General features: G+C 51.0%; 1 protein-coding gene and 3 non-coding genes across 5 annotated transcripts; 1 reads left to right on the top strand and 3 right to left on the bottom strand.

The window, feature by feature from the left end:
* Window positions 1–2,144: 2,144 nt before the first annotated feature.
* TLE5 (TLE family member 5, transcriptional modulator) lies at window positions 2,145–12,570 on the bottom strand. Of its 2 annotated transcripts, none has more exons than XM_029051335.1 (7): window positions 11,774–12,570; window positions 10,800–10,897; window positions 9,470–9,533; window positions 8,106–8,150; window positions 6,524–6,586; window positions 4,253–4,327; window positions 2,145–3,489 (listed from the first exon to the last, which is right to left on the bottom strand). In XM_029051335.1, exons 1-7 carry the CDS (start codon window positions 11,798–11,800, stop codon window positions 3,268–3,270), a joined length of 594 nt encoding a protein of 197 aa, XP_028907168.1. In that variant the 5' UTR covers window positions 11,801–12,570; the 3' UTR covers window positions 2,145–3,267. The 2 variants fall into 2 exon arrangements, with proteins under 2 accessions (XP_028907168.1, XP_028907169.1); XM_029051336.1 differs by having other exon boundaries at window positions 2,145–3,486.
* Window positions 12,571–25,925: 13,355 nt separating this feature from the next.
* On the top strand, window positions 25,926–26,063 carry LOC114806908. The gene has a single exon (XR_003754961.1). It is a non-coding gene; the product is annotated as a small nucleolar RNA SNORA7 (small nucleolar RNA).
* A 5,267-nt stretch (window positions 26,064–31,330) lies between these two features.
* On the bottom strand, window positions 31,331–31,468 carry LOC114807083. Its single transcript, XR_003755136.1, has one exon. It is a non-coding gene; the product is annotated as a small nucleolar RNA SNORA7 (small nucleolar RNA).
* Window positions 31,469–51,971: 20,503 nt separating this feature from the next.
* Window positions 51,972–52,109, bottom strand: LOC114806699. Its single transcript, XR_003754761.1, has one exon. It is a non-coding gene; the product is annotated as a small nucleolar RNA SNORA7 (small nucleolar RNA).
* Between the last annotated feature and the right edge of the window lie 8,839 nt (window positions 52,110–60,948).

Here is a 60,948-nt window from a genome sequence, read left to right as displayed (position 1 = left end):
ACCTGCCAAGCACTATTCTAAGCACAGGGTGGATACAAGGTATTCAGCTTGTCCTATGTGGAGCTCACAGTCTTTATCCCCATTTTACAGATGAGGTAACTGAGGCACAGAGAAGTGAAGTGATTTGCCTAAGGTCCCACAGCAGACAGGTGGCAGAGGCGGGATTAGAACGCATGTCCTCTGACTCCCAAGCCCGTGCTCTTGCCGCTAGGCCATGCTGCTTCTGCTCCTCTTCCTCCTCCTCCCACTACTAGCACAAGCTCTACAAGCAGACAGAAATCACCAAATATGCAATGGATTGAAAAGTAAGAGCAAATGCTAGAAACCAAATTCATTAAATAGTGAATTGACTGATGGACCCGTGAGTTCTGAGATGGCTGATGGAATGCCAAGGGCAGGGAAGCGGAGGGCCTGCTAGGAATGGCCTCCTGGAGGCAGTAAGCACTTAGGCTGCGAAGGAGGGAAGCTTTGAGAGGAAGCTACTGGCAGGGGGAAAGGCTTGAGCAGGGGGTCGGAGGTGGGAGTGTCACAGACGAGTGACTGTTAGTTTTTCTTGGGCCAAGGGAAGAGCGGGAGCTGGGGTGGGGCAGGAGCGAGAGAGCGCTGGGTGAGAGGGAGCCAGCAGCAGGACGGTCTGGAAACCGGAGGACAGTCAGGGGTTTCTGTTCTTTTTGGGAAGCAGGGGGAGCCACTGGGTCACGGGGGGAGACGATGGGCTCTTGACTGATGTTTGAGTTGGTCCGGGCAGCTGTGTGCAGGACTGACCCATGACGGGGGAGGCTGGAGGCAGAGAGGCTGAGAAGGAGGCTGCTGCAATCAGTAATCCGGTCGGGGGGTGACGAGGGCTTGGACCAGACTGGTCAGTAAGGGCCAGAGCCTCCTTCCCACCGCTCCCAGACTCGCTAGGAGAATCTGGAGACAAACACCCCTCCTCCAGCCCCTCCAGATGTCCATTTTCCCCTCTGTGGGATAGGGGCAGAGACCATTTCCAATCTTTGGGTGGGGACGAATGAGGTCAGTACTTGGGGCTTCTCAGAGAACAGGTGCTAGTTCAACACAGGACAACAGCAGCCAAGAACTCGGAAGGCCAGAGCTAGGGCTGAGCTATTTCCGTCCGAAGGCACAGACAGCAGCGTGTTCTTTCCCGCTGGCCGAGATTCAATCAGCCCCAGGACCCCCCGCTCCCACGCCCGGACCCCACTCTGCCCATCTCTCTCCCACCCCCAGAGCCAGGAAGCAGCGGGTTCCGGAATCCGCCCCGACCAAATCCGCCTGTGTGCTCAGAGGGACAAACGCATAGTTTCCTGATTACGCCGGAGCCAGAATACCGGCCGGGAGAGGGAGGGTAACAGCCGCTGAAAGCAAATTCCCTGGGCTGGGGGGCCCGGGAATGTGGACTTGGACACATGCTTGGGCCTGAAGGCGCAGGGACCTGGGAGATGGTCTCCCCCGCCCCCGCCCATCTCTCCCTTCCTGAGCAGGGCAAAGAAGAGAGGTGCAGAAGGTCCCAGGGTTGGGGGGCGGTGGGGGAAGGAGGCCGTGTGAAGAGCAGGGCTAGGTGGGCATGTGCCATGGGCTCACACCACCAGGGGGAGCAGCCCCGTGCCACACTCCAGAAGCCCTCTCTTCTTCCTCCCCAGGCCAGTGCCCCTGCCCCAGGCCTCACCACTGCACCGAGCACTCACTGCAGCCCCCAGCTGCTTCCTTCCTTTGCCCAGCTGGCCTTAGCCAAGAAACTAGTGGCGAGGGCTGCAGAGTGACAGAGCAATCAGGGCACCCTAGAATTGGGATCACAAAATCGTCACTGCCTTAGGGGTAGGGGCAAGAACGGACCAGCCCTGACCCTCTCACGGTTCCCCGGATTGAACCAGAGGACCTTGTGTGGCCACCAGGCCCATAATGCACTTGCACCGTGACGGTAAACATACACCCGGCAAGGGAGGCAGAAGGCCCCGAGGCTCCTCTCCTGTCCCCAGTGAGCAATGTGACCTACACCAAGCCACTTGACCTCTCCGAGCCTCTTCTCTCTCTCTGGCTCTAGAGGGAATTGGGGTGGGGGGTTGGGGGGACGGGGTGGAGAGAGGAGGCGGGGAGGGTGCAGGGGGCCCACGGAGCAGTTAAGGGAGGACAGCAGGAGGCGGAGCTGTTTAAACCAACCTTCTTACTTCTTTATTTGAAAGGCACAGCTAGTACATCCTCAATACAGCATCTTCAGTTCCTCTTTAGTATAGGTCAAATGATTAAAACACAAAAAGCAAACAAGATCGTCTAAAGGACTATATACAAACACAAGTTTTTTTTCGTTTTTTTTTCTTTTTTAAGACAGGCTAGCGCACTGAAAGAAAAACAGAGAAAGCTGCAGTATCCTCATCTTTATTGGGGAAGTAGGGGGAGGAGAGGAAGAGGGAGGAGGGAGAAATCCAAGCCAGATCCAGATCCACTCCGCTGCCCTCCTCCCCCAAACCCCGACTCCTCTGCCTCCCCAGCTAGACGAGTTTACAACGGAAAAGGTTGCCACTGCCCCCTTCTATAGAGCTCGGGGGTTCTTAGGGAAGCCAGCTGGGCACCCACAGCGCTAGCTCTGGCCCTGGCGGGAGACCCATGCAGGTAGCAAGGTGCGAGACGGGGCCCCGGGAAAGGATGCGTGCTGGGAAGGCCAAGAGTTGGCTCTAACGACAGAAGCTGGGGTGGGGAGAAGGGGAGCAGGCAGAGCAACCGCCTGGGTTTTTTTTGTTTGTTTTTTTTTAATAGGGAAACATCAGGCGGGCCGGGGGTGGGGGTGGGGGTGACCCTTGTGATGGCATGCAGTGCCCACTGGGACCTGGGAACTGCTGTGTTGGAGGGCCAGGTTCTCCACAGACTGGGCAGCTGGGGAGGGGAAAGGGAGGTCCAGTAGGGGCTTGGGGAAAAATGTGGCCAGGGAAGGAGAGGGGAAGGCAGCAGTAGGCTTCAGGGAGCTTGGAGCAGACAGGCTTTTGTGTTCCATTGTGATCTGGCTGGGTCCTGGCCTAGGACTTGCCATAAAGGGGAAGGAGGAGGGGAGTGGGAGGGGGGGGGGGGGGCGGGAGGGTGAAGGGGTGGAGGTTGCTCCATGTAAGCGAGGCAGGGTAGATGAGAGGAGACTACCTGTGCTCAAAACCCAGGCTTGCTTGCCTGCTACCATAAATACTAGCGCAGTTGGGCGGTGGTGACCGAGTAGTGGCCCCGGCGCCCCTGCGTCTCTGCCTGATCCACTCTCCCCTCTGCCCCCTGCCCCGGCCCTGGCTTTTAATCCGACTTGTCGCCGTCGTCGTCAGCGTGGGCGTCCGCGTCATGCCCGTTCTTGTCCTCCTTGGAGAGGTGGGCCTGGGAGCCCAGGGCCGACAGGGAGAGGAGCCCGGTGCCGGCACTGACGGCCGGGAGGGACGGGGGCTGCAGGCCGACGGGCAGTGGGGTCAGCGGCAGAGCCAGAGCCTGGAGCTGCGAGAGCTGGTGAGCTTGAAGCTGCTGCTGTAGAGAAGGAAGAGACGGCGACAGGTGCGGGGGAGATTTATCACCTGGAAGAGGCCCTCGGGCGATACCCCCAACAACGGGCAGGCGGAGCCCCAAGGCGGGGCAGGGCGGCGCAGGGAAGTACGGGCTCCAGGCTGACCCCCAGCAGACACTCAGGGCCAAGGACCCTGGGGAAACAGGTTGCCCCAACATGGCGGTCCGAGTAGGGGGTGTGGGAGGAGGGGGGGTGAGGGGATGCGGATTGGTCCACACTCCCCTCCCCCCCCCGCAACCCCAACCTCCCACCAGGGCTGCCTGCGCCCTAAGCCTTTTCTGCCCCTCCCCACCCCCCTCCCACCCCCACTAGACTGAAACAGTAGCTGCACTTTGTTCCAGCTCCTGTCCCAGCCTGTGGGAGGAGGTGGGGGAGAGGGGAGGGGAGCCAGGGGCAGGTAGGTGGGGAGAGGCGAGAGAGGCGGAGAAGGCAGACGGTGACCTCTGCTCCCCTGCGAGGAGGGGCAGCCAGCAGGATCGGGGCTCCCCGTGGGGGGCCCAGTCACAGGGCCAATGGCGCCCGCCGCCTGCGGCCGACGCGCCTGCCCGTGACCAGATAGATCACTGCCCGGGCCCTGCCCCCCAGTGGTGGGGGGGGGCGGAGGGGAGGGGAGAGCAAAAGGGTCTAGGGCCTTGGCAGACACTGGCTCCTTCCAGCAGCTGGGTCACGTTTTCCCCCTTCTCGTGCCCCCCTACCCCACCCTCTGCTTAAACGTGAGTCACGTACGCGGATGATGGAGTTCAGCTCTGGAGCCGTCACCTGCTTGGCCCGCTCGATGGCGCCCAGTACCTGCTGCTGGTGCTGGAGAGAGAGACCCAGAGAGGGTGGTGGGTTAAGGTACTGGAATGACAAGGCTGAAAAAATCAGCAGCTTCAGCTGGGAGGAGATGACTCAACCCAAGCCTGGGGGTGGCTGTGGGGGCAAGGGATGGTGGCTGCGGGCCAGTGGGCCCTCTGTCGTCCTCCAGGTCAATGCCTGCTTTTGGAGGAAGAGTTCCCCCCTCCCTCCCCCCATACCCGACATATCCCCTCCTTCTACTGGGGAGCGGGCTCCACAGAGGGGCATCTCTTCCAGATGCCGTTGCCGTCTGCCTGGCCCAAGGAGCAGACGGGCCTGGTGTGGAGGCAGGGGGAAGGGGGTGACGGGGACATCCACCAGAGTCCAGAGACTCCTCGTCATCCCCCTTCTCTCCTGCCCCAACTTGCCAGGGAAGAAGACTGACAGGACAGCCATCCAATTTGATGACTCCTCAGGAGATGGGGTGGGAAGCTCTAATCCTCCCTACTCCTGAAATCCTGGGCATGGGGGGGGGGGCAGGGGAAGAGAACGTGTGGGTGTGGCGGTTGGTGGGCGGGGGGGGGGGGGAAGAGGGCAGAGGGGGAGTCACATCCTAAGACTCCCCCTCTGCCTCTCTAAGGCAAGGCCCAAGAACCTCCCTGCTCAGGAGAAGAGAGGATTCTGGGAGTGGGGGTGGGGGTGGGTGCTGTGGGTAGCCTCCACTCCCCTCCAGGAACCTGCTTCTACTTAGAGTGGGGTGGTGGCTTGGGTTCCCAAGGAGTCAGCAGCTGCATCTTAAAAGATTTTTCAGGTTGGTGAAGGTGGGGGGAATGGAAGGTGGGGGGGCGGGGGAAGCACCAATCTTCCAGGCGTCTGACTTCTAAATATAAAATGATTCACTTAGGCTTGGAAGGCAAAACCACTGCACCAGGCCAGAGCTCGTCTTCCTCCACCGCCCTCGCGGGGGCCGGCGGTGCCGATAGGTGACCCGTGGGGCTGGCGGGCCGTGACCCAGCTGCCGCGTTGTCTTTCCTGGATGCGCAGGGAAGAGGACCAGTCTAGTCCCCACAAGTCCTTCCCCCAGAAGGAAAGTGGGGGAGCAGGGGGGCCGAGGGCCAACCTGCTCAACTCATCCATTCCCAGTCTCGGGGTGGGGGGTTGAGGGGGAGAAAACGGGGAGGGGGGCACCCATAGCCGTGGGGTGGAGCAGGTAAGGGGCTCCTTGCGCCTGGTGACCCTGCTCCACTCCAGAGCTAGCCGCATGCGGGGTGGCTTTCCGCACATCAGCCTATATGCTTCACAAGACCAACGTCCGAGAATTCATGTGCTCCTGAAGATTTCATCCCAAGGTCTGTAAATTCTTGGTAGCATGATGGCAGTCTGATCTTGGGGTTTTCCTCCCTCGAGCTGAATGCTGCAGACAGAGAGCAGGAGGGGGAGGATGCGCCAGGCCCTTTCCAACAGCAGGCCCGCCTGCCCGTGGTGACGAGAAAGAAACAAACATCGTTGTTAAGCGTTCCATCCCCTTGGGGTCCGTCCAGGGCGGAAACGCCGAGTCCGATGCTCTCGGATATGACCGGCTGCTTCCGATTCCTCTTCCATCTTGTCTCCCGAAGCTTCATCTCAGGTCTCGTAGGCCGGGTCAAGTCAGTGTGCCAGTGGGAGGTGTACGTGGGGGGGGCTGTGGGGGTGTTCACCCCAATCCCAGCTTCCTGCCGTGTTCCCGTCTCTGTGTCACTCCACTCTTGACTTGTAGGGCTGGGGGAGGGAGGGGAGGAGGAAAGCAGAAGGCCCCTCCCTGGCCACCCTCCCCCGAGTCTTGATAATCCTTTGAAGAGGCCAAAAAAATCCATCCGACTCCATTAGCTGAGCAGAGGGGGTGTGATCTTAGAGGTACAGCCGCGGGCAGAGAACTTTATGGGCTTCCATCCCCTAATTAGCTGCCGTGATACTTTGGCGATTCCTCAGAGCGGCGGGCGGCAGCGGCAGCGGCAGCAGCAGCGGCACCCTGGGAGAAGGCGGGAGAGGAGTCCAGATCCTGGTGCCTGGGCTCAGAACAAAGGGGCGTTCACTGGCTTAGGCCAAATGTGGGGCTGGGGGCAGGATGTATCCCCAAGTCTTGACTGGTCCCCGCCCCGTTCGGGAAGAGTCGTTCGGTCCCCACCCTGGCCCTCCCGTCTCCCCCACCCCCAAGACAGCCCCCCGCTCGGCTGGCTGTACCTCTTGCGACAGATAAGGCAAGACTTGAGCACAGATACCGTTGAGCCGCTTGACAATTTCAGCCTGAAAGGAAAAAATGAAAAAAAACAAAACAAAACAAAAAAAAAAAGCAAAAACCAGGTGAAATTGAATGGCTTTTCCTTGGGTGGGGGGGGCGGGCCGCGGTTTGCAGATAAATGACCCCAATCAATACTGGGATGGCCTCAGAAAACTCCCTCTCCCCTCATGCCCCTCCCCAACCCCCAACCCTGGGGATGGGGGTGGGGTGGGGAGGGCCACTCGACTCCCTCACCCTGGTGGTCCAAGGGAGCTGGGGAGGCTGAGGAGAGTAGAGATGGAGAGAAAACACGAGAAATTCCATAAATCCTCCTGCACCGAGAACAACTCCTCAAAATTCTCTCTGGGGTACTCAAATATTCATTTAATAAAGGAAGTGGGGGAGTGATAGGACTGAAATTTATTAGAAACCAGGTTGAGCAATGTTGAATTATGTAAGAGGTTCAGAACTGGATGCTAATTTGGTCTCTGACCTTCCTTGCAGCGGTTCCCCCACTTCCCGCTCCCCTACCCCTGTGTGAGGAGCAGGCTGGGCACCTCAGGCTCCAAATGCTCACCGACCCATCAGGAAGGAGCCCTCTCCCCAAGTCCGCCACCCCTCCCCACTTTCCACCCCGGAGACAGAAGATCAGATTCCAAAATGAAATCTGGCTGGCTCAGTCCCCGGGCTCTCCTAAAGAGGTTTTCAGTGTTCTCCTAACGCGACTCTCTCGGGAGGGGCCTATCCTAATGGATGAGAACAGGCCCTGGGCAAAACTGGGGCAGGGGAAGGGTTCTGAAGCCAGCAGGTAGGAGCCTGTGACTCTAGGGAGGGAGAGGCAGGGAGTTGGCCTACCTAGCTAGGTGGCAAGAAGACCGTGCTCCATGCCAGCCAGCAGTGTCAAGGACAGAGACGTCAGCCCCGGGGTTTCTCCCAGAATTCCTGGCTCCCTCCATAGCTTGTCTCCAGATGGACCCCATCCCCTTCCTCCCCAGCTGGCTGTCCGGTGGACTGTAGAGCAGTGTAAGCTCTGCTTCATTTCGTCTTCTCCCTCAGCCCCAAACCAGGAGTCAAGCCTGGCCAAGGCCCCCAGGCCTGGCTGTGCCCTGGGGAATGGGCATTTATTCAGTCTCACTTCCATCCCATGTCTCAACCCATCCCATGGAAATCAGCCTGACTTAAGATGACTCGCTCTCCCTCCCTGCTTTCACCAATTCCACTGCCTCTCACCTTGGTGTATTTAGACAAGGGGCCATTTTAGAGCAAACAAAAGGGAGAGGTGATGAGTGGGGGAGGAGGCCACTTAGAGTTTCCACCTCCAGTGGAGAGGAGGAGGAAGAGGAGAAAGGGTGTGTGTGGGGGTGTCATGGGCTTCCCACAGAGTCCCTACACAAAGGGTGGCAAGAAACTGAGAACAAAAAGCCAGCGGCAGTAACAACCGGCAAAGAGGGCGGAGGGCTTAAGAGGAGTCTCGCCCGGGGGAGCCTGCCAGGGAGTGCGGTTTGTACCTGCCAAAGGCGGGTGAGACCCAAAACCAGATCTTACCTGTTTGTGCATTTCAATATTGAGGCCGTAGGACATCTCATAGTACTGAAAGGGGGGAGGGTGGGGAGGGGAGAGAGAGAGAGAGAAACAACAAGGAGGAAACAGCTCAGTATGAGGAGGGGGGCGGGGAGGGAGACGGTTAGTCAGCGCTCCAACCGCTCAGAGCACCTTGCCAGACTCTCCACGCAGGTGGCAGTGCCCTGGGGTTCCCCCCCCCCCGCCCACCCGACCAGTGCTGTGCCAAGCAGCCTGCTCTGCCTCACTGCAGAGAACCATTGCCCCTGGGGCATCCCCTCCTGCCCCCTTGCTCCCTGTCCCCAATTTTTTCAGCCCCTCCAAACCAGGGCTAGGGAGGGCCACAGCTTTATGGTTTTTTACCCCCGGGGAACATTCTGCCAGAACCTGGCCCCAGCAACCCTCTCCCTGCCAGGGTGGGCGGAGACACCCAAACCCATTTCCCTTCTGATGTTCAGATTTAGACAAGGCCTCCAGGTCCTTGTGCCAGCCAGACACAGGACAAGCCACCAGGCCCATCCTGGCATTCCCTCCCTATCCTGGCAGGGCTCCTCATGCCCAGTAGCCAAACTGGGCTCTCCCATCGGGATGAGGGAAATCAACCAACCGGATGACGTCTCAGGGCAGCTCAGAGCCCGGTCGAAAAACTCATTGCTCTGCCCTCTCTGACCCTGAAGGAGCAGAGCAGTTTTGGGCAGAAAGAGTAAAACCAAGCTGGGCAGGCAAGTGAAAAGGCAGAAAGGGAAAAGACGGCTAGCCAACCAGCCTGGCACTGCCAAGATGCGCTCCCAGCGGGTGCCGGCCTCACCACCCACGAGGTCTGAAATGGTTGATCGGGGCTGGTCCTGGCGGCCGGGCTCTGGCTTGTGGGTTGGTTGGCAGCTGCTTTCCCAGCCCTGTCGTTCAGCGGTTTGAAAGCTTGGCACCCGCCCTGCTGCCCGGAGCCGAGTGGCAGTGTCCAGAGCGTCAGCCAGGGTGTGAGGGTTTGGGTTTGTTTTCAATCTCCACCCCAACCCCTGCCACTCTCTAAAGCCCAGGCATTTCTGGGCCCGATTGCCTTGTCCCGTCTCCCAGAAACAGGTTGGTTTTAAGCTCATCGGGTCACTCTGGCCAGGGCCAGATGCTCAGAGCTCTGTTCAAAGCCCTCTGCCCTCCCCACCCTCACCTACCCGCCCTTGTCCACCCCGAGAGCTGCAGGTTGATTTACAATATATGTCCCACCTTGGGAAATGTGGGCAAACGACTCTGCTCCTTGTGACATGAAGGCAGGGAGGGACACTGCCCACACGCCCCCTCAAGTCCAAGCCCTTTACATCCCCTTGGGGCAGTTGGGAGGAATGGGAGCATACCATGACATAGTGACGCTGCATTTCCGATTTCTCGCTGGCCAGCTTGTCACACTCCAACTTCAAGCTGGAAAACAAAAAAAGGGTCCACAGGGTGCGGGGTGTTGTGGGAAAGCGGGATCAGCAGGGGGCAAGTGGGAACAGAGAAGCAGGTCGACTGGGAGGCAGGGGAGAACCACCTGGGGAATGCCAAGGAGGTTCCAGAGCCTTCACCACCCTCAAGCCTCTGCCTACGATCCATCCCTCTCTCCAGTTTCGTTTTTAAATCTATGTTGTCCAGAGCCAGAGACGTGTCACGCCTCCCCAAGACCAGGCAGAGAGTTTGCAGAGACTCAAGTGAGTGTCCCGGCAGTGTATGAGTGCATGCACACACACGTGCACGCACACACGTATGTGTTACCTATCCCCCCCGCCCCATGACCCAGTTCCCTCCGGAGCCATTATCTAGTGCTGGGAGACTGACGGAGCCTCCATATAAACTCCTTCTAGGAAAGATATTAAAAAAAAAGTCCACCACACTTCTGGAAAGCAACGATTGCTTGTCAATTTCCTGGTAGTGGAAACACCCCAAGAGGTGGGGGCATTTTCTACCACAATCTGCTTAAACACAATAAAGCAGGTGATTCCAGAAGCCGGGACGGCAGCAAGTGTGTGCCCAGTGTTTCTGATTTCTCCGCACACAAGGAGATTTACATTTACTCACATTGACCTGGTTTGGGATAGGATTGGGGGGCGGAAAAGGTGGATGGAAAAGGTGTTTCATGGTCACAATCCCTACCTCCCCCGTTGTCCCGGGAGCGCCTGAGCCTTCCCCAAGGACCTCACCACCCTCCCAAATCTTCTTCCAGGAACCTCTGACCTCCATGGGTCCCTGCCACACCCTCCTCTGCCAGTGGGAGGCAGGCCGGCCTTGTTCCCCCACCTGGGAGAACCCGAAACCTGAGGGTGGGAGCGTCCCTGAGAAAGCCCCTGCTGGTTGGAACAAGTCCCTCGGGAACCAGAGGCAGGAGATTATCAGGGTCAGATGGCTGAACTGCACAGTCGAGCAGTGCCCAAGAGGGAGCCTTTGGAGATGGAGGGCCCGGAACTGGGGTTCTGATGGGTCTGGAGGAGGAACACACCCTTGGCGTGGTCCAAGAGCCTGTCGTCAGCCCCAGATGGAGGTTTCTCTCCACCCCAGCCAACAGGGCCACTGTTTACCAGGGGTCAAAGGTGTTAAGCTATACGGAAAAAAAAAAAAAAAACCAAAGGCATGGGGAGAGGTGAGGCTTGTCTGGTTGGCATGGGAACGTTGAGAAGGGGAGGGAAGGGCACTCGGTACCCCCAAACTCACCTATGGTACTGTGCCTGCAGGAGCTGAAACTCATCTTTGATTCGGTCACAGGAGTCGGAGGTGGTGAACTTGAGCTGCTGCGGCAGGTGAGAAGAGCCCTTTGAAGGGGACAGAGGGAAATGGATATGACATGCCTCAAGCCAAGATGGACTCACCCGGCATTTCTGTCTCAGCTCCGCAGGGTTTGGGGATGGGGAAGGCTGACTTTATCAGAGGAAAGCTCCTTCACACCTCTGGAGGAATCGAAGAGCTCAGGCAGGGGCAAGGGCAGGGGGGCGGGCTCTCGAGAGAAGTGCAATGGGGGGAAGGGAGGGAGAGGAAGGAGAGAGTGTGATCCGACGGTCCCCAGGGCCTTACGGAAACAGCTTCCATTTTATTGACAGAGGGAAAACAGGCTGTCGGCTAGAATCAACCCCCGCAGACGCCAACCCCACCGCTGCCAACCAACCCCTTCCCCCCCGCACCGCGCTTGCCTAGGTTCGGGCTCCCGGCTCGGGAGGCGGCGGCGGCGGCGACTGCAGTTTCGCCTTCGCCTCTCCTCCGCCCCCGGGGGCTTCCAGGGCTCGGCCGGCCTGGGCCGCCCGTCAGCTGATATTTACCCCCCAGCCCTATACACAGACACACTTCTCCCTCCAACCTGGATATCGCTAGCCCCCATCGTCCCCCCCCCCCCGAGACGGGGGGGAGGGAGAGCGCCTTATAACCGTGCAACTCTCCCTCGCCATACTGCACCCCCCCCAACCTCCCATTGCAGCGCGCCTCCCTCCAGCTCTAGAGACAGAAGTACTTGCGCGGGGGGGGGGGGGGTAGGGAAGGATGGCCTACTTCAGTTTGGGGCGTGCTTTGTGGGTTTAAAATTTTTTATTTTTACCCTCCCTTTCCGCACCCACAGCCTCTCTGCTCAGTCTTCGCCGCATTCCCACCGGGGGCGGGGGTCGACGCGTTATAGCCGCCCCCCCCCCAAGCCTCCTTACCGAGTGCCTGCTTTGTGGAAACATCATGTCACTCGTGGATGTGGGGGAGGGCGACGATCTGGTAAGCAGCTGCAGCAACGGCGGCGACGGCGCCTCCTTCTCTTCCTCTTGCAGCTGCTGCTGCTGCTGCTGCGGCGGCCACTGGCCGGGTTCGGCGACCGCCCCCCGCCCTCCGCTTCTCGGGCCCCTTGGCTGCGCTCCGCCTCGGTCGGCCGGGCTCAGCCGCTGCCTGCGTGCCGGTCTCGGCGCAGCTCACGGGGCGGTGCGGCTCCCGGCGGCGACGACGACGACGACGACGACGATTGCGGCTGCCGCGGCTTCTCCTCCTTGCCTATCCACCTTCCCTTCTTCCTCCCTGTCCCCTCACGCAGCCCCCCAGTCCGAGCTCGGGCTGCTCCCGAAGCTCGGCTGGTTCTCCCTCGGCCGCGGCCAGTGACTCCGGCTCCCTGCCTGCTACTGCTGCGGCGGCGGCGGCTGCTCCTATTGTTTAATGGCGGCTGCAGGCTCCTGTCCTGCGGCTGATTAGCACCACCTGCTGCTGCTGTTGCTTCTGCCGCTGCATCTCCCTCCCCGGACCGTGTGCGTGCGTGCGGGGGTGGCGTGGGGCTGCGGGGTTTTGATGCAACTCGCGGCCCGGATTCGGATTCGGCTCCGCCGTTGCCTCCCCCTCCCCCCGCCCTCTCTTTTCTCCCAGATCGGGTCTCGCGCTGTTCCCTCCACTGTGGAATGCTCACACCCTTTCCCTTTACATCTTCCTTCCTTCCTTGCCTCCTCCCCCCTGCTCGCCTGGACTGTTGCAATTTTCTCTCCACCTCCCCGGGCTCTGCAGTCGCCGCCCTCCCTCCCCCGGCCTGGATTCTCCTCCCCTCCCTGGAATTTGGTCATTGCATCGCCCTCTCTCTCTCTCTCCCGAGCTGACCCCCTCCCCTCTCCTCCCCCCTTTCCCCTGGTTCTTCCTCGATCTCGGCCTCCACAGCTGCTAATCCATTTTCTCCCCTGGGGATCAGCACCTCCTCCCTCTCCCCTAAACTTGATCTTGATAAGCTATGGGATTCCCAGCTCTCTCTCGATCACATTGCCTGTCTCTCTCTAGGTCTTGACAGTCCCCTTCCCCTCCCAGCCAAGGTGGGTTTGATCTGTCTCCCCCAGGTCCTTGTTGAACAGGGCCGTCGCGCTTCCCCCCCCCCCCCCCCCATTGTGGTTTCCGGAGCCACCAGCGTGAAGAAAGCGTTTGGCCTCTATTCACCGAGGCCTCGGTGTGCTCTAATTTATTCCTCCGCCAGGGCCTCTCGATATATCATTTGGGTCTGGGTTACAAATTAAAATGGTACCAAGTGGGCTCCCTGTAGGAAACGTTGCAGGCAGCGGCCGCTGGGTCCCGTGATATATAGAATCAGAGGTTGGAGGAAATTAGCAGATGGCCCCCTCGTGCCCTGGAAAGCCTCCAAAGCCTGATTTGGGGAGCAAGGGTGTGGCTGGGGGGCTGTGTAGAGACCCAATCCACACACTTGACGTCTCTAACACCAATTTACTCTCTATACCTCCATCTCATCTATCCCACCACTGACCCCTTGCCCACGTCCTCCCCAGGGCCTGGAACTCTCCCTCCCTTTCCCTCCCTCTTTATATCTGACACTCTTCCTGCCTTTAAACCCCTCCTAAAATCACATCTTCTCCAAGAGGCCTTCCCTGACTAAGCCCTCATTTCCCCTGTCTGCCCTCCCCTCTGCTTCATCTATGCACTTGGCTGTGGACCCCTTAAACGCTTCGATGCTCACCCCGGCCCCACAGCACTCATGTCCATATCCTTATACTTTACTCTTTCCTCTATCTGTAATTTATTTGAAGCTCAGCCTCCCCTTGTAGACCTTAAGCTCCTCGTGGGTTGGGATAGCATCTGCCAAAAGTCTATTGTTGTACTCTCCCTGGTGCTTTGTCTAGTGTTCTGCACACAGTAAGTACTCAGTAAATATCATTGAGAGGAGGGATTCCTTGTAGGGGTCCTCTCTCAAGGTCAGGGACCAGTTTCCCTGTGGTCCAACTGACCCTGCCTGTGTGTTCTCCTGGGCAGCCTCTGCTGAGGTCCAGTCCCCTTTGGATTTAGGGATGGATTGACAGAGCAGGAGGTCCCAGTCTCCCTGTCCCTGGGAGTACAGCCAATTTGAGAGTGAGGGGATGGGGAGTGCCAGAGTACCCTTCATAACCATAATAATGTAGGTATTTGTTAGGTGCTTCCTATGTCCCCAGCACTGTTCTAAGCGCTGGGGTAGATACAGTTTAATCAGGTTGTCCCACGTGAGGCTCACAGTCTGAATCCCCATTTTACAGATGAGGGAACTGAGGCACAGAGAAGTTAAGTGACTTGCCCAAGGACACACAGCTGACAAGTGGCAGAGCCGGGATCAGAACCCATGACCTCTGACTCCCAAGCCCGGGCTCTTTCCACCGAGCCATGCTGCTCCATATCCCAGGTGCTCCTGGACCTTGTCGTTCTAGGGTTAGAGCATGCACAGTAGTAGCAAAATTCCCCACTCACGTGCTCTAAGCCCAGAATATGAAAGTCCAGATATTTTCAGAACTGCTCCACTTTGAAGGCTCTGAAATCAATCCTCCAGTGTACTCATACTCCAGTGATCTAGGGATGAGCGTCCTCACTGCTTTCTGGATAGCCCCACGTCTGGGTCCTTACCAGCTGCTCTCCGGCCCCTGGAAAGAGCCAGGCTTTGGGTCCTAGTCCCGGTCCTGCCTGTTGGGGCTGGGCCATCAGGGGTGAAGGCCTCTGACCAAAAAACCACCTAAGGCGCCCCGTGAGGTGTACAGGTTCAGCAGGAATCGTGAAAAGTGGCTGGCCGATGTGGAGGGCAGAGACCTCGGCGGCTACCAAGGCAGCTGCCCGTCTTCCTCCACCATGCTGCAGTCGCTTGGGCCGTTAGTGGGGACTCTGTATGAGATGTCTTTGTGTGCCCTTTGCCACGTGCTGCATCCTTGCCCGCCGACTCGCTCGCTGCACCCCAGGCCCTGGCAGAAACACGACCGGCAGGGACGGGAGAGAGCACATGCGGGACTGCACAAACCACTATAGACTCAACTCCTCAGTGTAGGTTCTCCGTCCCGAAGTCTCAGTACTGAGCTCGTCCGTCATAACTGATGGGAGGCACCCTCAGCGACTGTAACGTCCCAGGCCAAAGATGTAGGTGGGACCTCAACTCACAACCCAGCCCCAAACTTCCTAGTTCAAAGAGGGGAAGGGAAATCCAAGCATTTAACAGCCTGTGGTCTCTGCAGAATGGAACGTGCCTGATATGTTCAAACAGCTCCTAAATGTTAACAGGGGGATATAAATGGGATTAATAGAAGAGAAAATGGTAATATATTAAGATCCTATAAAACCTCGTTGTGGTTGATGATTGGTTTTAAGTGGTCCCCTGGTCAGTTTAACAGAAAGCTGGGTTCTAGAATCAAGGTAACCAGGAAGTCAGGTTTTTCCTGTCTGCTGAGCTCAACCTGGGGGAGACTGGGGAGGGATGTGTGAAGAAGTGGGATTTGAACTCTCCTGTTGGGCTTCTCCCCCCCCCCCCCCCAACGCTTTTTCTCTCAACATCCCCAAGGCAGGGCCCTGGTTAGGGGAAAAACACTGACCGCTTGGAAGGAAGTTAAACCCACTTCCATCCTCAACCATCTAAATGGGCTCAAACCACTTTAGGTATGTTGGGGGGCAGGGGAAACTCTGAGGTGGGTTACATACTTCCTGCTGAAAAAACTCCCTTTTTTTAATTGTTTAGGTCCCAGGGCCAAGGGAAATGTCCCAGCACTCAGCAACTGTGCAGTGAAGTTAAATGATAGGCTCCAGGTCCTTAGGGAAGCCAGTGGCCCCAAACGTCTGCCCTCGAAACCCCCTCAGCCCCTTCTCAAACACTCTTGGTCAAGAGGTGAGGGGCAGGGCGGTGAGAGCTGGAAACAACCTCCCTTTCTCAGCGCCCTCCTCCATCCCTGCTCCCACCTTCCCTGGGGTCCATGAATTTCCACACCAACCTCAAAGCCAGCCAAATCATTTAACTCCTTCAGCCCTAGAGGATTTACTTTTGATTTACAGAACACCACTGAGGGGAGGGATCTAGGAACTGCTGAACCCCTGGGATCAATCAGTTGTATTTATTGAGCGCTTACTGTGTGCTGGGCACTGTACTAAGTGCTTGGGAAACTACAGCATAACCATATAATAGACACATTCCCTACCCACAACTAGCTTACAGTCTAGCGAGGGAGCTAGACATTAATATAAATAACTAAATAAATTACTGTTACGTACATAAGTGCTGTGGGGCTGGGGCCAGGGGTGGTGAATAAGGGAAACAAGTCAGAGTGACACAGAGGGAGTAGGAAAAGAGATGAGGGCTTAGGGAAGCCCTCTTGGAGGAGATGTACCTTCAATAAGACTTTGAAGATGGGGAGAATAATTGCTGGATATGAAAAGGGAGGGCGTTCCAGACCAGAGGCAGGAGTGGGTGGGAGGGTGGTGGTGAGATAGATGAGATCGAGGTACAGTGAGTAGGTGGCATTAGTGAAGTGTGTGCGCTGGGTTTTAGTAGAGTAGCAAGGTGAGGTAGGAGGGGGCAAGGTGATTGAGTGCTTTAAAGCCGATAGTAAGGAGGTGGATGGGCAACCCCTGGAGGTTCTTGAGGAGTGGAGAAACTTGGCCTGAACGTTTTTTGTAGACAAATAATCTGGGCAGCAGAGTAAAGTATGGATTGGAGAGGGGAGAGGCAGGGAGGTCAGCAAGGAGAGTGTTACAGTAATCAAGGCAGGATAGGATAGATGCTTGGATTAACATGGTAGCCATTTGGATGGAGAGGAAAGGACAGATTTTAGCGATGTTGTGAATGTTGAACCAACAGGATTTTTTAATCTCAGTCCTCTTTTCTCCCCCACCAGTCAAAACTAGCCATTGGGTTTCATGACTGGGGCTCAACCTAGGAGATTTGGCTTATATCCTTTTACTCAGGTCCTTGGACTGAAACTTCCTGGAGTTGGAAGCGATTGAATAAAAGGAACAATAACAGCATTTGTTAAGCATAGACTATATGCCAAGTACTGGACTATGTGCTGGGGTAGATACACAGTTACCAAATCAGACGCAGTCCCTGACCTGCACGGGGCTCACAGACTAATAGGGAAGAACAGAGATTTAATCCCCATGTGAGAAGGAGTGTGGCCTAGTGGAAAAACCCGGGGCCTGAGAGTCAGAGGACCTGGGTTCTAATCCCAGCTAAGCCACTTGTCTGCTGTGTGACCTTGGGCAAGTCACTTAACTTCTCTGCACCTCAGTTAACTTCTGTAAAATGGGGATTAAGACTGTGAGTGCCCTGCATGGCCTGTGTCCAACCTGATTAGCTTGTATCTACCTCGCTTAGTAAAGTGACTGGCACACAGAGTGCGCTTAACAAATACCATTAAAAACACTGAAGATGAGGAGACAGAGAAATTAAGTGCCTTGCCCAAGGTCACAGAGCAGGCAAATGTCAGAGCCAGGATTAGAACCCAAGTCTCCTGATTCCCAGGCCTGAGCTCTTTCCACCTTGCCACTTCAAGGCTGATTCTTATGTGGAGTTTAAATCCCTGTTCTTCCTCCCTCTAGACTATGCTTCTTCTCACTTGAAAGGTCATCTGATCTAGCCCCCTGCCTTTAAGTAGGTAAAGATCCATATCCCTCAGGATCTCTAGAGGGAGAGATTCCACAACCTTCCAAAGTGCCTGTACTAAGGTTTAATTAAACTCTCTCTCTGTCAGGAAGTTCTTCCTCATATCTAACCCAACGTTCTGCTATTTCTGTATGGAGGGTGGTTTAGGCTCACAGCTCAGGACCCCTTAGGGGTGTGTCAGGGGAGGGGGCTGTGTTGCAGGGTTAAAGTATGGAGGAGGTGATTTGGGGAAGGTTCAGTATGGCCCCCTATTGTCTTATGTGACCTTGGGCAAATAATCTAACCTTTCTGTGCCGCAGTTTCCTTGGTGGCAAAAAGAAGAGCATAATTCCCACCTCCTCTTCCTACCTCCTAGGAATGTTTGAGGACAAATGAGATAGAAATGTAGCAGGGCTTTATGCTCTTAGGAAGAGATTGCTACTGAAACATAAGGTTTTGTTTTTATTACTCACCAGTGGAGAGGTCACAGTCATAGCAATGATAATAATAATAATAATGATTATGATACCATTAATTTGTAAAGCACTTTTATTTTTCCAAAGTGCTTTTGCAACAGTTATTTCATTTTGCAAGTTCTCACAGCCTTCCTGAGAGGTTGGGAGAGGCAGTATTTTTCTCTTTTAAAGATGGGGAAACGAAGGCCCAGAGAGGTTAAGTGACTTGCCTGAGGTCACACAACAGGCCAGTGGTAGAGCTGGCACTAGAACCAAGGTCTCTTGGCTCCCAGTTCCTTGCAATCCAGCTCCTAGGAGCTCTCCTCCCATCCCCCCACCCCACCCCCACCCTACCTCATCTCTTATTTTCATTTCCCTCTACTTCTGGGCTTGTGGTTTCGCGTTTTTGCTTTCTCATCGGGTAGTTTGGGGTTTGGTTTTGTTTTCTTCCCCTGTCTGTCCTCTGTGGTTTTTCTTTCTGATGTGCCGACGTGGGGTGGCATGTCTGGGTTTTGAAATAATGCTCTAGGAGAAGTCCACAACCTAAAACAAGCTCTTTCTAGTCAACCCTGCCCCAGCCCAGTCAATGGCCTGCAGCAGTGCAAATGCGAGCGAGTGTAAGAGAACCCGGGGAGGTTTTCCGGAGGAATCTGGGACATTTCCCCCTCCCCCATCCACCGCCAAGTCCCCTAGTCCAGATCTACCCTGGCTTTCACTGCTTGGGGAGGGAGGGGCTACGATTAGAGTTGGGCCACGGCCACTGCACTACCTTCCCTGCCCTCAGGGAAGCAGTTAGTGTTGGGGAGGGGCTAACGGACAGGTGGTTTTTTGTGTTTTTGTTTTATTTTAGTATTTGCTAAATGCTTATTATGTGCCAGGAACTGTACTAAGCACGGGGGTAGATACAAGGTAGTCAGGTTGTACACAGTCCCTGTCCCAAATAGGGCTCATAGTCAATCCCCATTTTACAGATGAGATAACAGACACAGAAAAGTGAAGTGACTTGCCAAAGGTCACACAGCAGACAAGTGGCAGAGCTGGGATTAGAACCCAGGTCCTTCTGACTCCCAGGCCTACGCTTTATCTACTAGGCCACACTACTGGTTTTGGGCTGGTGGGGAGAATCTCGGCTCTACCGCTTGTCTGCTATGTGACCTTGGGCAAATCACTTAATTTCTCTGTGCCTCAGTTACCTCATTTGTAAAATGGGAGTTGAGACTGTGAGCCCCAGGTGGGACAGGGACTGTGCCCAACCTGATTACCTTGTATCTACCCCAGTGCTTAGAACTGTGCTTGGCACGTAGTAAGCACTTAACAAATACCATTATTATTGTTATTACTGTTAAGCAAAAATTCAGAGGCCCATCTTTCTGCAAGCCTTTCCTGTCTCCTTTCCCCCCACCCCCTCCGACTCCTGACAGAACAGCCTCCCCCGGTGGCTCAAGGTCGCCTCCACCTCCTAGGTGTTGGATGTTTGGTTGATTAGGAGCCGACCTTGACTTTGCGTTCCACCCTGGGTGGCCCGCCGCCCTCCTCTGCCTGGTTTGGGATGAGGCCAGGAGCGCCCACACCCCTCGATGGAGGCAGGGCTTCATTAATGGCTGAGCTCCCCCTTGTCTCTCCCTCCTTTACCTCTCTCTCCCCATTCCTTGCTCCCCCTCCTTTGCTTCTCCCTCTCGTCTTCCCCTCCTCCCTTGCTTTCCTCTCCGTCCCTCTTGCTTCTCCCCTTCTGTCCCTCTCCCCTGCCTCTCTTTTCCTTGTCTTTCCGCCCCTCCTGCCTCCCCCCTGTCCCCCCTGTCCCCACCTCTCCCTCCCTTGCCCCCCCCCCCCCTTCCCTTGCCGCCCTGCTGGGCTTGGTCTCCATCTCCGGGAGTATTAGCATTTCTCTATCGCTCGGCTTGCGGTAGACTTTGCTCCGGAAAACAGGTCTTTGTTCCTCTCAAGGAGAGGAGAGAAGGGGGAGGGGGTGGGCAGGTGTTCTAGCGACAGATCTCCCCTGGCTCCCTTTCTCTAGGTCAGAGTACAGGTCCCCCCAGCTCCCCCTCCCCTTCCTTCCCTTAGGGCTTCAATCCCAGCCGGGCCCCCCAGATCCCCCTCCCCACCCTGCTCACCTGGCCAACTCGGGACTCCCCTCCCCCACTTTTGCAGCTTGACACCTTTAGGGTGGACTAAATTCTGCCCCTAAATTCTGCCTCTGCCACTGAAGTGCTGGGTAACCTCGGGTGTTTCTCTGTGTTATCCTGTGTTTCGTTTTGCCCCCCCCCCCCCGCCCCCAGGTAAAGTGGGCAGGACCATACCTGGGTACCTATGGCGTGGCTCAGTGGAAAGAGCACGGGCTTGGGAGGCAGAGGTCATGGGTTCTAATGCCGGTTCCGCCACCTGTCTGCTATGTGACCTTGGGAAAGTCTCAACTTCTCTGTGCCTCAGTTCCCTCATTGGTAAAATGGGGATTAAGACTGTGAGCTTCACTTGGGACAACCTGATTACCTTGCATCTCCCCCAGTGCTTAGAACAGTGCCTGACACATAGTAAGTGCTTAACAAATGCTATCATTATTATTATTATTATTATTGTTATTATTATGGGTCTATGGTATAACCTATGCCCTTCCCACCCCTCCCCCATCTCTTTTCCTTACGTCCTTCCTCCGGGCCCCACACCCTGCCTTGCACCTGCCTCTATCCCCAGGCAACAGCAGGGGTGGGGAGAGAAAGCCATCACAAATGGTGATGATCCTGTGGTGAGCACCAAACCTGCCATATGCTGAGCACAGCTCTGAGGTGACAGAAGATTCTTGCTGCCTTGCCTCCCTTCCCACCCAGGTCACGGTAAAGACGAAGGAGAGATCATGTTTGCCAAACCCTTGGAGCTCCCGAGCGCCAGGTTCTGAGGTTATTAGTAGTAGAAGACATAGGTTCAAGTCCTAGCTTTGCCACTGGCTTGTTGTGTGACCTTGGGCAAGCTATATAAAGATAATATTAACAGTATTTGTAGAGAAGCAGCGTGGCTCAGTGGAAAGAGCCCGGGCTTGGGAGTCAGAGGTCATAAGTTCGAATCCCGGCGCTGCCACTTGTCAGCTGTGTGACTGTGGGCAAGTCACTTAACTTTTCTGTGCCTCAGTTACAGTGTTTACTCTGTGCCAAGCCCTGTATTAAGCACTGGGGAAGATATGAGATTATCAGGTTGGACACAGTCCCTGTCCCACCTGGAGCTCCCAGTCTGGGGGAAGGAGGGAGAATGGAAATTTTATCCCCATTTTACAGATGAGAAAACTGAAGCCTAGAGAAGTTTAGGGGCTTGCTCAAGGTCACACAGCAGGCAAGGGGCCGAGCCAGGATTAGAATCCCCGTGTTCTAACTCCCAGGTCCATGCTCTTTCCATTAGGCTGCGCTTAACCTTTCTGGGTCTGTTTCCTCATCTGCAAAATAGAGATAATAAATACCTGCCTCTTCCTACCTCACAGGATGCGTGAGGGTAAAAAGAGATCATTGATGTGAAAACACTTTGGCTAAATGAGAGCGCTACAGGATTATCATGATTGGCGAATCAAAATGCTAAATAATCATGGGCCATTCCCCAGCTCCTGTGCAGGACGTGATTGATTGATTGATTGATTGATTAGCTGCAGTAGGTCTTCAGAGGCTGCCCAGCTCAGAAAGGCATGTTTCATCTTCCTCTGGGACCAAGCATCTGACTCCCTAAGCTCTTTCCATTTCATTTGCATAATTGGTTGCATAAATCTGCATGTATTAGGTACCCATCCAACCTCTGCTTCCAGATCCAGGCTTCGAATACCCTGCTCGTCCCTGCTTTTCAGAGCGGGAGCCCGGAGTGGGTTCTGGGGTGAAATGGGTACTCAGAACTGGGAGCAGGTTGGGAAATGGCTTGGAAGCTGCTCAGGCTCCTGGAATTCCAATGGGTCAGGCCAGTAAATAAATACTATCGAATGCATGAATGAATTGGGTCTGGAGGAGTCCTAGAAGGGCCAGGACAGGAAGTCAATCAATCGTATTTATTGAGAGCTCACTGTGTACAGAGTACTGTACTAAGCTCTTGGGAGAGGACATTACAACAATATACAGACACGTTCCTTGCCCACAATGAGCTTACAGTCTAGAGATGTCCTGTTTAGGGACCCCTCTAGAGGCAAAGGAAGTGAGAAAAGGGAGTGATGGTCTGAGCTGTAATGAAACCAGTGTCCTGGCTGCTGCCCAGGAAATCCCCTGACTTCACTGTAGAACCACCAGCACCTTACCTTGCTCCTTTCCTACTCCTACCCAGCCCCCACACTTCGCTCCTCTAATGCCAACCTATTCACTCTGTACCTCGATCCCATCTACCTCACTGCCGACCTTTGTCCACGTCCTGCCCCTGGCCTGGAAAGCCCTCCCTTTTCGTATCTGACAAACGATCACTCTTCCCACCTTCAAAGCGTTATGGAAGGCACATCTTCTCCAAGGGACCTTCCCCGACTGGGCCCTCACTTCCTCTCCTCCCACTCCCTTCTGCACGGCCCATGCACTTGGATTAGCACCCTTTATTCACCCTTCCCTCAGTCCCACAGCACTCACGTCTTATCTTGTCTTATGCTGTTGAGTCGTACTTAGCTGCAATTTATTTATTTATATTAATGGTACTGTCCCAAGTGCTTAGTACAGTGCTCTGCACACAGTAAATGCTCAACAAATACAATCGATGGACTACTAATAATAGTACTTAGGATAAATGAAAGTTCAAGGACAGGGGCTCTTTCCCAAGAACATCAGAACACTTCATAGCATGTGGAAGTGGGGTGCTTTCGATTTGAAGAAGGGAAAGCTGAGGGTGGACTTGAAGCCAAAGCAGAGGAACGGAGAAGCAGCATGGCATAGTGGATAGACCACGGGCCTTCGAGGCAGAAGGTCATGGATTCTAATTCTGGCTCCACCACTTGTCTGCTGTATGACCTTGGGCAAGTCAGTTCACTTCTCTGTGCCTCATTTACCTTATCTGTGAAATGGGGATGGAGACTGTGAGCCCCAGGTGGGACAGGGACTGTGTCCAACTCAATTTACTTGTATCCACCCCAGTGCTTAGTACAGTGCCTGGCACTTATTATTAGTATTATTATTACCATAAGACACAATTGGGGTAGGAATGGTCAATCACCCAGTTTTAACCCTGGCAGTCTGGATTTCAGCTGTCCAGTTCCCTGCTTGGGATCGATGGCTCAGTCCATCAATCAGTCAGTCAATAGTATTTTTCGAACGCTTCCAGCAGAGCACCATACTGAATGCTAGAGAGAACGTGGCAGAGTTGGAAGGCCCAATCCCTGCCCCCAGGGATATGGATCTGGAAACGCCATCCACTAGGCCATGCTGCTTCCTCTGCCTGGGCTCTCTCCCTGTGATGTGCCTTGAGACCAGGTAGGTATCCCAAGCTGGAACAATGTGTGTGACATGAGCCAACAACCCACGGTGATGGGAGACATAATACCACAGGGGCCCTGGATGCAGATGAAATCAGTGTGAGAAGCAGCATAGCCCAGCATGGAAGGAGCACAGGCCTGCGGGGATCAGAGGACCTGGGTTCTAATCCCAGCTCCGCCACCAGTTGTCTGCTGTGTGACCTTGGGCAAATCATTTTTAACTTCTCTGTGCCTCAGTTCCTTCATCCGTAAAATGGGGATTAAGGCCGCAAACCCCATGTGGGACAGGGATTGTGTCAATCAATGAATCATATTTATTGAGTGCTTACTGTGTGCAGAGCACTCTATTAAGCACTTGGGAGAGTACAATGTCCAACCTGTTTAGCTTGTAAGCTCTTTCTAGACTGTAAACTCGTGGGCAGGGAATGTGTCTACCAACTCTCTTGTACTCTCCTAAGTGCTTAGTACAGTGCTCTGCACACAGTGAGCACTCAGTAAATACCACTGATGATGAGGATGCTTATAGATCTGGTTAGAAAATTTGTTCTAAGGCAAATGGAGGATGGAGTGGGTTGGGGCCTCCTCGAAGCAACACTGTAGGATCATGCAAAATTGCCCTACTTCCACAAAATGGCCCCGGTCATGTCATCACGCTGTGCTGAATGCCTAGCGTCACACGGGCGTCCAGAATTTCACAGGGTTGCTTCAATGGCTGCCCTAATTGGGTTAGACTAGAGGAGGGATTTTCTGACTGCCTTGGGGAGTCAACACTAGAACAGACAGCCAAGGGAGACTGTGGAAGCACTATTCCCCAGGATCTTAAAAAAGAAAGAATGGATCCCCCCCACCTCACACCACCACCTTGCCCAGAGGCAGGGGCCTGGATCAGATGACCTCTAGAGGTTCCCCAAGATGCTATCTTTCTGAGGCTAGGAGCAGTGAGATCCTGGGAGGATAAGCTCTTTAGAAACCCAGAGAGGGGAGAGGCAGCCTAGTAAGGTAATGGTGTTCGTTAATTAGTCTTTGTTGTGATATTTAAGGTACTTTAAAATTTCTCAGTGATTTACTGCTCCGTGTAATTAGAATATCTGGGCGATTACCCTGTCCTTTCCCTGGGAGAGCTGAGAAATGGTTCCATGAGGTGAAACCCACAGCTGCTTCTCTTGCCGCAATCACACACACAATCTCACGAAGGAAGGAACGCAGCCCAAGGCCACGCTCCAGTTCTCTCCTGTCTTATCATAGGATTATTGGTTTTTTCTATTAAACTTTTTCCATCCTCTAAAAAAAAAAGAACAAAAAAACCAGCCAGGTGGTAGGCTGGGCTGAACCTTTCAAGTGCTGATTTATAAACATATTGCCTCACTCTTGTCTCTGATGCTGGGATTCAGCATGTCCTTATTACGAGCAAATTCCCAATTCTGCTACCCTCAGAGGGAGAAAAATAAAATTAAGAACTATCTTTGCAGGAAACCAGAGGTTTCAGCCGAGCTAAAGATCCCAGTCTTCAACCAGGATGAGATCCTGTTTCCGTCAAATAGGTTTCTCAGTAGCACAGCTAAAATGATCTTCCACGCGTCTTCCATGAGCACTGCTTTGACCATGACATTGATTCCCAGTCAGTGGGTCCCAATCTACCGGTCTGCTCTCATTTCCAGTGCTTAGTACAGTGCCTGGCACATAGTAAGCACTTAACAAATACCATACTTTTTATTATTATTATTTCCCAATACAGTGAACTCTTCATTTTTGCTCCTAGCCCTTCCTTCCTCTTAACTTTATCCCATTACTGTAGACACCACCATCTTCCTTGCTCACAAACTTGGAAGCTTGATGTCATCCACGATTCCTCACTCACTTTCAGCTCTCACTTTTGATTACTTGCTAAACCCTGCTGGGTTTTCCTTTTCTTAAAAAAAAAGGTATTTGTTAAGTGACTACTTTGTGCCAGGCACTACTAAGTGCTGGGGTAGATAGAAGCTAATCAGGTTGGACACCATCCATGTCCCCTGAGGGGCTCACAGCCATAATCCCCATTTTACAGATGAGGTAACTGAGGTACAGAGAAGTTAAGTGACTTGTCCAAAGGCACACAGCAGACAAGTGGTGGAGCTGAGATTAGGACCCAGAGCCTCTGACTCCCAGGCCTGTGCTCTTTCCATTAGGCCATACTGCTTCTCAAGCAACTCAGAGCTCCACCCCTTCCTCTCTGCCTTTATGGCCACCTCAGCCCGGTCCAAGCCTTATGTCACTGCCCGACTAGATTACTGACTGCCGCAGCCTCCTTCCCCACCTCCCTGCCTCCAGCTTCCCCCTTCGTAGGTTGGTCCTGCACAGACTGCTTGGATCATTTCAGATGACAATCAGAGCCCATCATTCTCCTTTGAAATGTCTAATGGCTCCCCCTGCTTCTCCTATAAAACGGAAACTCCTGACCCTCAACTTCTAGGCTCTCCACCTGATGGCTCTCTCTTCCTTAACTGTTCTCTCCCATTCCACCCCAACCATGCACTCAACTCTCTTGCCTCCAGCCCATTGCTCATGTCTCTCCCCCTGCCTGAAATGCCCTAACCCTTTAGCTCCACAAAAGCAAGGCCCTAACCATCTTTTTTACCCTCTCAGAGTCGCAGCTGGAGAGTTTCCAGTACTCTACCAGTCATGGCTACGGAAGGGAGAGTCAAGCAGAGACATACCTATTCCATTCCTGGCTTGACCAGTGGCTAGCGAATGGAAGGCAATCTGCTACAAGTCAAAACTCACCCATGCTGGGCAGCAGTGGCATGGGAGAGAGTCGAGGGCAGAGACTCAAGTCTACCGCACGGAAAGTGGCAATGGTAAACCACTTCCGTATTTTTACCAAGAAAACTCCATGGGTGCAGTACCAGAACGATTGCAGATGGAGAGCGGGGCATTCTGGGAGAGATGTGTCCGTGGTGTTGTTATGGGTCGGAAACGACTTGATGGCATAAGACAAGACTCTCTTTAAGTCTCCCACCCTTAAAGGCTACCTCATTTAGGGAGTCTTCCCTGATTAACACCTTCACCTTCATAGTCATGTGGTCTCATCGGTTACCTCTCAGCTGTTCCTTATTAATCCATTCACTTGTGTCTTTTATTTACATCTATTTTCTCATTTTTCACTGTGGCACATTTATCAATTTATGTCCTCTCTCCTCCATTAGATTGTAAATTCTTCTAAGGCAGAGATCACATCTTTTACTTCTTTTGTAAGCCTCACCGCCTGACAAATTCTAGTCCACTGTTTTCTAAGCATCAGGCATTTAGTAAATAATAATGATAATAATAATAGGAAGAATTATGGTACGGTTAAGGACTTACTAAGTACCAAGCACTGTATTAAGCACTGAGGCAGATACAAGTTAATCAGATTGGACACAGTCCCCATCCCACATGGGGCTAACAGTCTAAGTAGTAGGGAGTAAGATTTAATCTCCATTTTACAGATGAGGTAGGTAACTGAGGCATGGAGAAGTTAAACGACTTAACCAAGGTCACACAGCAGACAACTGGTGGAGCTGGGTTTAGAACCCAGGTCCTTTGATTCCCAGGAGTATGCTTGTTCCACTAGGCCAAGCTCCTTTTCTACTGTAGACTCTGCTGATATTGATACATCCCAGACAGGACTCTCTGTCCCGGTCTCTTCCTTGTCCCCATCCCTGAATTTTCACTCATGCTGTCCTTTACAGCCTCCCTCCTCATGTCCATCATTTCCTCTCCCCCTCTCTGTTAAATCACAACTCAAAGACCATCTCCTCCAGGAACACAGAGGGGTTGTTCCCCAAATCCTCCGGCACCAAGCCGAAGGGGCAACAACTGGAGCTGGAAAGTGATTGATTCCAAACAAGTCGAAGGAAACATCACTTTCCCTAGAATTCATTACCCCAGAAAGTGGCACTTGCCAGAAATATCAGCAGGTCCAAGATGGATTTGGATAAATTGATGGTTGAACAGCCAGTAGCAGATCACTAGAAAAATTAGAGATGTTGGGTTCTCTATCTCTTACCATGAGGATGGGTATCCAGGAGGGCAACCATTGTGTGAGTCCTCCGAGCATCCTGTTGCTATGGATACCAAACTCTGGGTTGAGTGGGTCGTGGGCCTGACCCAAGTGATGGGGTTATGTTCTTGATTATAATACTAAAGCTATGGAAAGAGAGGGAGGGAGGGACACCCCGAGACCACAGCCATTCCACAACACACTCAACTAGGGTATACTTATTCCAGGTTCTAACTCTAGGTTACATAACTCCAGGTTATTTTATTTATTTGTATTGCTGTCTCCCCCACTCTAGACTGTGAGCTCATTGTGGGTAGGGAATGTCACTGTTTATTGTTGTACTGCACCTTCGCAAGCACTTAGTACAGTGCGCTGCACACAGTAAGCACTCAATATATATGATTAATGAATGAATGAATGAACCCCACCATGATTTGAACATCCCAGGGATACAACGGCTATTGTTTGTCACCTGACCCCATGCAAAAGCCCGACTGGCCTGATGTTTCAGCTGAATGCTGCAGCTCAGTACATCCCTCCTTGCCTCCTCCCACATTAGAGTGGAAGCTGCTACCATTTCTCCCCCAAATCCTTGAGTGAGTTATCTACACCTGCTGCCTCCACTGCCTCTTTCAATTCTCTCCTTCATCCCCTCCAATCTGGCTTCTCTCCATGAAACCTGCCCTCTATAAGGTTACCAATGACCTCCTTTTTGCCAAACCCAATGGCCCACACTCCATCCTAATCCTCCTCAACTTCTCAGCTGCCTTTGACAATGGGGACCACCCCCTAATCCTGGAAACATTATCCAACCTTGGCTTCACTGACACTGTCTTCCTCCTTCTACCTCTCTGGCCACTTCTCAGCATCTTTCTCTAGATCCTCCTTTGCTTTGCACCCCCTAACTGTGGGAGTCTCCCAAGGCTCAGTTCTGGGTCCCCTTATATTCTCCATCTACACCCATTCCTTTAGAGAACTCATCGCTCCCATGGCTTCAACTACCATCTCTCTGCAGATGATTCCCTAGTCAACCTGTCCAGCCCTAACCTCTCTTTTTCTCTGCAGTCTCATTTCTTCCTGGCTTCAGGACATCTCTACTTGTATATGCCACTGACACCTCAAACTTAACATGTCCAAAATGGAACTCCTCAGCTTCCTACCCAAACCCTCCCTCCCCCTGTTTCTTCCATCACTGTAGACAGCACCACCATCCTTTTTGCCTCACAAGCCCCAAATTTTTGCAACATCCTTTTCTTATCTCATTAAACTCTCATATTCAATCTGTCACCAAATCCTGTAGGTTCTACCTTCAGAACATCGCTAAAATCCCTTTCCATCCAAACTGCTGCCATGCTGATCCAAGCACTTATCATATTCCACTTAGAAAAATGATCTGGGCAACAGAGTGAATCAGTCTCCTCACTGACCTCCCTGCCTCCTGTCTCTCCCCTCTCCAGTCCTTACTTCACTCTGCTGCCAGGATCATTTTTCTAAAAAAACATTCAGTCGGGATCTCTTCACTCCTCAAGAACCTCCAGTGATTTCCCATCCACCTCCACATCAAACGGAAACTCCTTACCATCAGATTTAAAGCTCTCAGTCAGCTCACCCCCTCCTAATCTTTCCTCGCTGATCTACTATTCCAACCCAGCCCCCACACTTTGCTCCTTTAATACCAACCTACTTACTGTACCTCGATCTCATCTATCTCCCTGCTGACCCCTCGCCCACATCCTCGCTGGCCTGGAACTCCCTTTTCCTTCATATCCAACAGATCACCACTCTCCCCACCTTCAAAGCCTTATTAAAATCATATCTCCTCCAAGAGGCCTTCCCTGACTAAAGCCTCATTTACCCTACTCCCTCTCTCTTCTATACCACCTATACATTTTGATCTGTACCCTTTAAGCACTCTGATACTATCCCGGCCCCATGGTACTTATATACACATCTGTAATTTATTTTAATGTCTGTCTTCTCCTCTGGACTCCTTGTGGGCAGGGAACAACTACCAACTCTGTTGTATTGGACTCTCCTTAAGCACTTAGTTCAGTGCTCTTCACACAGTGAGCGCTCAGTAAATACCATTATTGATCGAGTGATTGTGGGCAGGGAATATGTCACTCTCTTGCTTTGTACTTGCCACTTGCTGATTACAGTGCCAACTCCCTGTGGGTACTAAATAAATGGTATTACTGGTACTCCCTGGGCTGGGATTGAACAATCAACAAGGAAGAGATCTTGGAGGAAGCCCTGCCCTCAGTTTTCAAGCCATGGAAGAGACCCCTGAGAAAATAATTAAAGAAGCTGTAAAATTGAGAAGCAGCTTAATTTAGGAATTATCGATGCGGACGGCGGTGGGCTCATTGGATCTCACTTAGAAGAATCATTGTCCAATGAGGACCTCACTGAATCTCAACAATCCAGCTAAGATTTGGGAATGAAGAATTCTTGCATCAATTTTCAAGAAAAGCAGGTGAATTTAGAAAAATGATTGGAGAATATAACTGTGTTGGAAAGAAAAATTCAAAGGTGTCCAGCGGTGTCCAGAAGGAGTTAGTCTGCTAGGAGGCTTTATGAAGTCCTGTTTAACCTAAAAATGCTGTTAAACGTCACTAAAGTGTTTTTTTTAAAATGGCATTTGTTCAATGCTTACTGTATGCCAGTTGCTGGATTAGATATGAGATAATCAGGCTTGACACAGTCCATATCCCAAATGGGGCTCACAGTCTTACTCCCCATTTTACAGACGAGGTAATGGAGGTACAGAGAAGTGAAGTGACTTGCTCAGGGTCACATAGCAGACAAGTGGGGGAGCCAAAATTAGAACCCAGATCCTTCTGACTCAGGAGAGACACACAACTATCACTTAGTGTTTGTCACTTAGTAAGTGCTTAAATTATTATCATTATTATTATTATTACTATTAAGAAGCAGCATGGCCTTGTGGGAAGAGCTCAGGCCTGGGAGTGAGATGGAGCTGGGTTCTAATCTTGGCTCTGCCTCTTGTCTCTGCTATGTGACTTGGGGCAAATCACTTTAACGTCTCTGTGGCTCAGTTACCTCATCTGTAAAATGGAGATGAAGACTGTGAACCTCATGTGGGACGTGGACTGTGTCCTACCTGATTAGCTTGTATCTACCCCAGCACTTAGTACAGTGCCTAGCACAGAGTAAGTGCTTCACAATTACCATAAAAAATCCAACCACTGATCCTATCCTGCCTTGACTACTGCATCCGCCTCCTCACTGACCTTCCCTCCTCCTGTCTTTCCCCACTCCAGGCCATACTTCACTTTGCTGCCAGGATCATTTTTCTAAAAAAGGTTCGGTCCATGTCTCCCCACTCCTCAAGAACCTTCAGTGGTTGCCTGTCCATCTCTGTATCAAACAGAAACTTCTTCTATTGGCTTTAAAGCACTCAATCAGTTTGCCCCCTCCTACCTTACCTCACTGATCTACTACAGCTCATCCCATATACTTTGCTCCTCTAGCGCTAGCTTACTCCCTATGCCTTGATCTCGTCTATCTCACTGCTGACGCCTTCTCCACATCCTCCCCGTAGCCTGGAACGCCCTCCCACTCCATGTACACCAGTCCACCACTCTCCCCAACTCCAAAGCATTATTTAAGTCACCTCTCCTCCAAAAGGCCTTCCCCAATCAAACCCTCTTTTCCCTGATTCCCCCTCCCTTCTTCATCATCTATGCAGTTGGATCTGTGACCTTTGGGCGTGTGGCATTCACCCCACTCTCAACCCTACAGCCCCTGTGTCTTGTCTTATGCTGTCGAGTCGTCTCTCATGGACACATGGAACCATGGACACGTCTCTCCCAGAACACCCCACCTCCCTCTGCAATCATTCTGGCAGTGTAACCATAGAGTTTTCTTAGTAAAAATACAGAAGTGGTTTACCATTGCCTCCTTCCGTGCAGTAAACTTGACTCTCCACCCTCGACTCTCTCCCGGGCTGCTGCTGCCCAGCACAGGGGAGTTTTGATCTGTAGCAGATTGCCATCCACTCGCTGGCCATTGCCCAAGCTAGGAATGGAATGGGTATGCCTCTGCTTGACTCTCCCTCCCATTGTCAAGTCTGGTAGAGGACTGGAAACTCTCCAGGTGCGACCCTGAGAGGGGAAGCCCTTTTGTACATATATATAAATTATTTATATTAATGTCTGTCTCTCCCTCTAGACTGGAAGCTCATTGTGGGCGGGGAATGTGTCTACCAACTCTGTTGTATAGTACTCTCCCAAGAGCTTAGTAAGTGCTCTGCACATTCATTCAATTGTATTTACTGAGCACTTACTGTGTGCAGAGCACTGTACTAAGCGCTTGGGAAGTACAATTCAACAACAAAGTGCACATAAGCTTCAATATACACGGATGGACAATATATTGGGTAATATATACCGATGATGGTGATGATGGTCGTACTTCTCTGGAGTGCTTTTCTAGTCTGGGACATTGAAGAATTAGAGTTGTTAACCACAAAGGAACAGCTTATTGCTGTCTCCTATGCCATCAGTGAAGCGTAACATGGGGGGCAGTTCATAACTTGTGATCCTTCTTGCCCCCAAATATACTGCCCCCGCAAAGGGGAATAAGGATGCCCTCATCTGACTTGGCATGTCAAGTTCCACCTCTTCCCATCCTCAGGCAAGTCTGGTATCGAAACCCAAGATGGCTCCCTTTCCAGATCCCCTGATGGGAAGCATTGCAGGAGGAGGAATTGAGGTTAGGCAGCAGAAAGAATTTACTAACCAAGGGAAGGGGAGTCCATTTCCCTGGAGGGACGTCTGTCTTCCTGTCAGTCAATCACTTGCATTTATTGAGTGCTTACTGTGGGTAGACCACTGTTTTTTACTGTCTTTATTTCCCATGGCCCTCCATCCTAGCGACCTGTCGGCACCGAGCTAAATGGTTGCCAGATTCCAACGAACTCCTTGCAGAACCATGTCACCCGAGCCAGCGCGGATCAGGCCAGTACCAGTCCCACCTGGGGAATCCTTGCTCATCGGCAGCATCCCTAGGGCGGGCATGCCAGGTCCTCTCTGGTCTGAGGACCCTGGAGAGATGGTGTGGGGGGTGGTGTTCCGCACTCCCCAAAAGAATTTGGCTGCAATCTGGTGGTCCTGGGCAGCGAGGCTTAGTGGATAGAGCACGGGCCTGGGAGTCAGAAGGACCTGGGTTCTAATCCTGGCTCTTTCACAGATCTGCTGTGTGACCTTGGGCAAGTCACTTAACTTCTCTGGGTCTCAGTTACCTCATTTGTAAAATGGGGATTAAGACTGGGAGCCCCATGTGGGACAGAGACTGTGTCCAACCTGATTAACTTGTATCGACCCTAGCGCTTAGAACAGTGCTCAGCACATAGTAAGTGCTTAACAAGTACCATAATTGCTATTATTAATTATTATATACACCCCCCTCCCAGCCCCAAGCTTCTGAACAGAAGTAGTATACCTAGTGGAAAGAGCACAGCCCAGGAGTCGGAGGACCTGGGTTCCAATCCCAGCTCTGCCACTTATAATAATAATAATAATGGTATTTGTTAAGCACTTACTACCTGCCAAGCACTGTTCTAAACACTGGGGAAGATACAAGATAATCAGGTTGTCCCACGTGGGGCTCACAGTCAACCCCCATTTTACAGATGAGGAAACTGAGGCACAGAGCAGTTAAGTGGCTTTCCCAAGGTCACACAGCAGACAAGTAGCAAAGCCGGGATTAGAACCCACACCCTCTGACTCCCAAGCCCGTGCTCTTTCAACTGAGCCATGCTGTTTCTCTGCTGGTCTCACTCGTCTGCTGTGTGGCCTTGGGCAAGTCACTCCACTTCTCGGTGCCTCAATTCCCTCATCTATAAAATGGGGATTAAGACTGTAAACCCGTCAAAGGGCAGGGACTATATCTGTTGCCAACTTGTTCATTCCAAGCGCTTAGTACAGTGCTCTGCACATAGTAAGCGCTCAATAAATACTAATGAATGAATGAATGACTGTGAGCCCTGTGTGGGACAGGGGCTGTGTCCTACCTGCTTGGATTGTATCTACCCCAGTGCCTGGCACATAGTAAGTAAGCACTTAGCAAAGATCATTTTAAAAAACAAAAATAAAACCAAAAAACTTCCAGGCAGCCCCGCTGGCTGTCGACGGCAAGCCCAAGCTTTGATCAGTCTCAGTCCTGGCTGGGAGCAGATGGAGCTTAAGGCTGCAGGAAGTCTGGCAGCAAGCCAAAGGCTACCTCAGCCTCCAGAGATGTCACGGGGGGCTTCGGATAGCGAGAGTTCAGGCATCCCCCTGTGGAGCCCCTTACTGAGGACCTGGAGGGAAGCTTGTTGGACTGGCAGGTCCTGGCCAGGGACTGTGTCAGCTCCACACTCTCCCTGCACCCCCATCGGGCTTTAGTAAAGTGAGCCAGACACCCAGGGTGTTCTTGATAAATACTTGATGGTGGTGGTGACAGGCCACCTGGTAGATCGCTCAGGAACTGAGTGCAGGGTTGAATGGGTGGGTGGATACTGCCATCTCTCGATTGGCCGGGAGTGGATAATCCATAATAATAATCATAATTCAAATAACTGGTATTTCTAAGCACTTACTATGTGCTACGCACCATGCCGAGGGATGCTCTAGGTGACCCAAATCCGATTTATCATTTCTCACTGGCTCTGACCTTGTGATGTGCCTGTGAAGCAGCATGGTCTAGGGGAGAGAGCATGGGCCTGGAAGTCAGAAGGACCTGGGTTCTAGTCCCAGCTCCACCACTCATCTGCTGTGTGACCTTGAGCAAGTCACTTCACTTCTCTGTGCCTCGGTTACCTCATCTGGAAAATGGGGATTAAAAATGGTGGTATTTGTTAAGCGCTTACTATGTGCAAAGCACTGTTCTAAGCGCTGGGGGATACAAGGTCATCAGGTTGTCCTACGTGGGGCTCACATTTTTAATCCCCATTTTACAGATGAGGTAACTGAGGCACAGAGAAGTTAAGTGACTTGCCCAAAGTCACACAGCTGGCAAGCGACTGTGAGCCAACCTTTGGGACAGGGGATTGTCTCTATCTGTTGCCCAACTGTACATTCCAAGCACTTAGTACAGTGCTCTGCACATAGTAAGCGCTCAATAAATACGATCGAATGAATGAATGAATGACGGTCTGTGTCCAAACTGATTAGCTTTTATCTACCCTAGCGATTAGAACAGCGCTTGACACATAGTAAGCACTTAACAAATACCATTATTATTATTATAATTGTTATTATTAATGATAATAATTCCCTCCCTGACAAAGGCGGGGCACACAGTCTCCACTCAGGGTTCTCTCCAGCCTCTAATAACCCAGACCAGCCTTCCCCTCCTCAGAGTTGCCTCACTACCCGGCTGGAACCCAAATTACCTCTCCCATTTTGGATTATCTGTTGGTTTGCATTTTCTGCACCACTGCTCCCCTCCATTCATGTGGCTAATCCAGAGTTGATTGTATTTGTGAATTCACTCGTGTGTAAATGGGTCTATGTTTGTGCAAGCTCATGGATAGTTCAGAACCTGGGGCCCATGGGGTTGGCCAACATCTGGATGAGTCTGTGGACACAGAGGATGTGTTTGTGTGCATGTGTGCATATAGACGTATGCAAACAGCCCAGTTCCTAGTTTAGCCTAATGGAAAGAGCCCTGGCTTGGGAGTAGGACGACTTGGGTTCTAATCCCAGCTCTGCCACTTGCCTGCTGTGGGATCTTGGACGGAGTCCCGAAACAGGCACATAGAGTACGGTGACAGCCCGGACCTCCAGGGAGCTCTCAGTCTAATTGTCAGTAGTATTTATTGAGCGCTTACTGTATGCAGAGCACTGTACTAAGCACTTGGAAGAGTATGAGACAACAGAGCTGGTAGACATGTTCCCTGCCCCCAGTGCGTTTGTAGTCTAGTGGAGAAGACAAGGGCAGGCAGACAGCAGTATACTCCTCTCCAGTAATAATAATTATAATAATCCTGGTATTTAAGTGCTTACTACATGCCAAGCACTATTCTAAACCCTGGAGTAGATACAAGGTAATCAGGTTATCCCACGTGGGGCTCACAGTTCTAACCCCCATTTTACAGATGAGGTCACTGAGGCAAAGAGAAGTGAAGTGACTTGCCCAAGGTCACACAGCAGACAAGTGGCAGAGCCGGGATTAGAACCCCTGTCCTCTGACTCCCAAACCCGTGTTCTTGCAGACAAGCCTACCCAAGAGGGAGCTGAGAAGGAGGAATGGGGTGGATCTGGGAGGGCTTCCTGGAGGAAGTTGCCCTGTGGCTCCATGGAGAGGAGCTAGCAGAAAGATTCAGGGCAGGTGTTTCAAATTAAAGGGACAGCTTGGGTAAGATAGGGGGAATGAGTAGCTGAGGCTCCAGGTTTGTTTGTTTTATAAATGGTATTTGTTAAAGCACTTACTATGTACCAGGAGCGGTACTAAGTTATGGGGTAGATACAAGAGAGTCAGGTTGGACACAGTTCACGACCCACATGGAGTTCACAGTCTTAATCCCCATTTTACCCATGAGGTAACTGAGGCACAGAGAAATGAAGCGGCTTTCCTGAGGTCACACAGCAGACAAGTGGCGGACCTGGGATTAAAATCTAGGTCCTTCTGCCTCCCAAACTTGAGCTCTATTCATTCATTCTTTCATTCATTCATTCATTCAATAGTATTTATTGAGCGCTTACTATGTGCAGAGCACTGTACTAAGCGCTTGGAATGAACAAGTCGGCAACAGATAGAGATAGTCCCTGCCGTTTGACGGGCTTACGGTCTGATCGGGGGAGACGGACAGACGAGAACGATGGCAATAAATAGAGTCAAGGGGAAGAACATCTCGTAAAAACAATGGCAACTAAATAGAATCAAGGCGATGTACATTTCATTAACAAAATTAACAAAATAAATAGGGTAATGAAAATCTATACAGTTGAGCAGACGAGTACAGTGCTGAGGGGATGGCAAGGGAGAGGGGGAGGAGCAGAGGGAAATAGGGGGAAAAGAGGGTTAAGCTGCGGAGAGGTGAAGGGGGGGTGGTAGAGGGAGTAGAGGGAGAAGGGGAGCTCAGTCTGGGAAGGCCTCTTGGAGGAGGTGAGTTTTAAGTAGGGTTTTGAAGAGGGGAAGAGAATCAGTTTGGCGGAGGTGAGGAGGGAGGGCGTTCCGGGACCGCGGGAGGACGTGGCCCGGGGGTCGACGGCGGGATAGGCGAGACCGAGGGACGGTGAGGAGGTGGGCGGCAGAGGAGCGGAGCGTGCGGGGTGGGCGGTAGAAAGAGAGAAGGGAGGAGAGGTAGGAAGGGGCAAGGTGATGTAGAGCCTTGAAGCCTAGAGTGAGGAGTTTTTGTTTGGAGCGGAGGTTGATAGGAAACCACTGGAGGTTTTTAAGAAGGGGAGTGACATGCCCAGATCGTTTCTGCAGGAAGATGAGCCGGGCAGCGGAGTGAAGAATAGACTGGAGCGGGGCGAGAGAGGAGGAAGGGAAATCAGAGAGAAGGCCGACACAGTAGTCTAGCCGGGATATAACGAGAGCCCGTAGCAGTAAGGTAGCCGTTTGGGTGGAGAGGAAAGGGCGGATCTTGGCGATATTGTAAAGGTGAAACCGGCAGGTCTTGGTAACGGATGGCCATGCTGCTTCTGCATGGCCTAGTTCCCATGAGAGTCTCCAGATCTGGGATTCCTTCCGCAGGCCTCCGGCAGCCATGGGCCAGCGAAACAAGTTAGGAATTACGAATGCCTGGGCCTTGCGGAATTGAGGAAAACAGGCTCCACTCATCTCTTATCAAGGGGGATCAGGGCAAACGGTCTTGGGAAATGGGGGAGAAGCAGTGTGGCCTAGTGGAAAGAAAAACAGGCCTGAGCAACAGGACACCCGGGTTCAAATTCCAGCTTGCCTGCCATGTGACCTTGGGAATGTCACTTTACTTCTCTGTGTCTCAGTTTCCCCATCTGTAAAATGGACATGGACTGTGTCCACTTTGATTCTCTGTTTCCCGGTGCTTGACACAGAGTTACTGTTATTATTATTATTATTATTATTATCATTCTTATTAATCAGGCCAATAGAGGGCTTCTGGCCTCCAACTATTCCTGGCCAAGGTGGGAAGGAGGAGGAGCTGGAGAGGGTGGCTGTGAGGAGTGGGGAACAGCCCGTCAGTGTCCTGGCCCTAGAGAGAGAGAAAGAGAGAGGTATCAAGGAGAGAGGGGTGTGGAGCAGTGAGGGAGGAGAGAGTAACTGGGTCTCTTGGAAAACGAAGCTGGGAAATACCATTTTTAATGAAAGACTTCCAGACTGAAGGCCCCAAGAGCTTGTCAGAGCTGCTCTGCCCTACATGCCATCACAATAGTAATAATGATGATGATAATTATGGTGTTGGTTAAGCACTTCCTATGTGCCAGGCACTGTAGTAAGTGCTGGGGTGGATACAAGTGAAGTGGGTTGGACACAGTCCCTGTCCCACGTGGAGCTCACAGTCTCAATCCCCATTTTACAGATGAGGTAACTGAGGCACAGAGAAGCGAAGTGACTTGGCCAAGGTCACACAGCAGATAAGCGGCGGAGCGGGGATTAGAACCCATGACGTTTTGACTCCCAGGCCCGTGCCCCATCCACTAGGCCATGCTGCTTCTCCTGACGTTTTCCTTCCCAGGCCTGGGCTCTAGCCGCTACACCATGCTGCTTTGCTGCAGGCACACACCCTTCCATGCCCACACATGTACCCATTTGTGCTCAGCGGCTCCCCGGACCCCGGCTGCTCTCTCCCAGCCTCGATCTTGGGCTCTGGAGAATCTGGATGGTAGGACGGACACCGCTCCGCTGGATTCTTGTCTCTGTCACCCCCACCGTGCTCTGGCCCCGCAGGGTGAGCGTCAAGTACAGTGCTCTGCACACAGTAGGCGCTCAATAAATACGATTGAGTGGCTAATCGAGGCCCAGGGCCGCACTGATGCCCGCTGTTGCTGTTGCAGGTATGTCCACTGGGAGGCAGTGTCCTCCCAAGAATAATGTCGGTATTTGTTAAGCGCTTACTATGTGCAGAGCACTGTTCTAAGCGCTGGGGTAGATACAGGGTAATCAGGTTGTCCCACGTGAGGCTCACAGTCTTAATCCCCATTTTACAGATGAGGGAACTGAGGCCCAGAGAAGTGAAGTGACTTGTCCACAGTCACACAGCTGACAAGTGGCAGAGCCTGGATTCGAACCTATGACCTCTGACTCCCAAGCCCAAGCTCTTTCCACTGAGCCACGCAGCAACGTGGAGCCCAGGCAGCAGAGGCAGGCAGGGTCCCAACTCTGGCCCTCAGTTTCCCTCCATTGTCCCTGAGGACAGAAGTCCCGGATGTGGGCGGGCCCCAGATGGGCACCGGCAAGCATAATGGCCTAGAGGATAGAGCACGGGCCTGGAAGTCAGAATAATAATTATAATAATAATAATAATGGTGGTATTTGTTAAGCGCTTACTATGTGCAAAGCACTGTTCTAAGCGCTGGGGGGGATACAAGGTGATCAGGTTGTCCCACGTGGGGCTCACAGTTTTAATCCCCATTTTACAGATGAGGTAACTGAGGCACAGAGAAGTTAAGTGACTTGCCCAAAGTCACTCAGCTGGCAAGTGGCAGAGCTGGGATTAGAACCCGTGACCTCTGACTCCCAAGCGCGGGCTCTTTCCACTGAGCCACGCTGCTTCTAATCCTGACCCCGCCACTTGTCTGCCGTGTGACCTTGGACGAGTCCCTTCGCTTCTCTGGGCCTTAGTTCCCTCATGGAGAAGCAGCGTGGCTCAGTGGAAAAAGCACGGGCTTGGGAGTCAGAGGTCATGAGTTCGAATCCCAGCTCTGCCACTTGGCAGCTGTGTGACTGTGGGCAAGTCACTTAACTTCTCTGTGCCTCAGTGACCTCATCTGTAAAATGGGGATTAACTGTGAGCCTCACGTGAGACAACCTGATTACCCTGTATCTACCCCAGCACTTAGAACAGTGCTCGGCACATAGTAAGCGCTTAACAAATATTAATATTATTATCTGCAAAATGAGGATTGTGAACCCTGTGAGGGACAGGGACTGTGTCCAACCTGATTATCTTGTATCTCTCTAAGAGCTCAGAACAGTACCTGGAACGTAGTGAGCACTTAACAAATACCATTATTATTATTAGGAAGGAAAGGTCAAATGGGCCGAAGGTTGCCAGGCTCCCAGGCCAGCTGGTCAGAGGAGAACTTGGTGGGGAACCTCCTCTAGACTGTCAGCTTGGTTGTGGGCAGGGATTGTCTCTCTTTTTTGCTGTATTGTACTTTCCCAACTGCTTAGTACAGTGCTTTGCACACAGTAAGCTCTCAAAAAATACAATTGAATGAATGAACGAATGGTGGTGGTGAAAGGACTGGGGGGAGGGGGGTGGAGATCAGGGGAAGAGGAGCAGAATATCTGCTCCCCTTCAAGACCGTAATCTCCTTTTGGGCAGGAAATGCGTCTGTTATCTGGTTGTAATAATAATAATAATAATGATGGTATTTTGTTAACCGCTTACTATACGCCAGGCACTGTACTAAGCGCTGGGGAGGGTACAAGCAAATCGGGTTGGACACAGTCCCTGCCCCACCTGGGGCTCACAGTCTCCCTTCCCATTTCACAAATAAGGTAACTGAGGCACAGAGAAGTGAAGCGACTTGCCCAAGGTCGCTTCTTGGAAAGAGGACTCAGTGGAAAGAGCATGGGCTTTGGAGTCAGGGCTCATGAGTTCGAATCCCAGCTCTGCCACTTGTCGGCTGTGTGACTGTGGGCAAGTCACTTCACTTCTCTGTGCCTCAGTTCCCTCATCTGTAAAATGGGGATTAAGACTGTGAGCCCCACATGGGACAACCTGATTCCCCTATGTCTACCCCCGCACTTAGAACAGTGCTCGGCACATAGGAAGTGCTTAACAAATACCAACATTATTATTATTAAGGTCACACAGCAGACAAGTGATGGAGCTGGAATTTGAACCCATGGCCTTCTGACTTCCAGGCCTGTGCTCTCTCCATTAAGCCATGCTACCCTTTAAATGGAAAGATTGTGCCCTGGGAGAGGCCACAAGGGAGACATGGAGAAGGGTCAGCGTGGCTGACCTGAGCCTTGGCTCATACATCTCCCATCTGCTGAGGCGGCAGTTCCCCCACAGCTCATTCAACGGGGAAAATCTGGAAGGAACCAAGCACCTTGGCTCAAGGAGGGAGCCAACTGATCTCTGGGCACAGCCCCTGTTGGAAAGTGGCAAATCGCTGCCTAAATATAGAGCCGGTCAGGGCAGGAGAGAAAAGCTCGTCAAAGAAGGAGCTTTCCTTTCCATCCATGGGAAAGAAGACGGCTCCTTTGGGGGATGAGAGGGGGTGCTGAGGGACCGTGGCCACAAGGAACTCAAGCCAAATAGGAATGGGCTTTGGCCTCCAGCCTCTGCCCAACATTCCCCCGCCCATTCCCTGGAGGATGGAGCTACTGGCCCCATCCGCTCCAAGGTCGATTGCTGACCTTCTGGAGGGGGTGGGGTGAGGGGATGGCAGTGGTCAGGAAGCAGTGCATGCTGGGGATGGCTGCTTCACGGGCCTTAGAGCTGAGGAAAAAGCAGCCTTGGAAGGAATTCGCCAAGACAGGGAAACTTGCTGGGTTATGAAAGGAATATTCTCCACAGGGAACCTGTCCAGAAGATGGAATCATACCTCACCCAGAAGGTTTTTGGGCCTGAGAGAACCAGACCATTTCCGGGGGAGGGAAGAAAGGAAACTAACATGGAGACTTCACTTCTGCCTCACCCTGTTTCCGGCTCCGTAGTGACATCATTCAAGCAGCCCCACTCACGGATGTCCCACCCTACTTAAGCTCCGCCTAGGCCCCTGAGTCATTTTTGCCATTTTTAGGTGATGATTTGTGCTCTTGCACGGTCCCCATGGAGCCAACTGTGGGCAAGAAGGCTGATAGGCGTAGAGGGTGCTGGGTAGAGGCAGTCCGACCCTGATCAGGTGTCCCCGATCAGAAATCACATCGCCTCCAAGAGGCCTTCCTGGACTAAGCCCTCGTTTTCCCTACTCCCTCTCCCTTCTATGGCGCCCTGACATCGGATTTGTACCCTTTATTCACCCCACCCTCGGCCCCACAGCACTTATGTCCATATCTGTAATTTATTTTAACATTTGTCCCCCCCTCAAGATTGTACGCTCCTAGTGGGCAGAGAACGTCTACCAACTCTGGTATATTGTACTCTCCCAAGTGCTTAGTATGGTGCTCTGCACACGGTAAGGACTCAGTAAATTCAAGTCATCCATTTACAGGTGCCACAGGGTAGACATAGCCCCTGCTGTCTATTTGCCCATAATCCACTTAAGAATGCTCCAATATATTTAGACAGGAGTTATTATACAGACTTTTTAATTCATTGGTCCTGGATCTATAGAGAACCCTTATAATCAAGGAGGACTTCCTGGAAGAGGTGAGCAGTGCTTAGTACAATGCCTGACATGCCCTAACAAACACCATTAAAAAGTCCCATTTTACTGGTGAGGAAATCGAGGCCAAGAGCAGTTAAGTGACTTGACCATGGTCACACAATAGGCAAGAGGAGGGACAGTGTCCAACCCCATTTGCTTGTGGTCACCTCAATATTTAGTACAGTACCTGGCACATAATAAGTGCTTAACAAATACTGTGATTATTATTATTATTCTCTATGCCTCAGTTACCTCATCGGTATTGAGACTGTGAGTCCTAAGCGGGACAGGGACTGCGTCCAAACTAATCTGCTTGTATCAACCCCAGCGTTTAGTACAGTGCCTGACACATAGTAAGTGCTTAAGAGATGCCATAATTATTATTATTATTATTATTATTGTTATTCTAAACTCCTCGGGGGCAGGGAACGAATCGTTCACTTCTTTTGTAAGCCCACCTAGGGCATAATGCAGACCTCTGCCTACAGTAGACCCTCATTCAGTTGAAATGGGGGAGAGGAGTGGGGAAGTCTGACCATGGCGGTAGGAGAGGTTTGGGTTCAACCCAGGTGAGGAAGGGTATCGTGGGTCTGATTAGCAGAGCTCCTGGGTTCCATCAGCCGGGGTCCTCCCAAAACAGAGAGATTTAATGGAAGAGACGATGATGATGGCATTAGTTAGGGGCTTACTAGGTACCAAGCACTGGGAATAGACACAAGATAATCAGGTTGAACATAGTCCCTATCCCACATGGGACTCACAGTCTAAGGAACATGTCTTCTCTTCCCTCCCTATAGCCAGGGCTCTGCTCAATGTGGGCTGAGAATGCACCAACTCTGGGCCACAACAGGGAGAAGATCAGATTCCTCAGGGTCAGCTCAGGCCACGCTTTCAGGTTGAGGAGGCCCCAAGGAGGAAGGGGCGCTGTCTTAAGATGGGCGATAAGATGTCTGTCTGAAGGATGTGTAATGGGCCTTGGGGGCCTGGGGTGCGTGTGCGGGAGGTGGGGGTGGGAGAGGTGCGCCGGGAAAGGCCCAGCAGAAAGCAAAGAAGTATTATCTCCTATACAATACCCACCTTGTGTATGAGGGACTGAGGCTGTGCCAGGCAGGTTCTGGGTTGTGGGGACAGGCTGACCCCGGCAGCTGCGGGAGCCATGTGAGGCTATATAAGGAGATGGTTGGAAAGTGGAGAAGCACTGAAAACTGGCTGTGGGGGCTTGAGGGGAAGGGGGGAAGAGGGGAGGGAGAGGGTGCTGAAATGACAAGTCAGAGTGGAGGAATGGAATAGTTCTATTACAAAAAGTGCTTGCTTTTGCTGAGGGATTAAGGGGAACAAAACTAAAAGAATTTAAATTGTGGAACATTTTGCAAGTTGCTCATTTCCAGCAACCAGGATTTTCTGAACATTAGTGGACCTTCCGCTCTTTTCCTTTTGTCAGTCAATCAATCAGTGATATCTCCTGAGCACCTCCTTAGGGCCAACACTATAGCACAGAACTGGGAGTCAGGGGAGCTAGGTTCGAATGCGGGCTCTGTCACTTGCCTTCTGGGTGACCTTGGTCCAGTCACTCACTTTCTCTGCACCTCATTTTCCTCGTGTGAGAACAGGGATTCAGTCCCTGTTCGCCCTCCCTCTTAGTCTGTGATTCCCGTGTGGGACAGGGACTGTATGATATGATTATCCTCTATCAACTAGGCAGTGGTATTTATTGAGTGCTTCCTATGCGACATCAATTGATGCTATTTCCTGAGCACTTACTGTGCACGGAGCATGTTACTAAGCACTTGGGAGAGTACCGTAGAGGTAACAGGCACTATCCCTGCCCTCCACGCTCGGCACACAGTAAACATTTAACAAGCATCACAGTTATTAATACCATTATTAGTACCATATACAAATTCTATTGTACTCTCCCAAATGCTTAGTACAATGCTCTGCATACAGTAGGCACTCAATAAATGCTTTTGCTGTGCCTCGATCTCATCTATCTCACTTCCAACCACTTGCCCACATCCTGCCTTTGGCCCGGAAGACCCTCCCTCCTCAAATCCACCAGATAATTACTCTCCCCGCCTTCCAAGCCTTATTGTGAAGGCACATCTCCTCCAAGAGGCCTTCCCCAACCAAGCCCCCCCTTTCCTCTTTGCCCACTCCCTTCTGCCTCACCCTGACTTGCTCCTTTTGTTTTTTCCCCCCTCTCAGCCCCACACAACTTATGTACATATCTGTAATTTATTTATTTACATTAATGCCTGTCTCCCCTCCCCATCTAGAATGTAAGCTCATTGTGGGCATGGAATATGTCTGTTTATTGTTGTACTGTACTCTCCCAAGTGCTTAGTAATAATAATAATAATGTTGGTATTTGTTAAGCGCTTACTATGTGCCAAGCACTGTTCTAAGCGCTGGGGTAGACATAGGGGAATCAGGTTGTCCCACGAGGGGCTCACAGTCTTAATCCTCATTTTACAGATGAGGTAACTGAGGCACCGAGAAGTTAAGTGACTCGCCCAAAGTCACACAGCTGGCAAGCGGCCGAGCCGGGATTCGAACCCATGACCTCTGACTCCAAAGCCCGGTCTCTTTCCACTGAGCCACGCTGCTTCTGCACACGGTAAGCGCTCAATAAATATGATTGAATGAATGAATGAATATTGCTTGATTGACATCTAAGTGCTAAGGGTGGCTCTTCTGTAGCCACTGGGGCCAACTCAGCTTGGAAAATTTACTGGTTGAGCTTCATGCCCCGCAGTATTGTACTTGGGCACTGGAAGGAGAGAAAGGTAGGGTCTCATGTTCTGGATGAAGGTTGGAAAGAAGAGGGGAAATGACCTATCTTCCATCTCCTCTAAAGAGATGCATGATCTTGCAGCTGACTCAGTCAATCAGTAGCATTTACTGAGGGCTTTCGGTGTACAGAGCACTGTACTAAGGGCTTAGGAGAGTTAGGAGAGTACAGTAGAGTTAGAAGACATGATCCCTGCCCTACAGGACCCTACTGTCTAGCAGTGAAAAAATCACATCATACCTCTTTGCCCCATAGATTGGATTGGTTTGGGCATAATGCCGTTTGGAGGCCTGGAGTAGAACAGTAGAATATGTAGAATATTCCCATAGGGAATATGTAGATTCCCCATATTCTTCCCACCCAAGGATTGTCTGAGGCTCAGTTAATGCCTGTCAGAGGGTTGGCTGGGGCACCTGGGGCTGAGGGTGAAGCAGAGAAAGTAGTGAGAGCAGGTAGGTTGTAGCCATCCAAAGAGCTGTTGGTGTGGGGCAAATGGAGCTAAGGAGAGGAGCAGGGGATGGGCACGCTGAGGAGTGACTGGCTGATGGAGCAGAGTGTGGGAGTGAAGGGGAATATAAGTGGTCTTCTCTAAGCCCTCATTTCCTTTTCTCCTACTCCCTTCCGTGTCACCCTGATTTGCTCCCTCATTCACCCGTACCCCTGCTCAGTCCCACAGCACTTATGTGCATATCTGTAATTTATTGATATTATTGTCAGTCAGTTGATCGTCTTTATTGAGTGCTTATTGTGTGCAGAGCACTGTACTAAGCATTGGGGAGAGAAGCAGCATGGCTTAGTGGAAAGAGCCTGGGCTTGGGAATCAGGGGTTGTGAGTTCTAATCCTGGCTCCGCCACTTACCAGCTGTGTGACTCTGGGCAAGTCACTTCACTTTTCTGGGCCTCAGTTACCTCATCTGTAAACTGGGGATTAAGATTGTATCTTACCCCACCACTTAGAACAGTGCTTGGCACATAGTAAGTGCTTAACAAATACCATTATATATATATATATATACACACACAATACAACAGACACATTCCCTGCCCACAACAAGCAGCATGTGTAGTGGATAGAACAGGGGCCTGGGATTCTGAAGTTCCTGGGTTCTAATCCCAGCTCCATTACTTATCTGCTGGGTGGCCCTGAGCAAACCACTGCACTTCTCTGGGCCTCGGTTACTCATCTGTAAAATGGGGATTGACTCTGTGAGCTCTATGTGGGACTCTCTCCTTGCCTCCCTCCAATCTGGCTTCCGTCCCCTTCACTCCACAGAAACCACCCTCTCAAAGGTCACCGATGATCTCCTTCTTGCCAAATCAAATGGCCTCTACTTCATCCTAATTCTCCTCGACCTTTCAGCTGCCTTTGACACTGTGGACCACCCCCTTCTCCAACCTTGGCTTCACTGACTCTGTCCTCTCCTGATTCTCCTCTTATCTCTCTGGCCGTTCATTCTCAGTCTCCTTCGTGGGATCCTCCTCTACCCCCAACCCCCTAACTATGGGGGTCCCTCAAGCTTCAGTTCTGGGTCCCTTTCTATTCTCCATCTACACCCACTCCCTTGGAGAACTCATTCGCTTCCGTGGTTTCGACTACCACTTCTGCACGGATGATGCCCGAATCTACATCTCCAGCCCTGATCTCTCTCTCTCTCTCTCCAGTCTTGCGTCTCCTCCTGCCTTCAAGACATCTCTACTGGGATTTCCTCCCATCACCTCAAATTTAACATGTCCAAAACTTTCCCATCACTGTAGATGGCACCACCATCCTTCCTGTCTCACAAGCCTGTAACCTTGGTATTAACCTTGACTCCTCCCTCTCATTCAACCCACATATTCAATCCATCACTAAATCCTGTCGGTCCCACCTTCACAACATCACTAAAATCCGCCCTTTCCTCTCCATCCAAACTGCTACCAGGTTAATACAATCACTCAACCTATCCCACCTAGATTACTGCTCAGCCTCTTTGCTCACCTCCCAGCCTCCTGCCTCCCCACTCCAGTCCATACTTCACTCTGTTCTCTGGGTCATTTTTCTACAAAAACGTTCAGGACATCACCCTGCTTCTCCAAAAACATCAGTGGTTGCCCATCCACTTTGACTTCAAAGAAAAACTCCTCACCATTGGCTTTAAAGCACTCCATAACCTTCCCCCCCGCTTACCTCACCTCGTTTCTCTCCTACAGCCCAGCCGGTGCACTTCATTCCTCTAGTGCTAACTTTCTCACTCTGCCTAAATCTCACCTGTCTCACCACCAACCCCTAACCCACATCCTGTCTCTGGTCTGGAACGCCCTCCCTCCTCAAATCCGACAGATGACAAAGCTTTATTGAGGGCACATCTCCTCCAAGAGGATTTCCCAGACTTAAACTCCACTTTTCCTCATCTCCCACTCCCTTTTGTGTCACCCTGCTCTTCCCCCATTCCCAGCCCCTCCACACTTATGTACATATCTGTAATGTTATTTATTTGTATTGATGTCTGTCTCCCCACCTCTAAACTGTAGGCGTGTTGTGGGCAGGAAATGTGTATTGTATTGTACTCTTCCAAGCACTTTGTAGAGTGTTCTGCATAGTAAGCACTCAATAAATATGATTGAATGATTGAATGAATGACAGGGACTGTGTCCAACCCAATTTGCTTTTATCCACCCCAGCCCTTAGTACAGTTCTTGGTCCCTCCAGGCTCGCATCTCCTCCTGCCTTCAGGACATCTCTGAAGGATGTTCTCCCGCCATCTCACACTCAACATGTCCAAGACAGAGCCCTTTATCTTCCTTCCCAAATCCTGTCCTCTCCCAAACTTTACCATCACTGTAGATGGCACAACCATCCTTCCCCTCTCACAAGCCTGCAACGTTGATGTCATCCTGACTCCGCTCTCTCATTCACCCCACCTATCCAATCCGTCACCAAATCCTGTTGGTCTCACCTTCAAAACATCGCCAAGATCTGCCCTTTCCATCCAAATCGTTACTACGTTAGTACAGTCTCTCATCCTATCCCCACTGGATTACTGCTTCAGCCTCCTTTCTGACCTCCCAAGCTCCTGCCTCTTCCCACTTCAGTCCATACTTCACTCCACTGCCCAGATTATCTTTCTCAGAAACGTTCAGGACAGGTCGCCCTCCTTCTCAAAAATCTCCAGTGGTTGCCTATCAACCTCCGTATCAAACAAATACTCCTCACTATTGGCTTCAAAGCTCTCCGTCACCTTGCCCCTTCTTACCTCACCTTCCTTCTCTCCTTCTACATCCCAGCCCGCACATTCCACTCCTCTGGTGCTAACCTTCTCACTGTCCCTCAATCTCACCCGTCTCGCCGCTGACCCCGGGCCACATCCTACCTATGGCCTGGAATGCCCTCCCTCCTCAAATCCTCCAAGCAATCACTCTTCCCCCCCTTCAAACTCCTACTGAAGGCACACCTCTTCCAAGAGGGCTTCCCAGACGAAAGCCCCTTTTTCCTCAGCTCCCACTGCCTTCCCAAATCACCTTGACTAGCTCCCTTTGCTCTTCCCCGCCTCTCCCCATCCCACAGCACTTATGTATATCTGTATGTATCTATAATTCTACTTATTTATATTGATGCCTGTTTACTTGTTTTGATGTCTGCCTCCCTCCCTCTAGACTGTTACCCTGTTGTGGGCAGGGATTGTCTCTCTTCATTGCTACCTTGTACTTTCCAAGCTCTTAGTACAGTGCTCTGCACACAGTAACCACTCAATAAATCCGATTGCATGAATGAATAGCGCTTAAAATATACCACAATTATTATCATTAGAGGATTGTAAGCTCAATGTGGGCAGGGAATCTATCTGTTTATTGTTGTATTGTAGTCTCTCTGGGGCTTAGTACAGTGCTCTGCACACAGTAAGCCCTCAATTAATATGATTGATTGATTGACTGACAGAAGACACAGGATAACAGGAGAGCAGACAGAGGTCGGGTAGATGGCTGGATTCTTGAGGAAGAATGGGTTAGAGTTAAAGCAATTAAGGGGAACCCAGATAAAAATAGAAAAATAGAAATTATAAATTATCAGCTCTCTTGTGCCTTCAAGGTTGCCCAGTGCCGGAGAGCCTCTTATTGGTTGCTCTTCCAGTTGAATGAATTTGGAAGCCAATCAGTTCCCCGAGGAGTGTTGGCATGGCCTATTGAGGGGGAAAGAAAGGGGCTTTGTTTTTTCCAGCCAGGTGCTGGGAGACCCAGAGAGCGTGAAGATAGCAGAGATAGCTACCTGCTCAGGGAGACAAAAGACATCAGAGAGGGAGGGAGGCAGGGGCCAGGTTGGAATGCAGTGAGAGGAAGATAGAGAAAGTGCATCTCATTTAGGGCTGGAAGATGGGGGAGAGGCGGGGGGAGGATGGTCTTTCAAGTCTGAGCCCCTCAGATAGCTGTGGAATGTGTGGGTGAGGGAAGAGCGGGGTGGCTAGGGCCCAGGCTAGTGTTCAGAGATCTGATGGTAAATCTAAGGGGCAGAGAATGCGTCTGATGGATAAGTTTGGTGAGGTGCCCAGTGCTTTTCAGTACGCACACATGGGCATTCGCTAACAAATACTAGAGGATGATAATCATCCGGCTTTCATTTACATGAAGACATAAGCAACTGATGATGGGTCAGGCCAGTGGTCCTTCCAGCCCAGTGCTCTGTCTCCATGGCAACAGGCTGCTTGGAGAAATAGTATGATGGCTGTCCTCCTGGATACCCATCCTCCTGGCTAAGGAGGGACCAGCTAACACCACTGACTTTTTCTTCTCCATTGGAAACATTCCCACCGGTTACCTGTTATGGACCCTTGGGCCATGAATTTATCCAAATCCCTTTCAGCTGGCACCAACTTCCAGCAGGAAATGATTCCAAATGCTTATCATCTGCTGGATGAAGACATGTTCCCTTTGGTTTGCTCTAGCTGAGGCTGGTGCCCTCCTGGTCTGGTGTTGGGGGAGGTGGTGAACAAAAATTCTGGGTCTGCCCTGTCCACACCTCTGTATGTTGTAGTGGATAGAGCACGGGCCTGGGAGTCAGAAGGTCATGGGTTCTAGTCCTGGCTTTGCCACTTATGTGCTGTGTGACCTTGGGCAAATCACTTCAGTTCTCCGGGATTCAGTTACTTCATCTGTAAAATGAGAATTGAGACTGTGAGCCCCATTGGGACAGGGACTGTGTCCAACCAGATTTGCTTGTATCCATCCCAGCGCTTAGTACAGTGCCTGGCACATAGTAAGCACTTAACAAATACCATAATTATTCATTTATTATTTATGATTTTGAAAACATCGATCCGGTGCTCTCCCAGCCTGCATCTTTCCAGTCTGAACAGTCCCACCCCTTTCCTGGCATCTTCTCATTCAGACACTACTTCGTTGGCCCGATCATCTTGTTTGTCCATTTCTGTCACTTCGCCGGTTATATTCTATCCTGTCTAGGTTGTGATGACAAGAAGGAACTGCCCGGCTTCCTGTGGGAGTAAAGGAGGAATGGCTTTGAGGTTTCTATCAATAGGTTTCCCAGCAGGAGGAGCAAAGGAAATGCCCGGCTTCCCCAACACCAACAGCAGTGCAGAGCCACTCCTCTGGTCTCTAGGATTAGCATTATTGAGGAATCCTGGTTCCCCCACCCTCACCAATTCATTTCCAGTCTCACAGTCAATCCTGGAAGTCATCAGCTCTGAAGAAAAAATATCTTAGCAGGAGCAGGCTCAGCTATGAGTAGTAGTAATAATATTATTTATTTAGCACTTTCTGGGTGGAAAGCACTGTACTGTACCCCCAAGGGGTTCTTTAACCCCCACAGAGGGCATTCATTCATTCAATTATATTTATTGAGCGCTTACTGTGTGAACAGCACAGTACAATATAACATTCATTCATTCGGTCAGTCATATTTATTAAGCGCTTACTGGTTGCAGAGCACTGTACCAAGCTCTTGGGAAAGTACGATACAACAATTAACAGTGACAATCCCTGCCCACAGTGAGCTTACAGTCTGGGGAGGGGGAGACAGAAATAAATACAAATAACAGACATCAGTACAGATCAGTAAAACTACAGATATATACATAAGTGCTGTGGGCCTGGGAAGGGGGGAAGAGCAAACGGAACAAGTCAGGGCATTGCAGAAGAGAGTGGGAGATGAGGAAAAGTGGGGCTTAGTCTGGGAAGACCAATTGAAGGAGAAGGGCCTTCAATAAGGCTTGGCAGGGGGGAAAGTAATTGCCTGGCAGATTTGAGGAGGGAGGACATCCCAGACCAGAGGCAGAACGTGGGCCAGGGGTCGGCGGTGAGACAGGTGAGATCGAGGCACAGTGAGAAGGTTAGCACCAGAGGAATGAAGTGTGCGGGCTGGGTTGTAGAAGGAGAGAAGGGAGGTGAGGTAGAAAGGGGCAAGGTGATGGAGTGCTTTAAAGCCAACGGTGAGGAGTTTTTGTTTAATATGGAGGTGAATGGGCAACCACTGGAGATTTTTGAGGAGTGGAGTGATATGTCCTGAACGTTTCTGTAGAAGGATGATCCGGGCAGCAGAGTGAAGCATGGACTGGAGTGGGGAGAGGCAGGAGGTTGGGAGGTCAGCAAGGAGTCTAGGCGGGATAGGATCCGTGACTGTATTAACGTGGTAGCAGTTTGGATGGAGAGGAAAAGGTGGATTTTAGCGACACTGTGAAGGTGGGACCAACAGGATTTGGTGACAGATTGAATATGTGGCGTGAATGAGTCAAGGATAACCCCAAGGATAAGGGCTCATGAGACAGGAAGGATGGTGGTGCCATCTACAGTGATGGGAAAGTCAGGGAGAGGACAGGGTTTGGGAGGGAAGATAAGGAGCTCTGTTTTGGACATGTTAAGTTTGAGGTGACAGGAGGACATCCAAGTAGAGACGTCTTCAAGGCAGGAGGAGATGTGAGCCTGGAGAGAGGGAGAGAGATCAGAAGAGGAGATGTAGATTTGGGTATCATGAACATAGAGATGATAGTTGAAGCCGTGGGAGCAAATGAGTTCTTCAGGGGATTGAGTGTATATGGGTAGAGGATGTGGAGTGTAGACAAAGAGACACATTCCCTGGCCACAACGACCTTACAGTCTAGAGTGAATAATAACAATTATGGTACTTGTTAAGTGCTTTCTATGTGCTGTTGTTGCTGTTGTTGTTTTATGCTGTCGAGCCGTGTCCAACGATAGCATCGTCATGGACCCATCTCTCCCAGAACATCCCAACTCCATCTCCAATCATTCTGGTAGTGTATCCATAGAGTTTTCTTGGTAAAAATACAGAAGTGGTTTACCATTACCTCCTTCCGCTCAGTAAACCTGAGTCTCCGCCCTTGACTCTCTTCCTTGCTACTGCTGCCCAGCACAGTGAGTTTTGACTTGTAGCAGATTGCCTTCCACTTGCTGGCCACTGCCCAAGCTAGGAATGGAATGGCTAGGCCTCTGTATAACTCTCCCTCCCTTAGTTGGGACTGGTAGAGTACTGGAAACTCTCCAGGTGCGACCCTGAGAGGGGAAGCAGTGGGTTAGATAATCAGGTTGGACATAGTCCCTGTTCCACATGGGGCTCACACTCCCTGTGAGGTAACTGAGGCCCAGAGAAGTGAAGTGATTTGCCCAAGGTCAAATGAGGTGGAGCCGAGATTAAAAACCAAGACTTTGTAACTCCCAGGTCCGTGCTCTCTCCACTATGGCACTGAGAGAGAGACCTGTACCAGACACTAGGGGTTCTGCCTTCTGGAAGCTTCTTGAATAGTAGCACAAATGGTTAGTACAGTGCTCTGCACATAGTGCTCTGCTCAGTAAATACCACCGATTGATAGTAGCAATACTAATAGTCATTCGTATTTACCGAGCACTTACTGTGTGCAGAGCACTGTACTAAGTGCTTGGAAGAGTTCACTCTACCAATATAACAGACACATTCCCTGCCCACAGCTAGTTTACAGTCGATAATAATGATAATAATAATTCTGGTATTTAAGTGTTTACTGTGTGCCAGTCACTGTACTAAGCACTGCGGTAGATACAAGCTAGTCAGGTTGGACACAGTCCCTGTCCCAGGTGGGGCTCACAGTCTCCATCCCCATTTTACAGATGAGGGAACTGAGGCACAGAAGAGAAGATGACTTGCCCAAGGTCACACAAGCAGACAAGTGGCAGAGGCAGGATTAGAACCAATGACCTTCTGACTCCCAAGCTCATGCTCTACCCACTGTGCCATGCTGCTTCTCTATAGTATATAGTCTATAATAAAAGTAGTTGCATTAGACTGTGAGCTCCTTGTGGGCAGGGATTTTCACTCTTTATTGCTGTATTGTTCTTTCCCAAGTGCTTAGTACGGTGCTCCGCACACAGTAAGCTCTCAATAAATATGACTGAATGAATAGGAGCAGTAATAGTGAGAGTAATTATTAAGCGCTCACTGTGTGCAGAGCACTGTTCGAAGTGCTGGGAGAGAATACATAGGTGGGAATTAGACACAGTCTGACAGGTGCAACCAGACTGGAGAATGCACAGTCAGCTTAAATGAGTGCTTCTAAGTGCAGATAGATACGTAGCTGGCCTTTGTGTTCACATGTATCACAACCGTTGGTGAGGTTTTACCCATGCGGGCGGGGGGGGGGGGCAGGGGGGCAGGTCCAATGACTGGGGGCAATAGCCCCAGGCCCCACACCTGGGGGCCCCACCCTTTCCAGCCAATGGGACTCTGGACAGCTGCAGGGCGGGGTGGTAGGGCCTCAGAGGACAGGGACCAATTTCTTGCACAACACCATCAACTACCCTTCTTTCCCCCTGCGGACCACCTGGAGTCCGGTTAGCCTCCTTGGGCAATGGAAAGTGGGGAAGGACCCTCTGTGAGCCCCAGCCCACTCAATGCTTCTGGGGGATACGGAAGAGAGATGTAAAGAACAGGTAGACCCTCTTCTCTTAAAACCCCTGAAGTCCCTTCCCCCGTGGTGGGCAGTCAATCAATCAATCCATCTATGGTATTTATGGAGCGCTTAGTGTGGGCAGAGTCCTGTATTAACCCACTCACTGCGCCTTGAGCTCATCTATCTCGCTGCCAACCCCTCGCCCACGTCTTGCCTCTGGCCAGGAACGCTCGCCCCTTTCATATCTGAGACGTTCACTCTCTCCACCTTCAAAGCCTTATTGGAATCACATCTCCTCTAAGAGAAGCAGCGTGGCTCAATGGAAAGAGTGTGGGCTTGGGAGTCAGAGGTCATGGGTTCAAATCCTGGATCAGCTGCTTGTCAGCTGTGTGACTTGGGGCAAGTCACTTAACTTCTCTGTGCCTCAGTTACCTCATCTGTAAAATGGGGATTAAGACTGTGTGCCCCACGTGGGACAACCTGATCACCTTGTATCCTCTCCAGCTCTTAGAACCGTGCTTTGCACATAGTAAGTGCTTAACAAATGCCATCATTATTATTATTATTATAAAGAGGCCTTCCCCGTCTAAGCCCTCATTTCCCCTACTCCCTCTCCCTTGCATTTGGATTTGTACCCTTTATTCACCCCACCCTCAGCCCCACAGCCCTTATGTCCATATCCGTAATTTCTTTTAACGTCTGTTTCCACCCCTAAGATCCTTGTGGTAAGGGAACATGTTTACCAACTCTGTTATAGTGTACTCTCCCAAGGGCATAATACAGTGTTCTGCATACGGTAAACATACAGAGAAGCATCGTGGCCTAGTGGGAAGAGCAGAGCCCGTTGTTGGGTAGGGATTGTCTCTATTTGTTGCTGAATTGTACTTTCCAAGAACTTAGTACAGTGCTCTGCACACAGTAGGTGCTCAATAAATACGATTGAATGAATGAATGAATGAATGAAGGGCACGGGCCTGGGAGTCAGAGGTCATGGGTTCTAATTCCGACTCTGCCACACGTCTGCTGTGTGACCTTGGGCAAGTCTCATCTGTAAAATGGGGATCAAGACTGTGAGCCCCATGAAAGACAAGAACTGTGTCCAACCTGATTACCTTGTATCTACCCCAACGCTTAAAACAGTGCGTGGCACATAATAAACACTTAACAAATACCACATTTATCATTATTATTAGTAGGCTCTCAGTAAATAAGATGTATTGATTGATTGATTAGGTGGGAGGGTATGGCATGATAGAGTAGGTAGACATGATCCCTGACCTCAAGGAGTTGACAGTCTAGTGGCTGACCCTGGTTCTGTGTAAAGTTTCTCTTCTTAGCCTCACAGTCTTCCTGAAGTTGAGTCTCAGATCTTCTAGACTGTAAGCCTGTTGTGGGCGGGGATTGTCTCTATTTGTTGCTGAATTGTACTTTCCAAGCGCTTAGTATAGTGTTCTGCGAATGGTAAGCACTCAATAAATACGATTGAATGAATGAATTGTGAGCCCTGTGCGGGACAGGGACTGTGTCCAATGTGATCAACTCATATCTTACCCCAGCACTCAATACAGGGCTTGACACATAAAAAGTGCTTAACAGATAGCATAAAAAAAGAGTCCCCACAGGAGAAGAGCCTAATTTGACCCAATTTCAGGCTGGTTATGATGCACTGTTGGAAGTTCTGTTTCCCTAGGGTTTGAATGTGTTTAGTTGGCCCTCCAAGCTTGTGTAGGCATCCTTCTATCATCCATTCTCCTCCTGGGTCTCTTCTAGCCAAGCTATGCTGTTCTGTGTGATTAATTCACTAATCGAATAATTATGGTATTTGTTCGGTGCCAGTCACTGTACTAAGTGCTGGGGTAAGAGACAAGTCAATCAGGTCGGGCACAGTCCCCGTCCCTCATGGGGCTCATGGTCGAAGTAGGAGGGAATAGGATTTAATCCCCCATTTTCCAGATGAGGTAACTGAGGCCCAGAGAAATGAAATGACTTGCTCTGACTTCCCAAGTACATGCTCCTCCCACTGGGCTCCACTCTTCCCAGCGATAGAAGGTTTGGATCCTGCAACTACTCTACTGACCATCCGGTGGGACCACAGTGTCACTGCTAAAGGGGTTCGGTTCTCCAAGGAGGAGATACACTTGAAAAAGAATACTTTGAGTTCACTTGAAAGGAGATTTGATTTAGCAAAGGGCCTGGATGGAGGGGAAGAACGCTTCCTTCAGATGATCTCAGTCTCCCTGTGATCACGGCCATCATTATTGTAGTGGACCCTTGTCCTTTGGTTCCAGGAGGATGCAGGTGACGGTGGGATCGAATCCATGAACGTGAGTATCTTTGTGAGAGAAGTTCTCTTCCACCCTCGCACGTGGTCGGGCATTCTTTCTGGCCACTTGCCATTTGGGTGAGTATCGCTCAGACACCGGTGGTTAAGAGAGGAAAGGAGGGTCCTGAGTTCAGCAGGATGTGCGCTTGAGTTGTTTTTGTAGTAGCGGGGAGGGTGTGCACCAAGTCATCCACACTCTCTCGCCCAGTCCTCCTGTGCCCAGTGGTCTGCACTGCAAACCGGCCGGTAGGGAGAAAGGATGTAGTCTGTGGCCACCAAACAGAAGAGATGAGAGACCTCCACAGCAGCAGGCACCACTATATCATCTGGTCAATGTGGTAAACCATCGTTAAGTATGATTCTCAGAGTGGCTTAGTAAAGGGTTCACATTACTGTAAAGTCTCTGTTGGTTCTCCCCACCCCACGCCTTTTTTCTTTTTTTCTTTTCAATCATATTTATTGAGTGCTTACTGTGTGCAAAAGCATTGGACTAAGTGCTTGGGAGAGTACGCTATAACAATAAACAGACACATTCCCTGTCACAGCGAGCTAATGGGCAGAATATTGTACAGGACCCAAGGTGTCCTTTCTGGGAAACATTCAAGATTCCTGCCCTCAAGGAGCATTTACAGTCCAACAGGAGAGATTAGACAAACTGGAAATTAACATAATTCTGACTGTAGAACTACAGGAATGATAGGAATGGATCAAGGGGGAGGGAATGGGTTTCTCTGTCAGCCTCCCAAAATAGATGTTGACTTTCTTGCTTGAGTTTTCTACTTCTTTGCCTTTCAGGATGCTAGTAGACAGTGCGCTGCCTAGGTATCAGAATTCAGGAAAGCCTGCAGTAATGAGATGCTGATGCGAATCATTGAATGAGGTTAGGGTTTCTCTAGAGCTGACTGGTACGTCTTCTAAGGCTGGTTCAGGCTTCTCATTCATCTGGAGCATTGTATTGCTTGATGCTGCTGAGCAGTTCCTAATCACTTGAATTCCTTTGTGAAATAATAATAATAATGATAATTGTGGTATTGATTAACTGCTTACTATGTGCCAAGCACTGTATTAAGCACTGGAGTAGATACAAGATAATCAGGTTGCACACTGGGCTCACAATCTAAGTAGGAGGGAGAATAGGTTTTAAACCTCCATTTTGCAGATGAGGGAACTGAGGCACAGAGAAGTGAAGTGACTTGCCCAAAGGCACATAGCAGACAAGTGGCAGAGCTGAGATTAGAACCCAGGTCCTCTGATTCCCAGGCCAGTGCTCTTTCCACTAGGCCATGCGAGTGTGTGTGTGTCTGTGTGTGTGTGTGCTTATGTAAGTTGTAAGCTCACTGAGGGCAGGGAATGTGTCTGTGTATTGTTATACTGTACTCTCCCAAGCGCTTAGTACAGTCTCTGCACACAGTAAGTGCTCAATAAATACAATTGACTGACTGACTGACTCTGTGTCTGCTTCCACACAAGAACTTTTGATGATGCTCCAAAGAACTCGGGCACATTAAGCGATTCCATTCCTGGGTCAAGTCCATGGTTCACTCGACTTTATGTTCTCGCTCCATGGCAACAGGATGCTTGAAAGAATTGAGTGATGGTTGCCCTCCTGACATTAATTCTCCCAGTTAGGAATTGTTCATCCAACACTCCTCGCTTTCCTCTCTGTGAAAACCCATCCAGGAATGATTGTCTATGCATCTATTCAATCTTTCCTGAGTCTTTTAAAACGTCATCCAACTCTTCCCTCGAATAACCTAGGACAGACGCTCCTTTGCGAATCGATCTAAACACTCCTTGAGTCTGGTGATAGTTTTTGCTGCTTGTCAGTAGCCTGTGGAATTGAGAGAACTTCCCAGGGGACTGGGATTATGTTTTACCACCTGTTTGCGGTCCCCTTGTTGCATCTGCAAGTGTGGCAGGATAGACTAATACGGTCAATAATAATCATAATTATGGCATTTCTTAAATGCTTTTTGTGTACTAAGCACTAGGGAAAATACAAGGTTATCGGCTCAGAGACCATTCCTGTTCCACACAGGGCTCACAGTTGATCGAATCCCTGTCTTATAGATAATAACAATAATAATAATGGTACTTGTTAAGTGCTTACTATGTGCCAAGCACGGTTCTAAGCACTGGGGTAGACCTGGTCCTCATCCCACATGGGGATCATGCTCTCAATCCTCATTTTTTACAGATGAGGTAACTGAGGCCCTGAGAAGTGAAGCAACTTGCCCAAGGCCACACAGCAGACACGTGGAGGCACCGGGATGAGAACCCAGGACCTTCCGACTCCCAAGCGCTCTATCCATTAAACCTCGCGGCTTCTCTGCCGCTGTGGTGGCGGCTGAGGCCCGGAGAGGATAATGACTTGCCCAAGGCCACGCAGCAGGTCAGTGACAGAACCCGGCTCTCCTGACTCCCAGTCCCGTGCTCTTTCCACTAGACCACGTGGCCTCCAGACTCTCCCTCTCCCACTTGACCTTTCCCCCTTATAAAGGAGTAAAGTGGGATTGTGTAATATAGAATGAGGCACCAGGGGAAAGAGAGGGGCAAAGATGGGGCTGAGAGATTGGGGGAGGGAGCCTTAAGCCTCAAAGGTGAGGAGGGAGCGGAGGGGACGATTTGGTCTTGGCGGTGGGATTGGGAGGGCTGAATGAGCGGGGCCACAGGAGACTGTGGGCTGGGTAGAGCAGACAGGTAACATCAGGACATTCACCGGGAGAGTGATGAAAGCTGCAGGCAGAAACCTGGGAGTCCTGCTGTTGAACCTGAATCCCGTGTGGGTGAGGGGGCGGGGTGTGCATGGAAGTGGTGGTGGTCCATCAAGTCCCCTTTGCCTTTCCCCCCTCCCAGCCTCACAGCACTTATGTACAGATCTGTAATTTTATTTATTTCTACTGATGTCTGCCTCCCCACCTTCTAAAAATAACAATAATAATAATAATACTTATGGTATTTGTTAAGCACTTACTATGTGCCGAGCACTGTTATAGGCGCTGGGGTATATACAGGGTAATCAGGTTGCCCCATGTGGGGCTCAAAGTCTTAATCCCCATTTTACAGACGAGGTAACTGAGGCACAGAGAAGTGACTTGCCCAAGGACACAAAGCAGACAAATGGTGGAACCGGGATTAGAACCCATGTCCTCTGACTCCCAACTCCATGCCCTTGCCACTAGGCCATGCTGATTCTAGACTGTAAACTCAGTGTGAGCAGGAAATGTCACTGTTTTTTGTTTTGTTGTACTTTCCCAAGCGCTTAGTACAGGGCTCTGCACACAGGAAGTGCTCAATAAATACGATTGAATGAATGAATGAATGAATGAATCTGGCAGGCCCATAATCTTTTCTCTTATGGTATTTGTTAAACGTTTACCCTCCCAAAACCCTACTTGCCATACATTACCTCTCCCACATGACTGTGTGACTTTTGGCAAGTCACTTAACTTCTCTGTGCTTCGGTTTCCTCACATATAAAATGGAGGCGATACCTGTTCTCCCTCCCTCTTAAACTGCAAATCCTGTATGGGATGGAGGCCCTGTCCAATCTGAATATCTTGTATCCACCCTAGCATTTAGCACAGTGCTTGACACATAGTAAGGGCTTAACAAATGCCTTAATAACTATTTCAAAAAATAGTTGGGTTCAGTTCAAGTGCAGACTTTGTTAAGCGCTTACTATGTTCCAGGCACTGTTCTAAGTACTGGGGTAGACACAAGCTAATCAGGTTGGATAGAGTCCGTGGCTCACATGGGGCTCACAGTCTTAATCCCCCTTTTACAGATGAGGGAACTGAGGCACAGTGAAGTGAAGTGACTTGCTCAAGAATACACCACAGGCAGGTGGCGGAGCTGGGATTAGAACCCAGGGCCTTCTGGCTCCCAGGTCCACCTGGTCCTGGGCGCCCCAATATCCCTTCTCTTTCATGAGGTCCTACTACCCTTTTCCAGTTCTCTTAAAGTAAGAAGAGAGGAAAAGCCATTACTGGGTCAAACCCACTATCCAGCCACAGCCCAGTGATCTGTATCTATGGCAACAGGATCCTTGCATGTAGTGGCCATCTTCCTGGACACTCTTGATTAGAGGTGGACCATCTAACAACTGCAACTTTCCCTCATCCCTCTTAAAGTTTTGGTACGTATCTTGGGCTTCTGTTGTCTTTTCCCAAGTGCTTAGTACGGCGCATTGCCCTCAGCAGGTGCTCAATGAATACTGTTATAACTACTGTGTTTAGAACAGTGCTTGGCACATAGTAAGGGCTTAACAAATACCATCATTATTATTATCATTATTACTGCTATGTGAAAAGCAGCATGGTCTCAAGGAAAGAGCACAGGACAGGCGGTCAGGAGACCCCACTTAATAATAATAATGATAATAATAATAATGTTGGAATTTGTTAAGTGCTTACTATGTGCCGAGCACTGTTCTAAGTGCTGGGGTAGATACAGGGTAATCAGGTTGTCCCACATGAGGCTCACAGTCTTCATCCCCATTTTACAGATGAGGTAATAGAGGCACAGAGAAGTGAAGTGCCTTGCCCCAAGTCACACAGCTGACAGATGGTGGAGCCGGGATTAGAAATCATGACCTATGACTCCTAAACCTGTGCTCTTTCCACTGAGCCACGCTGCTTCTCAATCCTGGCTCGTTAGCTGCCTGCTGGGTGACCTTGGGTGAGTCGCTTTACTTCCCATTTTTAAAGAAACTGTATTTATTGAGCAGTTACTATGTACTAGGCACTGTACTAAGAGCTGGGGTAGATACAAGCTAATCAAGTTGGACACAGTCCATGTCCCACATGAGACTCACAGTCTTAATTCCTATTCTACAGATGAGCTAACCGAGGCCCAGGGAAGGGAAGTGACTTATCCAGTGTAACACAACAGACAAGTAAGTGGCAGAGCTAGGATTAGAACCCAGGTCCTCTGACTTCCAGGTCCGTGCTCTTTCCACTAGGCCATGCTGCTTCCCTGTGTCTCAGTTTCCTCAGTTTTACCAGGCAAAATGGTGACTCAATCCCTGTTATCATCAGTCACAATCAATGGTATTTTTTGAGTACTTACTGTGTGCAGAGCATTGTACTAAACTCTTGGGAGAGTACATTACAACAGAGTTGGTAGATATGTTTCCTGCCCACAACGAGCTTACA

Source organism: Ornithorhynchus anatinus, chromosome X1 (assembly GCF_004115215.2).
Source record: "Ornithorhynchus anatinus isolate Pmale09 chromosome X1, mOrnAna1.pri.v4, whole genome shotgun sequence".
Classification (NCBI taxonomy): domain Eukaryota; kingdom Metazoa; phylum Chordata; class Mammalia; order Monotremata; family Ornithorhynchidae; genus Ornithorhynchus; species Ornithorhynchus anatinus.
The sequence above is the reverse complement of the archived record's forward strand: the minus strand, read 5'-3'. Positions and strand labels throughout refer to the sequence as shown.

Excerpts from the sequence above, each read along its gene's own strand:
- TLE5 (XM_029051335.1), bottom strand. The coding sequence starts at position 11,800 with ATGATGTTTCCACAAAGCAGGCACTCG. Across the intron at positions 10,898-11,773 it reads TTCCACAAAGCAGGCACTCG|GGCTCTTCTCACCTGCCGCA; the intron begins GTAAGGAGGCTT and ends TCCCCTTCAAAG. Across the intron at positions 6,587-8,105 it reads ATATTGAAATGCACAAACAG|GCTGAAATTGTCAAGCGGCT; the intron begins GTAAGATCTGGT and ends TTTTCCTTTCAG.